This window comes from Leucopleurus acutus (genome assembly GCF_964270905.1).
Source record: "Leucopleurus acutus genome assembly, chromosome: 2".
NCBI classification, from domain to species: Eukaryota; Metazoa; Chordata; class Mammalia; order Artiodactyla; family Delphinidae; genus Leucopleurus; species Leucopleurus acutus.
In genome coordinates, this window is record NC_139143.1 from 146,505,267 (window position 1) to 146,577,355 (window position 72,089).

The following is a 72,089-nucleotide window of genomic DNA, read 5'->3' on the forward strand; positions in this document are numbered from 1 at the left end:
TTATAATTCTATTGATTTTAGTCTTCTCCCTTTTTTTCTTGATGAGTCTGGCTAGTGGTTTATCTATTTTGTTTATCTTCTCAAAGAACCAGCTTTTAGTTTTATTGATCTTTGCTATTGTTTCCTTCATTTCTTTTTCATTTATTTCTGATCTGATTTTTATGATTTCTTTCCTTCTGCTAGCTTTGGGGTTTTTTTGTTCTTCTTTCTCTAATTGCTTGAGGTGCAAGGTTAGGTTGTTTATTCGAGATGTTTCCTGCTTCTTAAGGTGGGCTTGTATTGCTATAAACTTCCCCCTTAGAACTGCTTTTGCTGCATCCCACAGGTTTTGGGTCGTTGTGTCTCCATTGTCATTTGTTTCTAGGTATTTTTTGATTTCCTCTTTGATTTCTTCAGTGATATCTTCATTATTAAGTAGTGTATTGTTTAGCCTCCATGTGTTTGTATTTTTTACAGATCTTTTCCTGTAATTGATATCTAGTCTCATGGCGTTGTGGTCAGAAAAGATACTTGATACAATTTCAATTTTCTTAAATTTACCAAGGCTTGATTTGTGACCTAAGATATGATCTATTCTGGAGAATGTTCCATGAGCACTTGAGAAAAATGTGTATTCTGTTGTTTTTGGATGGAGTGTCCTATAAATATCAATTAAGTCCATCTTGTTTAATGTATCATTTAAAGCTTGTGTTTCCTTATTTATTTTCATTTTGGATGATCTGTCCATGGGTGAAAGTGGGGTGTTTAAGTCCCCTACTATGAATGTGTTACTGTCGATTTCCCCTTTTATGGCTGTTAGTATTTGCCTTATGTATTGAGGTGCTCCTATGTTGGGTGCATAAATATTTACAATTGTTATATCTTCTTCTTGGATCGATCCCTTGATCATTATGTAGTGTCCTTCTTTGTCTCTTTTAATAGTCCTTATTTTAAAGTCTATTTTGTCTGATATGAGAATTGCTACTCCAGCTTTCTTTTGGCTTCCATTTGCATGGAATATCTTTTTCCATCCCCTTACTTTCAGTCTGTATGTGTCTCTAGGTCTGAAGTGGGTCTCTTGTAGACAGCATATATAAGGGTCTTGTTTTTGTATCCATTCAGCTAATCTGTGTCTTTTGGTGGGAGCATTTAGTCCATTTACATTTAAGGTAATTATCGATATGTATGTTCCTATTCCCATTTTCTAAATTGTTTTGGGTTCGTTATTATAGGTCTTTTCCTTCTCTTGTGTTTCTTGCCTAGAAAAGATCCTTTAGCATTTGTTGTAAAGCTGGTTTGGTGGTGCTGAACTCTCTCAGCTTTTGCTTGTCTGTAAAGGTTTTAATTTCTCCATCAAATCTGAATGAGATCCTTGCTGGGTAGAGTAGTCTTGGCTGCATGTTTTTCTCCTTCATCACTTTCAGTATGTCCTGCCACTCCCTTCTGGCTTGTAGGGTTTCTGCTGAGAGATCAGCTGTTAACCTTATGGGGATTCCCTTATGTGTTATTTGTTGTTTTTCCCTTGCTGCTTTTAATATGCTTTCTTTGTATTTAATTTTTGACAGTTTGATTAATATGTGTCTTGGCGTATTTCTCCTTGTATTTATCTTGTATGGGACTCTCTGTGCTTCCTGGACTTGATTAACTATTTCCTTTCCCATGTTAGGGAAGTTTTCAACTATAATCTCTTCAACTATTTTCTCAGTCCCTTTCTTTTTCTCTTCTTCTTCTGGAACCCCTATAATTCGAATGTTGGTGCATTTAATGTTGTCCCAGTGGTCTCTGAGACTGTCCTCAGTTCTTTTCATTCTTTTTTCTTTATTCTACTCTGCAGTAGTTATTTCCACTATTTTATCTTCCAGGTCACTTATCCGTTCTTCTGCCTCAGTTATTCTGCTATTGATCCCATCTAGAGTACTTTTAATTTCATTTATTGTGTTGTTCATCGTTGCTTGTTTCATCTTTAGTTCTTCTAGGTCCTTGTTAACTGATTCTTGCATTTTGTCCAATCTATTGTCCATTCTATCTCCAAGATTTCGGATCAACCTTACTATCATTATTCTGAATTCTCTTTCAGGTAGACTGCCTATTTCCTCTTCATTTGTTAGGTCTGGTGCATTTTTATCTTGCTCCTTTATCTGCTGTGTGTTTTTCTGTCTTCTCATTTTGCTTATCTTACTGTGTTTGGGGTCTCCTTTTTGCAGGCTGCAGGTTCGTAGTTCCTCCTGTTTGATGTCTGTCTCCAGTGGCTAAGGTTGGTTCAGGGGGTTGTGTAGGCTTCCTGGTGGAGGGGACTAGTGCCTGTGTTGTGGTGGATGAGGCTGGATCTTGTCTCTCTAGTGGGCAGGTTCACGTCTGGTGGTGTGTTTGGGGGTGTCTGTGGCCTTATTATGATTTTAGGCAGCCTCTCTGCTAATGGGTGGGGTTGTGTTCCTGTTTTGCTAGTTGTTTGGCATAGGTTTTCCAGCACTGTGGCTTGCTGGTCGTTGAGTGAAGCTGGGTGCTGATGTTAAGATGGAGGTCTCTGGGAGATTTTCGCCATTTGATATTATGTGGAGCTGGGAGGTCTCTTGTTGATCAGTGTCCTGAAGTTGGCTCTCCTACCTCAGAGGCAGAGCCCTGCCTCCTGGCTGGAGCACCAAAAGCTTTTCATCCACACGGCTCAGGATAAAAGGGAGAAAAAGTAGAGGGAATTAGTAGAAGTATGAGGAAAGAAAGAAGGAAAGGAGGGTAGGAAGGAAGGAAGAAAGAAAGAAAGAAGCAAAGAAGGAAAGAAGGCAAGAAGGAAAGAAAGGAGGGAGAGAGGAAGGAAGGAAGGAGGGAAAGAAGGAAAAAAGACAGAAAGAAAGAAGATACAGTAAAAATAAAATAAAGTATAATAAAGTTATTGAATTAAAAAATTCTTATTTAGAAAAAAAAAAAGGGACGGAAAGAACCTTAGGACAAATGTTGGAAGCAAAGCTGTACAGACAAAATCTTACACAGAAGCATACACATACACCCTCACTAAAAGAGGTAAATGGGGAAAAATCCTAAATCTTGCTGTCAGAGACCACCTCCTCAATTTGGGATGATTCGTTGTCTAAAGGAGGGAAGGAAGGACGGAAAGAAAGAAAGAAAGAACGAAGGTAAAGTATAATATTGTTATTAAAATTAATTATTAAGAAAAAAAATTAAAAAAAAAATGGACGGATAGATCCGTAGGACAGATGGTGGAAGCAAGACTATACAGACAAGATCTCACACAGAAGCATACACATACACACTCACAAAAAGAGGAAAGGGGAAAAAATCATAGATCTTGCTCCTAAAGTCCACTTCCTTAATTTGGGATGATTGGTTGTCTATTCAGGTATTCCATAGATGCAGGGTATATCAAGTTGATTGTGGAGCTTTAATCCGTTGCTTCTGAGGCTGCTGGGAGAGATTTCCCTTTCTCTTCTTTGTTCTCACAGCTCTCAGGGCTCAGCTTTGGATTTGGCCCTGCCACTGCGTGCAGATCGCTGGAGGGCGTCTGTTTTTTGCTCAGACAGGATGGGGTTAAAAGAGCCGCTGATTGGGGGCTCTGGCACACTCAGGCCAGCGGGGACGGAGGGGCACAGAGTGCGGGGCGGGCCTGCGGTGGCAAAGGCCGGCGTGACTTTGCACCAGCCTGAGGCGCGCTGTGCGCTGTCCCGGGGAAGTTGTCCCTGGATCCCGGGAACCTGGCAGTGGCGGGCTGCACAGGCTCCGCGGAAGAGGGGTGTGGAGAGTGACCTGTGCTCGCACACAGGCCCCTCGGTGGCGGCAGCAGCAGCCTTAACGTCTCCTGCCCGCCTCTGGGGTCCGCGCTTTCAGCCGCGGCTCGCGCCCGTCTCTGGGTTTCGCACTTTTAGCCGCGGCTCGCGCCCGTCTCTGGAGTTCCTTTAAGCAGCGTTCTTAAACCCCTCTCCTCACGCCCCAGGAAACAAAGAGGGAAGGAAAAGTCTCCTGCCTCTTCGGCAGGTGCAGGCTTTTCCCCGGACTCCCTCCCGGCTAGCTGTGGTGCACTAACCCCTTCAGGCTATGTTCAAGCCGCCAACCCCAGTCGTCTCCCTGCGCTCCGGCCTCAGCTCGCAGCCCCGCCCGCCCCGGCGGGTGAGCAGACAAGCCTCTCGGGCTGGTGAGTGCCGGTCGGCACCGATCCTCTGTGCGGGAATCTTTCCGCTTTGCCCTCCGCACCCGTTGCTGTGCAGTCCTCCGCAGCTTCGAAGCTCCTCCCTCCACCTCCCGCAGTCTCCGCCCGCGAAGGGGCTTCCTAGTGTGTGGAAACTTTTCCTCCTTCACAGCTCCCTCCCACTGGTGCAGGTGCCGTCCCTATTCTTTTGTCTCTGTTTTTTCTTTTGCCCTACCCATGTACGTGGGGAGTTTCTTGCCTTTTGGGAGGTCTGAGGTCTTCTGCCAGCATTCAGTAGGTGTTCTGTAGGAGTTGTTCCACGTGTAGATGTATTTCTGGTGTATCTGTGGGGAGAAAGGTGATCTCCGCGTCTTACTCTTCCGCCATCTTCCGCCTTCTCCTGTGGTTTGTGTTTGTAGATCCTTTTCTTCTCTTGTGTTTCCCACTTAGAGAAGTTCCTTTAGTGTTTGTTGTAGAGCTGGTTTGGTGGTGCTGAATTCTCTTAGCTTTTGCTTGTCTGTAAAGCTTTTGATTTCTCCATCGAATCTGAATGAGATCCTTGCCGGGTAGAGTAATCTTGGTTGTAGGTTCTTCCTTTCCATTACTTTAAATATATCATGTCACTCCCTTCTGTCTTGTAGAGTTTCTGCTGAGAAATCAGCTGTTAACCTTATGCGAGTTCCCTTGTATGTTATTTGTCATTTTTCCCTTGCTGCTTTCAGTAATTTTTCTTTGTCTTTATTTTTTGCCAATTTGATCACTGTGTGTCTCGGCACGTTTCTCCTTGGGTTTATCCTGTATGGGACTCTCTGCGCTTCTGGACTTGGGTGGCTATACTCTCTTCTCTGGACTTGGGTGGCTATTTCCTTTCCCATGTTAGGACGTTTTCGACTATAATCTCTTCAAATATTTTCTCAGGTCCTTTCTCTCTCTCTTCTTCTTCTGGGATCCCTATAATGTGAATGTTGTTGTGTTTAATGTTGTCCCAGAGGTCTCTTAGGCTGTCTTCATTTCTTTCCATTTTTTTTTCTTGATTCTGTTCTTCAGTAGTGAATTCCACCATTCTGTCTTTCAGGTCACTTATCCGTTCTTCTGTCTCAGTTATTCTGCTATTGATTCCTTCTGGTATATTTTTCATTTCAGTTATTGTATTGTTTATCTCTGTTTGTTTGTTCTTTAATTATTCTAGATCTTTGTTAAACATTTCTTGCATCTTCTCGATCTTTGCCTCCATTCTTTTTCCAAGGTCCTAGACCATCTTCGCTATCATTGTTCTGAATTCATTTTCTGGAAGGTTGCTTATCTACCCTTCATTTAGTTGTTTTTCTGGGGTTTTATCTTGTTCCTTCATCCTTCCCTCTGCCTCTTCATCTTGTCTATCTTTCTGTTAATGTGGTTTTCCTTCCACAGGCTGCAGGATTGTAGTTCTCACTTCTGCTTTCTGCCCTCTGGTGGATGAAGCTATCTAAGAGGCTTGTGCAAGCTTCCTGATTGGGGGGGTACTGGTGGTGGGTAGAGCTGGCTGTTGCTGTGGTGGGCAGAGCTCAGTAAAACCTTAATCTGCTTGTCTGCTGATGGGTGGGGCTGGGTTCCCTCCCTGTCCATTGTTTGGCCTGAGGCGACCCAACACTGGAGTCTACTTGGGCTCTTTGGTGGAGCTAATGGCAGACTCTGGGAGGGCTCACACCAAGGAGTACTTCCCAGAACTTCTGCTGCCAGTGTCCTTGTGCTCATGGTGAGACACAGCTCCCCCCACCCCACTGCCTCTGCAGGGGACCCTCCGACAGTAGCAGGTAGGTCTGGTTCAGTCTCCTATGGGGCCACTGCTCCTTCCCCTGCGTCCCGATGCACACACTACTTTGTGTCTGCCCTCCAAGCGTGGAGTCTCTTTTCCCCCCAGTCCTGTCAAAGTCCTGCAATCAAATCTCGCTACCCCTCAAAGTCTGATTCTCTAGGAATTCCTCCTCCCAGTGCTGGACCCCCAGGTTGGGAAGCCTGACATGGGGCTCAGAACCTTCACTCCATTGGGTGGACTTCTGTGGTATAAGTTCTTCAGTTTGTGAGTCACCCACCCAGCAGTTATGGGATTTGATTTTATTGTGATTGCGCCCTTCCTACCATCTCATTGTGGCTTCTCCTTTGTCTTTGGGTGTGGGGGTATCTTTTTTGGTGTGTTCCAGTGTCTTCCTGTCGATGATTGTTCAGCAGTTAATCTATATAACCTTTTATTAGCATCAGTTTCTTCACCTCAGTCCTTGGCTCGTCCCTCCACTTGGTTCCTCCCAGCCTCACCAAGGCTGCAGCTGCACTACCAGGTTCACGCAGCCCCAAATAAAACCATACCAGCCCAACGCGAGCACTCCTACTCATTTGTTATTTTATAATTCAGTTGACTTTTTTCCTCAAGCTTGTCTCTGCAGGGTTGCAAAATGGCTGCAGCAGCTCCAGAATCAACACTTACACAAAACTACCTTTGAATCTATTGACAGCTTTTACTCCCTATAGTAGCACTTGACTGACTTTGAGCATAGTCTTTCATTTTATTTCAACATGCTTTACAAAATGTTGTCTGCATGATTTAACTCCAGGAATCCATTTTTTGTCTCTCTAACTGTGTGTCTGTCTGGTGTACCCTTCCTTCTTGCCAATGATCTTGTTATTAAAAGATACTGATTTTGCAGAAAGGGATGCAAATGAAAATTGATTTCCCATTGGGCCATGTCATGATTTTCTCATGTAACACTGTTAAATATGGCCTGGGAGCAATGTTATTTTAAAGTATTTTGTACTATGATTCTGTGGGAAACAATAGCCCATCAAACTCCTTTACTGAACGTTAAAGTGCCAGGTTGGGTATTTCAATAGATTTGTATGGAGATCTCCTTTCCCCAGACTGGTATGCTATGTGGGTGACTTGGAGGCTGAAAAGCTGATGCCCATTCAAACTGATATAAAAATCTATTTTAAGAACATCTCTTAAAGGTGCAAGGGAGAAAGATGAGAAGGAGGATTACAGCTATTTATTCACATAACTCCCTTAGCAAAACAATAGCCCTGCTGCAAAATGGACCCACCATCCTTAGAAGGAAGTTTAGTAATCATGTTTTGTTACTTAAGAATGATCCAGGTGACTTATCAAACTATTCCTTTCAGGCACATCTAGTATTTTCTTTGAGATAAGCTCTTGTAGGTAACATTTTCTCAATCTCATTTTTTTTTAACTGATGCTTTAGTGTGCCTTATATATTGGTGAGCCAAATAACCTCAGTCTGGCATACCGTCAATCTGGTTCTGTCTATACCAATTATTACATCTATGGGATTTGCACTTTACTAAACAGTGTGGAGGCCACTGCCATGGGCTAAGGACATGGTGTTTCTTTCTTACTCAGACTAGTCATTGGATTTAACAATTAACTGAAAACAATTGCTAGCCAGTGATTCAGAAATACTGTTCTTTATCCCTTGCAAAATATTAGTGAGATAAACTTAGGTAAGGAATCAGGTATCTCTTTCACTTAAACTTTGATCATTGCTTCCTAACTTGTTTTCCATTCCCAAACACATTCTCAAACAATAGTGATTATCATGGGATGGGAGAGGATCCATACCAGTCGTAGAGTGTGTGATATCCCTGGTTAAAACCCCCATTTAAATTACTACATAAATAGCCATGAGCTAAGTAAGATCAGTTTCTTCTTACTACCAAACTGTTATTAAAATGGTCAAAGGAATTTAAAATGGGTAAAAAGATGCACAAAGCCAAAATAAAGAAGGATGCCTTTTATATTGCAGATGCCTCAAGGAATTTCTGGAGTTGGATTGAAATAAGAAATGGCTCAAATCTATTCTTTCTGATAAAGATGTCCAGCATTATAGCAATAAGTAAAAGAGTTTATGGCAAAATCCCATTAACAACCCTAATATAGGTGAGAGCTAATGATGAAGAAGAGACATATTAGAGATGGAATATGTTATTTATTATTCCTTTTGAAGGTATGAATCTAGAGCAAGGGCCAGCAAACTTCTTCTGTAAAGAGCCAAATAATAAGTATCTTAGGCTTTGCTGACTAAGTGGTGTCTGTAGCAGTTATTCACCTCTGCTATTGTAGCATGAAAGCAGCCATGGATGATAGAACAGAGTATATCTGTGTTCCAATAAAATTGTATTTATGGTTACTGAGATTTGAATTTCACATAATTTTCACGTCATGAAACATGATTCTTCTTTTCATTTTTCTCCACAACTGTTTAAAATGTTTTCTTAGCTTGAAAGTCATACAGAAATAGGTGACAGGCAAGACTTTGCCCCCCTTTTCAGTTTGTTAATCCCTGGCCTACAGCATGAGAAAGAAGTTCTGCCTAGTGGCCCCAGGGTATGTGGAAAAGTTCACCAAAAGGGTATGGCAGGCAACAGCATCAAAAACAAGACAAGTGGGCTTCCCTGGTGGCACAGTGGTTGAGAGTCCTCCTGCCGATGCAGGGGACACGGGTTCGTATCCCGGTCCAGGAAGATCCCACATGCCGCAGAGCAGCTAGGCCCATGAGCCATGGCCGCTGAGCCTGCGCGTCCGGAGCCTGTGCTCCACAACGGGAGAGGCCACAACAGTGAGAGGCCTGCGTACCACAAAAAAATAAAAAAAGGCAAGTGACAATTTCTTGGTTTACCTGGCATGGAGGCCTGGCCAAATCTGATGCTAGAAAACAATAGTCTATTACAAAATTGTTTCAGTAAATGCACATAAACATATACACATACACACATATGTTTCACATTGTTTTTGCAAAGCTGCCTATCCAGAAGAAAAATAGACAAGATAAATATGTATGTTAAATATACAAGTAGGCAAAATAAATGTGCAAGCTATTTATAAAAGAATAAAAAGACCCGTTTATATATGAAAAGTTTCAATCTCACTAGAGATCGAAAAGGAGAATAAGTTAAAACAGCTCAATGCCATTTTTCACCTATCAAATTGATAAAAATTAAATAAGCATTAGTATCTAGAAAAGCTATTAGGGATGTGATTACTTTCATATTGCTGGTGGCAGTGTATAGTGTAATAAGCATTCAACAAGCTATTCTACTGAGAGGACTTCGTCCTATTGAAATAAAAAATGACATAACATAAAAATTTATGTATAAGGATATGCATTATTTCAATGTTACTTATTATGGAAGAATGTTTGAATCAATTAAGTGTTGAATAGTAAAAGATTGGTTAAGTATGGTACATCCATATGCTACAATCCTATGTGGCCAATAAAATCATTTACAGATTTTTTTTGACATGAGAAACTGTTTATAATTTATTCTAAGTGAATCAAGAAGGTTATAAAAATATATATAGTATGGTCGCAAACTTTTAAACAATTGTGTGTGGATGTAATATGTGGTGTATAATGAGAGTGTGTGTGTGTGTGTGTGTGTGTGTGTGTGTTATTTATTTATTTATTTATTTATTTATTTATGGGACTATAGAACAAAGATTGGGTAAGCATGCAATAATACTTAACAATAGTGATCTTTGTGTGTGGGGCCATCTGATATATAGATTTCTATAAAGATTATTGTTTTGCATTTCATAAAATGAAATTGTATGGTATGTATTCTTTTGAGTTGCTTTCTAATGTTTTCAAGTTTAATCCTTGATAATGCATTTATTTTTGCTGTTGTGTGGTATTCCACTGTATGAATATACCTCACAAATTATTATGAACAGCAAGCACTCCTATGAAGAGTATTGGACATATCTTGTAATGTACATGTGTAAGAATTTGTCTAAGGTATAGATCATTGGAGTAAAATTAATGAGTTATAAGGAATAATCACATTTAACTCTATTAGATTATACCAAAATGTGTGCCAAAATTCATACTTCTATGAGCAGTATATTGTTTGTTCTTCCACATTCTGAAAAATGCTCAGCCATTATATAATTGAATATTATTTCCTTTCTTTTTCTTGTTTCTATTTGGAACTCTTATTATTCATATGTTAGACCTTTCCAATATATCTTCTATACACCTTAATCTCTCTTTCATATTTTTCCTTTTTATTTTATTTTAATTTCATATCTCTGGGCTCATTTTAGGTAACATTTTTGGCTTAATCATCTAGTCCACTAATTTTTTCTGCAGAAAAAACATTCATTAAAGTTTTAATTTTAATAATTATATTTTCCATTTTCATAAGTTATTTTTGGTACTTTTCCAAATATACTTAGTCATTTCCCCCCATTTCTTATTCCTTGCTTATATTTAAGCCTCTTTAAACTTTTTGGAAAATATTAAACATTCTTATTTTATATAAATATTGAATAGTTCTAATATGTGAAGTTATTATAGTTCTGATTCTTCTATCTACTTTTTATGTTGACTTTCATTCTCAGTACTCTGTTTCCTTTTTGTTTTTTTGTCTTTTACTTGGAGCATGCTTTTCTTGGAATTTTATGTGTGGTAGTATTTAGCAGCATGGACTGAGTCTTTATATTTTCTGAGAAGGTTTGCATATGGTTCTGCTAATTGTTTTAGTTCACTATAACTCAAGACCTCTTCAAACTAAATTATTTTCATTAGGTGTTTCGGCCTACAAAGTAGCAGAAATTTGGATTGAAAAATTCATCTGATAATTGACTTGTATTAACATTCTCTTTCTTTTTTCCTTTGGATTATGAATCAAATCACAGGCATGTCTCCTTGCTCTCCTCTACTAAGAAGTTTATTTATTCTTCATTTACCCTTCCACTGAGGGTGTAGTTCTCTGATGGTCTAGATTTATATGTGGGCCCAACCTCCTATTAAATTTCTAACTTTGCCTATACCCTGTATTAGTCTTCTCAAGCTGCCATAACAAGACACCACAGATAGGGTGGCTTAAACTACAGAAATTCATTTCCTCACATTTCTAGAGCTGGAGGTCAGTTCAGAGTGCCAGTATGGTTGGTTTCTGGTGAGAATTCTCTTCCTGGTTGGAGATGTCTGCCTTCTCATGGTGTCCTCACATGGTGACTAGAGAGATTAAACTCTCTCTTTTCTTATAAGCTGGCAATCCTATTGAATTAGGACCCTTATGGCCTCATTTAACCTTAATTTCCTCCTAAAAGCCCTGTCTCCAAATGAGGTCACATTGGGGGACACGGCTTCAACATAAGAATTTTAGGTGGGGTCACAATTCAGACCATACTACACCCTAAACTTCAATCTCTTGATTCCTATACATTGCACAATTGTCAAAACCAAACAAGTTTAAAGCCACCAAAATGTGCAGAAACATTTTATACATGATGAAAATGTATAGCGTGCATATTATATCCCACAATTTCAGCTTTACCTTCATGTTTGGCTTCTTCAAATTTCTTCATTTTTGGCAGCTCAGCAATCCATTTTTAGAGCTTGATTCTTGGTGAAATTCTCTATCACGTCATTTTTTTACCTATCTTTTTCTGTAATTTGGGGAGATGTTGATCACAGTTAATATCCTTGCCTGATTAACTCCAATATCTGGATCGCCTGTGCCATCTGATTTTGGTTTTGTTTTGTTTTCACTGTTGGTTTTCGACGTAGTATCCTATTTGAAAACATGTCTAGTAAGTTTTCACTGAATGTTAGACATTGTGTATAACAAACCATGCAAATGATGGTATTTTTCTCCAGAGATAGTTTACCCTTTTGTGTACTAGGCATAGAGAGTGGGGAGTGAGCATGTAAGTCCAACCAAATATTTATCTGAGTTAAAGGTGAGTTGCTATTTGGAAAGTACATATCTACCCTGCTTGGCCTTTGTTCCTAGGGCATAGCTCCTTAGGACTTTCAACTAAAATCCCAGTGTGTTCACCAATGTCCCTCCTTCTAATGGGTGCTAAATTCTGATACTGGTCTTTTCAACATGGAAAGACTGTAAAAAACTCCAGTCTCCTTTTCAGGGGCTTTCTGCGTAGTCTCAGAACTTGGCAAATGTCTAAAAAGGAAAACTGGCCATGTGTTTTCCCATGAAAGTTCTGCTGGTTTCTCTGACCACTGACAGTGATCTTTTATCCAGATTCTCATCCTCTTACTCTCAAACCAGAAGTGGAAATTGTCCCTAAAGAAAGATCAGATACAGTGTATCATCCCACCTCTCTGTGGTTCTCCTTTTTCATAATTTTGGCTGCCAAAGTCTTTGTTTCTTTAGTGGTTTTCTGATACCTTTTCATGAGCTATTTTAAAAATTTATTTAGCTTTTATAATTGTTCTTAGTAAAAGCATTTGTATGCTACAAGTAATATAATTCTACACATACATAGATATATGAAGAATGCATTTAAAATATATTTATTCATATTTACTTCAAGTTTGTACATTGTTTTTATCAGAAATATTGTTCCAGGTAACCTGACTTACATAATGTCAGAAACAAAAACTGATTAAGATAAGAATTTTTCTGAAGAGAATTATTTTTGTGGTTTATGATATGATCTACTGATAGAAGAACAGACACTGAAAGTAAAAAAAGCCAACTAGACATAAGAGATATTGATGATGATCTGCCATCCTTTAATCCCTAATTTTTAAATATGTGAGCATAAAATATGCATGAAGCAAGTACATGAACTTAAGTATAATGCTAAACTATTTATCATAGGCTGAACATATCCATGTAAGCACAACCCAGGTCAAGAAACAGAATATGATCTCTATCTCAGAAGTCCCCCTCTCCCAATTACTACTCCACCCTCCTTTAAAAGTAATCACTATCCTGGCTTCCTATACTATTACTGAATAAAATATTCTACTATGTGAATCAACTACAACTCATTTATCAATTAACACAGTTTATGGGCTTTTGGTTGTTTCCAATTTGACACAATTATGAATAATGGTTTTTAAACATTCTTATACAGATACTTTAATGCAGCCATGCACTTCAGATTTATATATGATTAGGTATGGAACTGATGCATCATAGGATATGTTTATATTCAATTTTTATAGGCAATTACAGGTTTTCTCAACAGTTACATTAATTTACAGACTCATAGGCAGTAATTGAGAATTCCACTTGCTTCACAAGTTTGGCAACACTTGGCATAATCAGTGTTTTTAATTTTAATCATATTGATAGGTGTATGATGGAATTGAGATACTAATTAGCATTTCCCTGATTATTTTTTATACATTTGGTGGCCATTTGGATGTCCTCTTTTGTGAAGTATCTCTTTGAGTGTCCTGGCTATTTTTCTATTGGTTGTCTGTCTTTATTTATTAAGACTATAAGCCCTTTGTCACTTATATGTAGGGTTATAATCTTGACAGTAAAGAGATACACTATTAATAATTACATTGGGTTTTCTTGAACAAACTTGGATACATGACAACATAATTTTATATTGTTTTAAATCAACTTTACTGAGGAATAATTTACATACAAAAAATGCACCCATTTAAAGTGTACAATTTGACAAGCTTTGACAAATCTGTATACTTATGTAACTACCACAACAATTGATCCATAAAATATTTCCATCACCTCTTGTATCTCTTCCTATTCAATTTCCCACCTTCACCTGACCCTGTGCAATCACTGATCTGTTTTCTGTCACTATAAAATATATGTTTTTTCTAGAGTTTTGTATAAATGAAATCATATAGCATATACTATTGTGTCTGGCTTCTTTTGTTCAGCATAATGTTTTTGAGATTTATCCATGTTGTTACCTATGTCATAGTTCATTGCTTTTTATTTCTAAGTAATATTTCATTTTATAGATATACCACAATTTGTTTATCTATTTGCCTTTTCATGAACTTATTTGTTGTTTCCAGATTTTGGTTTATTAAGAATAATGCTTCCAGAAATAATTTTGTACAAGTGTTTGTGGCAGATATATTCATTTTTCATGGATAAACACCCAAGGGTTGAATTGTTAGGTTGTACAGTAACTGCGTGTTTAGTTATTTAAGGAACCACCATAAGTTTCTCTAAAATGTTGTAGATTTTATATTAATAGCAGTGATTTATGAAGGTTCTAGTTACTGCACATACTCAACAATGCTTGGTATTGTTAATCTTTTTAATTTTAGCTTGTGTAGTGTTATCTCATGATGACTAATAATGTTGAGAATCAACAATGTTTTTCTTCCACTGAGGAAAAAGTTTAATTTTCTACTAAGCCCATCCAGTGAAAATTATAGTTCAGATATTATATTTTTTAATCTCTAGAAATTGCATTTTATTCTTTTAAAAATATGTTCCCTCATTGTATTCACATTTTTCTTTAAAGCTTTGTACATATTGAACATATTTGTAAGAGCTCTTTTAATATTCATGTTTGCTGGTTCCATCACCTACGTTATTTCTTGGTTTATTTCTATTGACAAATTTTTCTGTGGATTATAAGCCTTTTTAAAATTTTTTTTCTGCCTTATTGCCTACCTAGCTACTTAGAGTGGATGCTGGATATTCTGAATTTTACCTTGTCGAATGCTGGATTTTGCTATATTTCTTTAAAAAATATTGGACTTATTCTGGCAGAGAGTTGTGTTACTTGCTAAATAACTTGATAACTTTGAAGCTTATTTTTTAATTTTTTGCTGTTTTATTTTGTTTTATTTTAGGACAAACCTAAATTACCTTTCCTCTATGGCTAGTTTAGTCCCAATAAGATGACATAACTCTTTTGGGGTCTGTACTGAATAACCTGTGTATGTAGTGAATTATTAACTTATTATTTCAATAAATATCTCTTGAATTCTCTCCTTTGGCAAGACACCAGGGGAGGATGTGATGCTCCAATACAATTTAAACAATTCCCTGAGTGCTAAATTCCAAGCTTCAGTAAACTGCACAGACTAATAGCAGCAGGGCTTTCTCTGATGAATAAAAAGAGAGTATTGTCTTTTAAAAAAGAATAGGAAAATCACCTGAGTAATTTCCAGCTTCTCAGATGTAGTCTCAAGATTACACAGCAAAACATTACTAAACAGAATGAGAAAAATCCAGTGGTCTCATCCAACCTGCCCTGGTTGGTTTTAGAAGAGGACAATCAACAGTAACAATTACGAAACATGATGGAACAAAATAAATGAGGCTCCAAGAAACATTCTCAGTCTTCATTTATTGGTCTTGCAAAAGTTTTTGAGTCAGGGCCAGCTAATTTGTATCAAGCTGATGTGGACAAACTTTTCTTTTTTTCTTTTTAAGAAGATATTAGGGGTAGGAGTTTATTGATTAATTTATTTAGTTTTGCTGTGTTGGGTCTTTGTTTCTGTGCGAGGGTTTTCTCTAGTTGTGGCAAGCGGGGGCCACTCTTCATCGTGGTGTGTGGGCCTCTCTTGTTGCGGAGCACAGGCTCCAGACGTGCAGGCTCAGTAGTTGTGGCTCACGGGCCTAGTTGCTCCACGGCATGTGGGATCATCCCAGACCAGGGCCCAAAGCCATGTCCCCTGCATTAGCAGGCAGATTCTCAACCACTGCGCCACCAGGGAAGCCCAAACATTTTTTTTTAACAACCTTATTGAAGTATAATTGCTTCACAATGGTGTGCTAGCTTCAGCTGCATTACAAAGTGAATCAGCCATACGTGTACACATATCCCCATATCTCCTCCCTCTTGAGTCTCCCTCCCAACCTCCCTATCCCACCCACCCCTCTAGGTGGTCACAAAACACCAAGCTGATCTCCCTGTGCTATGCAGCTGCTTCCCACTAGCTATCTGTTTTACATTTTTACATTTGGTAGTGTGTATATGTCAATGCCACTCTCTCACTTAGTCCCAGCTTACACTTCCCCCTCCCCGTGTCCTCATGTCCATTCTCTACATCTGTGTCTTTATTCCTGTCCTGCCCCTAGGTTCTTCAGAACCATTTTTTTTTAAGATTCCATATATATGTGTTAGCATACTGTATTTGTTTTTCTCTTTCCGACTTACTTCACTCTGTATGACAGTCTCTAGGTCCATCCACCTCACTACAAATAACGCAATTTCATTTCTTTTTATGGCTGAGTAATATTCCATTGTATATATGTGCCACATCTTCTTTATCCATTTGTCTGTCGATGGACACTTAGGTTGCTTCCATGTCCTGGCTATTGTACACAGGGCTGCAATGAACATTGTGGTACATGACTCTTTTTGAATTATGGTTTTCTCAGGGTATATGCCCAATATTGGGATTGCTGGGTTGTATGGTAGTTCTATTTTTAGTTTTTTAAGGAACCTCCCTACTGTTCTCCATAGTGGCTGTATCAACTTACATTCCCACCAACAATGCAAGAGGGTTCCCTTTTCTCCACATCCTCTCCAGCATTTATTTTTTGTAGATTTTTTGATGATAGCCATTCTGACTGGTGTGAGGTAGTTTTTGTAGTAGTTGTAGTTTGGTAGTTTTGATTTTCATTTCTCTAATGATTAGTGATGTTGAGCTTTAACAGGTGTTTCATTTCTGCTTGAGCAGTTTTTCTGAAATCATCTCCCTACTTCCACTTTCACTCTAATCCTCCAGATATTTCTCCAAACACAGCGTTGATCATGCCAGCCCTTTATCCAACCCACCAACAGATGATCATTTTATATGGAGTATAACTTCTTAACCAACACTTCTGCCAACCTTTATCTCATAGCCCATTCAGTTACACATGCTGTACCCTGACCACACACTATCAGACATCATCTTTTTGCTGTATTTCCTCCACACACACACGTCCCTATTCCTCTGCCATGCTTTTGTTCATTGCCATAGCCTATATGGAATATCCTATCCCCCATCTCTTTATTTCAGATCCCTAAGTAATCATCAGGCCCACAATGAGGTTTGACCTCAGTTCAGGTCAACAGATATTAAGGAGTACTCAGGCTTGCATCAAATAGTATGAGAGGCCCTGAGGATATAAAATGAAGATGGAAGATCAGGTCCTTTTCTCAAGAAGCTCACAGTCTAAGAGGAGTGATAGATATAGGCAGAGCATGTCCACATGGCCATGAAGTGCCATCCTGACCACCCCCATCCCATGCATAGCACAGAGTAGTGCAATGTCAGAGTGCTGTGGTGGCTCCGGAGGGGTCGCCACTTGCTCAGCCTAGATGAAAGTGTTGCTGGAGGAAAGTATCTGGGTTTGTTTTTTTGTTTGTTTGCTTTTTAATTGAAGTATAGTTGATTTACAATATTATATTAGTTTCATAGTGATTCAGTATTTATACAGATTATAATTCATTAAAAGTTACTACAAGATAATGATTATAATTCCCTGTGCTATACAATATGTTTGTTGCTTATCTATTGTATATGTAGTAGTTTATATCTCTTAATCCTATAGCCCTAGCAGGTAGGTCTGGCCCAGTCTCTTATGAGGTCACCGCTTTCTTTCCCTGTTGTGCACAAGACCCTGTGTGTGCCCTCCAAGAGTGGAGTTTCTGTTTCCCCTAGTCCTACAGAATTCCTGCGATCAAACCCTGCTGGCTTTCAAAGCCAGATTCTCGAGGGGCTCCTCCTCCCATTGCCAGACCCTCAGGCTAGGGAGCCTGATGTGGGGCTCAGGACTTTCACTCCTCTGGGAAAACTTCAGTGGTATAATTGTTGTCTTCCAGTTTGTGGATCACCTACAAAGTGTGTACAGGATTTGATTTCATTGGGATTGCGCCCCTCCTACCATCTTGTTGTGGCTTCTTTGTCTTTGGATGTAGGTTATCTTTTTTGGTAGGTTCCAGCATTTTATTGTCAGTGGTTGTTCAACAGTTAGTTGTGATTTTGGTGTTTCTGTTAGAAGGGGTGAACTCACTTCATTCTACTCTTGCCATCTTGTCCTGCTGTCCCCTTAATCCTATAACCCTAATTCTCCCTCCCCGCTTCCCTCTCCCACCTGGTAACCACTAGTTTGTTTCCTGTATCTGTGATTGTTTTTCTGTTTTTCATATATATTCGTTTGTATTATATTTTATTTATTATTATTTTTGCGGTATGTGGGCCTCTCACTATTGTGGCCTCTCCCGTTGTGGAGCACAGGCTCCGGATGCGCAGGCTCAATGGCCATGGTTCATGGGCCCAGCCGCTCCGTGGCATGTGGGATCTTCCCGGACTGGGGCACGAACCCGTGTCCCCTGCATCGGCAGGCTGACTCTCAACCACTGTGCCACCAGGGAAGCCCTGTATTATATTTTAGGTTGTACATATAAGTGATATCATACAGTATCTGTTTTTGTCTGACTTTTTTCACTAAGCATAATGTTAACTAGGTCCATCCACATTGATACAAATGGCAGAATTTCATTCTTTTTTATGGCTGAGTAATATTCCATTATATATATATATATATATAGTGTTTTATAAATATATAAGTTGATGGGCACTTGGGTTGCTTCCTAATCTTGGCTATTGTAAATAGTGCTGCTATGAATATTGGGGTGCACAAATCTTTTTGAATTAGTATTTTTGTTTTTTTTCTGGATATATACCCAGGAGTAGAATTGCTAGATCATAGGATAGTTCTATTTTTAGTTTTTTGAGGACACTCCATACTGGTTTCCATTGTTGCTTGAACCAACTTACATTTTCACCAGTAGTGTACAAGGGTTCCCTTATATCTGCATCCTCTCCAACATTTGTTACTTGCAGACTTTTTGATGATAGCCATTTTAACAGGTATGAGGTGGTTTTGATTTCCATTTCTCTAATAATTAGCAATGTTAAACCTCTTTTCATGTGTCTGTTGTCTGTATGTCTTCTTTGGAAAAATGTCTATATATGCCTTCTGACCATTTTTTGTTTGGGTTGTTTTTTTGATATTGAGTTGTATGAGTTGTTTATATATTTTAGATATTAACCCCTTATTGGTCATATCATTTGCAAATATTTTTTCCCATTCCATAGATTGTCTTTTCATTTTGTTGATGGTTTCCTTTGCTGTGCAAAAGTTTTTAAGTTTAATTAGATCTCATTTGTTTATTTGTGCTTTTATTTCTTTTACCTTAGGAGATAGATCCAAGAAAATATTGCTAGGATTTATGTCAGAGTGTGTTCTGCCTCTGTTCTTTCCTAGGGGTCTTATGGTTTCAGGTCTTACATTTAGGTCTTTAATCCATTTTGAATTTATTTTTATATATGATGTGAGAAAATTTTCTAATCTCATTGTTTTACATGTAGCAGTTTAGTTTTCCCAACACCACTTGCTGAAGAGACTGTCTTTTCTCCAGTGTATATTCTTACCTACTTTGTCATAGATTAATTAACCATAGGGTCAATTGTGTGGGTTTATTTCAGTGCTCTCTATTCTGTTCCATTGATCTCTGTTTTTGTGCCAGTATCATGTTGTTTTGATTACTGTAGTGTTGTAGTATAGTCTGGGAGGGTGAAACCTCTTTTTAACTTTTGCCATTTTAATTATTCTATATCTTGGTGTGAGTCTGTTTGAGCTCATCTTATTTGGGACCTTCTGTGCTTCCTGTAGCTGGATATGTGTTTCCTTCTTCAGGTTTAGGAAGTTTTCAGCCATAATTTCTTCAAATACATTTTTGATCCCCTCTCTCTTCTGTTTCTGAAACCCCTATAATGTCAATATTGGAATGTTTAATGTTATCATACAGATCTATTAAATTGCTTTCATTAAATTTCTTTTTTCTTTCTGCCTGTTCTAATAGGGTGATTTCCATTATTCTATATTCCAGATCACTTATGTGTTTTTCTGTATCACTTAGTCTGTTATTCATTCTTTCTAGTATGTTTTTTATTTCACCTATTGAATTGTTCATTTCTGATTGGGTCTTTTTCTATATTTTCTGGTTCCCTTTTGATATAATCCATGTTTAGATTAATTCTTTTCCCTAATTAACATTTTTATTACTAATGTTTTGAATTTTTCATCTGATAAATTATTTCTGTCTTATTATTTTTTCAGCGATTTTCTCTTGCTCTTTCAGTTGAGAGTAGTTCCTCTGCCTTTTAATTTTCCTTAACGTTCTCTGATTCTATGAATTTAGGTGAAATACTTACCTACAGTGATCTTAAAGGAGTGTTCTCATGTGGGAGCATCCCTATGCAGACAGTGTGTACCCAATGCCTTTGGTGGGAGGCCTGGATTTGATGTGGACTCTATTCTTGTCTTTTCTCAGGGTTTGCTGGCAGCTATCACCTTGGTAAGGGTGGGAACTGGAGATGGAGGTGCTAGAGCTGGCACTGAGTGTGAGGCAGGACTTCCTCCCTGCTCAGTGGCTGTCACCACCCTGTCATGGGTAGCGTCTCTTCCCAAATTACTAGAGCAGAAGCCCTCAGGGTCTGGCTAAAGCTGGCTGTGTTTTCTTTAAGTGTTTTTTTTTTTCCCTCTCCCCACACTGGCACCTTTGCTGATGACTTTCCCCTGCCTCTACTGCCCCAGCCTTGTTGTGGGGCTGCTCTGCTGGGCTGGTGGTGGCCTGCATGGACTCTCAGCATGTGTTGGAAATTTAGTTGTGGTAGAGTGGCTGCTGTCAGAGATCTGGGTGGCTTCTAAGGCACTGCTTGAGTGAGTGCCAACATTGGCCACCACTGCCCCATCCAAGCTCCACCCCAGGACTGGGTCATTGCTGCATCCCAAGTTCAGTTCTTTTCCCAGATCCTGGCAGCCCCAGATCTAGTGCCTCACTATGCTGTGGAGTGAGTGAGGCCAGAGCTTTCACTCAGGTTCAACTAGGGTGCACAGTGAAGCAATCATGGGAGCAGACCTCTCTCCACCCTGCCTTGGGGACAAACAAGCATGCAATCATTCCTCCAGGCTTCTTACAGCCCTTCTATTTGTTGGAGCTGTTCTCCAACTAGTCAAGAGAGCTTGTCTCCTCTGCATAAGACCCCAGGAGTGGAACGCCCAGTCTGTGGCTCAACCTGCTCACTCCTCAAGGCAGATGTCTGCCTGTATAGTCTCCCTTTTCCTCTGAGTCTCCTCTCAGGGGCCCAAGTCCTGACCCAATTACTTTTCTTCCCTTCCTACCTGATCATGTATGTATCTTTCTTACCACCTTTGTTTTCTAGGAGTCCTTCTGCCAGATTCCAGTTGGTTTACAGTGAGAATTGTTCCATATGTGGATGTATTTTTCATGTGTTCATGGGAAGAGGTGAGCTCCACATCTTCTTATTTGGCCATATTGATCAGAATGGGTTTGGTGTCAGATTAGAAGTTATTCATCAGTACAGATAGTGAGGAAGGATGTTGCAGGCATAAGGAACATGAACCAAGATTGGAACCTTCTATGACACCTCTTCAAGCTCTCCTCATTTCCAAACTGAACTCTGTCTTATCAGTTCTATAATTATATTTTTTGTTGTTGCTGTTGCACCATTACAATACTAACAATATTTAACTTTGTATTTTAGTTACTTGATTATAGATTATTTATCAACTGCACAGTAGATTCTAGGAATTGTGCTAAATCTTGTAAAAAATTGTCTCATTTACTCCTCTCTACAACCTGTGAGATACACAGTAGTGTCATACTCATTAGGTGGATGAGGAAACTGAGGCCAGAGAAATAAACCACCTGAGGTTGCATAGCTATTCTACTGTGTATAACCATGAATGGAGTGTTGATAAATAATGTTTCTGGGGCTCTGCATGCAAAGATTCTGATTTAGTAAGTTTCAACTGGGACTCCTATGTGCATTTTATTCCAAATTGATTGGAAACCATACTTGGAGGAACACTGAACTCATAAGAAAATACTCTGGGACTTATGTCCAGACCTGTCAGTTTCCAGAACCTGTTTTTACATTTACATGCCTTTGGAGGGGAGGAACACATTACTGTTGTGTCTTACAAAGTCAACTTACAACAGAGCCTTTCATGTTATAAATGTCAAAAAATGGCTCACTGCTAGGATTAAAGTGGACATTTCCAGTTTTTTGAGAGAAGGCAGCTTTATATTTCAGGATGAAATAATTTTGCTCTTATTGCTAATTGATATGTATCTTAATGATGGGGTATTATAGTTAATGTTATGTATCAACCTTACTGGGCCACAGGGTGCCCACATATTTGGTCAAACATTATTTCTTAATGTGTCTATAAGTATGTTTCCAATGAGATTAGCATTTGAATAGGTAGACTAAGTAAAACAGATTGCCCTCTCCAATGTGGGTGGGCATCATCCAATCCTTTGAGGACCTGAATAGAACCAAAAGAGAAAGGGAGAGTTCTCTCTCTCTGCCTAATTGCAGAGCTGGGACATCAGTCTTCTTTGGCCTTCGGACTGGAACTTATATTATTGGTGATGATGGTTCTCAGGCCTTCAGACTTAGGCTACAAATTACGCCACCAATTCTCTGAATCTCTAGCTTGTAAATGATAGATCATGGGACTTCACAGCCTCATAATAGCATGAGCCACGTATAGATATGTATATGTGTATATATAATATCAAGATATATAAAAATATATCATCTATAAAGAGACATACAAAGAGATATGTATATGCATATATTACATATATACGTGTGTGTGTGTGTGTGTGTGTGTGGTGTGTGTGTGTGTAATAGAACCTATTGGTTCTATTACTCTAGAGAACTCTGACTAACACACAGTTAAAAAGGTTTATGATTCTGTATTTTTTCCAAACTTGTTCTCACAAAATTACTAAGCCCTTCTATGCTGTTAATAAATTCCTATAAACATTTCTATAAACATTTCCAATGCATTTGTCCTATTGAATTAGTGATTTTCCTAAAACACAAATCTGGCCATGCCACTCCACTACTTAAACCTCTACTATGACCTCTCGTCACCAAAAGGAAAGTGACCACCATGTTTAGCCTGATGTCTAAGTTCATCTGAAATTGGATACCATGTCTCTCTCCAGCCTTTTTTTCTACATCCTCACCTTTGTACCCTGTGTACCAGCCACTCCAAAGTACTTTTGGATTTTCAAATTTGTGAAACTGTCTCCTGCCTCTTTGTCTGTAGTTCCCTCTGCCTGGGATGCTTTCCCCAGCTTTAACCAGCTGACAAATACCCACTCCTCCTTTAAGACCTAACTCAAATGTCTCTTCCTTTGTGCCTAAATTCCTGATTTTTCTGAGCAGAACTGATCATTCTCTCTTTGGTTCCATATATCTATTATAGCACATTTTGTTTTTAAGCCTGTCTTCTCCATTAGACTGTGAACATCTTGAGAGCTGAGACAGTGCATTACCTCCATACTGTCAGTGCCTGCCACGAAAGGGTTCAGCTACTTCTTGCTGAGTAAATTAATAGATGAGTGAAGGAATGAGTCAAGGAATGAAAGAGTAGTTGGTTGAATGAAGGCATGTGTCTTTATTTCCCATCTCATATTCAATCCATCAGGAAATCTGTTGGCTCTACCTTTAAAATATTTCCAGAACTTGATTATTTCCCACCACCTTCAACACTACCATTCTGGTCTAAACCATCCTGGCCCCTAGCCAAGATTCCTCCAGTAGCTTCCTAATAGTTCTCTGTGCTTTGAGCCTTGATAGTCCCTAAGGTATTCTCCCAACATAGAAGCTAGACTTATCCTTGAAAAATACAAATCAGATCAAACTCTCCTCTGATTTGCATTTCACGAAGAATAAAAGCCCAAGTCCTTTCAATGGCTTACAAGGCTTTGTATGAATTACCACTTGTCCCTTCAGTTTCCTACCTGGCTCTACTTATTTTCTAATCTAATTTCCTACCACTTTCCACGTTGTTCACTCCACTCCACTCACCCTGGCCTCTTTTGCAGTTCCTCAAATGTACCAGGCTTGCCTCTGTCATAGAGCTTTTCCACTGGCAGTTCCCACTGCCTGGAATTCTCTTTGCTCCTTGTCAGCATGGCCCACTCCCCCAACTCCTTTCAGTCTTTGTTCAAATAGCACCTCCTCAGTAAGCCCAACCTTGAGCACCTTATTTAATATTGTTCTCCTGATTGCCATTTTTTCTTGATTCCATAGCACTTATCATCTTCCATCATACTATATTTAATTATTAATTATATTTATTACTTATTATCTGACCCTTCCTACTGGAATGCAGGCTTGTTCTAGTTTGTTCAGTGATATTTTCTAATGGGCTGAGCAGTGCCTAGAACATAGTAGATACTCAGCGAATGCATTTTCAATGACTAAGTGAATGCATGACTCATCTAGGATATAAGTTCCTTAAATGTCCTGACCTTGTCAGTCTTTATCATTGAATTGCTAGTCCCAGATAAAGTACCTGCCACTTAGTGGGTCTGCTCAGTAAATACTTGTTGAATGTATGGATGCATTTGACTTGGATTTCAATGGATCATTCTCAAGAGGGAAAAAAAAGCATGTCAGCTAATAATCAGTTTAGTTTATTTAAAAGTGCTTGATGTTTATTTTAACAAAAGCCTTCTTGGAATTCTAACACTAAAATAGGATGTCATTGAGGCCCCTGTGGCTTTAGTGGCTATGACCTTTACCATCATTCTCAGGATGGGAGGGGAAGCATGCAAGGAGGGCCTTAATTTAATCCAACCCTAAGGCTGGGGTGATGTGCTGACAAAAGAAATCAGGAAACCTTACAGACCAGCTTCCCTAAAATAACCTTGCAATTGTTCCTAAGTACACCAGAAGCTCTAATTTGGTCAGTTACAGCTCCTCTCAATTGACTCAGAGTGCTTTTAGTTAACATCAAATGCTTAACAAATCTGAAAGTTTCCCACGAGAACCTTCCATTAAATTTGCATTCTGCCAAGCTACAGAAAAGGAAGGTCTGTGTTTTGCAAATACAGAAAATAGCTTTAACTGTACTCCATTTTTGCAGACTCATGGGTAAATTTTCCAATCAAGCACCAGTGTACGTGATCTGATTTTTGATCAAAATATAATGTCTAACAGGTGGACTCTTTTGGACTCAGTCTTTGCCAGGTGATGCAAAATAATGACAAATGATCATGTTGCCTATATATAAATGATCACACGTCACTCTGCTTGACCTGCAGTTCAAACCAGCCTTTGTAGAAACCCATTTCCAAACTATGCCCACTGCTGTGATTGAAAGTGGGTATTTTCAAAATTGCTCAGCTTAGCAAACTTGCTACTCTGGAATTTCTTTGAATTGTGGCTTGTCTGACAAGCTTATAGAATAAGAGATTTGATATCTGAGTAAGTAAATATCTCCACCAGGTTCGTGCATGGACTCTTAAGCTTTTAGCACTAGTGGATACCTCATCATGAATGTCCTTATGGAAGAGATACTAACTTTAACCCCTAGAAAGTAGGGCTAAAAACTATTTACCTTTAAATACATTCTGCAAAGTTGTTGCTAACCCAAGTTCATAACTTATAAATACTTAGGAATGAAAAAGTAAATTGCATATTTCTTTTGGAATCATTAAAGGAAATTATCACTGTTTAAAATAGATATGATTCTTTTCAAGATCATATAATAATATTTTTTATTCTTACATTCATTTGCAGAAAGCTCAGTGATGTCCTTAATTGTGGTAATTATCTATTGGCATAAGTGGTTAATAGATTTGTTTCCCCTTTTGCCTTAATAGTTTTTGATACTCTATTTCTGTTTTAATATCTTATTAAATTTCCCAGAATCATATTGTCTTTTGGCTTCAAAACTATTTTTGGAAGTAAATTGGGTACACAATACAATAATAAAAACTAAAGCATTAAATGTACTATATTTCTTCAGTTCAATTTCCTCCTAGGAAAATACAGCAAAATCTTTACTTTCAGCACTAAAAATATATTTTGTGTATATTTTGGCATGATAAGTTAGAAAAGAAAAGAACACTCATTTCAGGAAACATTTATTCCATACCTTCTACATTCAAGGCATCATGCTACTTGATAGGTTATGAAATGGTAAAGGTAAATCTAGATTGGGAGATAGACACTCCCATTGGCATCTGCAAAACAATGTGGTGATGATCCCAATTATATGAACTATCCAGTGTCAGCAAATTCATAGAGACAGAAAGCAGATTAGTGGTTGCCATGGTCTGGGGATAGAGGGAATAGGGAGTGACTGCTTAATGGGTATGGGGTTTCATTTTGGGGTGATGAAAATATTCTGGAACTAGATAGTGGTGATGGTTGCACAACCGTGTAATATACTAAATGTTACTAATGGTAAATTTTATGTTATGTGCATTTTACTACAATAAATTTTTTTAAAAATATGAAAACAACAAAAAAATTCCAGTTTGGTGAGGTCAAGTAATTGATTCATTCATTCAACAAATATTTACTGATTACTTACTATGTGTCAGTCACTGTATTAGGTACTGAGGACCAAAGGCTGAGCAAAGCCAGGCATAATCATTCTCTCATGGACTATGTCTAGTAGCGAGAAAAGTAACAAAGAATTTTTTTAAGTTTAACCACAGATAAATGTTATGAAGGAAAGAAAATGTATAACCAAGAACCTTGGCCTAATTGAAGGTTTTGGACAAAGATCAGGAAAGATTATGCAGAGGAAGGAACCACTGATCTGATGAATAGTAGCTAAATGGGAACTAGGGCAGAGAGATGGGAAGGACATAGAGCTTGCCAAGAGGAAGCATAATGTGTATAAAGGATGGATGATAGTGCAATAGGGGAAGGTGGCTTGTGATAAGACTTGAGAAGGCAGGGAACATATCTTATATAACATTTGAAGGATTGGGAGAACCTAGAGGGGGAAAGGTAGAATGAGGTGGAGAGATTGGAATATGGTAGATCTTCTAGGAAGTTACTGCCATGGGCAAGACATAGATTAAGGAGAAAGTGGTGGATATAGAATCAGTGTGAAGAGTATTTAGAAGGTTAATTAGACAGAACTTGATGACGGAATATGCCTAGGATTGTAGAGGATGGAGGGAGGGAGAGCGGTAGAAACAGGTGGAGAGAGGGAGAGAGAGCTGGAGAGACAGAGAGAGAGAGAGGGAGAGAGAGAGAGAAAGAAGAGTGGGGAGCAACCCTGTCCCTCAGCTTTCTGGTTTGCAGATCTGGGTGAATGACTGTGCCACTCTGAGACAGGAAGTGCTCCAGAGGTACCTTTTGGATGTAAAGGGAGGTGTTGCAGAAGGAAGCACTTAACAGTGGAGATGGGTCACATGACTCAAATGGGAACCTTGACACTGCCTTTTCCTCAGCAACTCTTGCTTAAGATTTTTTCCTAAGCTTTTTGAGGTGTAATTAGCAGTCAACTGTAGGTCCATGTTGCAATGACAGCAACATATTTTTGTAACTCACTAAAATATATATTAACTGTCTAGGAAAGGGTACATAGTTCTATCATCCTTAGTCAATACTTTATTTTTTTCTTTAGTTACAAGTGTAAAGCAATAATAAAAGGGAAAATAAAGATACCAGTTATTGAGTTTCTACTCTGTATCAGGTACTAGGCTCATATATTATCAGATTTTATTTTTAAATAATCTTATAGAGTAGATCTTTCCCCCTGTTTTAAAGGTGAGGAAACACAGGCTCCGAGTAAATGAGTAAGTTATTTACAAATACTACAAATACCACCATATTATAACTATGGGTAACAAGCAGGAGAGGTAGGATTAAAATCAGGTCTCTGGTTGCGTGCCAATTCACATTCATTCAACCGTAATGACATTTTCCTAACTTCAGTCATTTGTGTGTCACTTTCAATATCTTTACTATATATGTGTACCACTTATACTAGTATTTTTTTATGTATTTTACTTTGAATTGGCTCATATTTTTTACTCACATAAATATGTTTTATAAGGACACTTTATATTACTATTATGAATAGAAAATAAGTGCAGCACAAAGGCAATCATAAAAGGTAAAAGGCAACCATGCAAACTACAATTAAACTAAGCAACATTACTAAATTCTAGCTATATGCTGTTGTTTCCTGTTGAGGTTCTGAGTTGGATGCCTTTTTTCTCTCTGAGTTAAAAAGAGGGATTAGGAAATTCCAGAAAGGTGTTCAAGACCAGTTACATACTGAGAGATGGTCCCTGATAATTATTACAGAGAACAGAAAATGAAATGATTTTCTCACTGTGTGCTTCAATGTTATTTACTGCTGTGAACCACCTTAAGCAATTTTTATGCTTCTGGCATCAAATGTGCCATGGTCTGGAGACCACTGAACTATACCACGCTACTTCTATTAACTGAGATATCCACACATTGGAATTTCTCTCAATATTGACCCAACCCATATTTGTATTCAAGATCACGGTGCCCAGAGAGCTTGTAGCAATTAAAGTTGCTTCCTTTAAAGGAATTATTCTGAACAGGTTCTAATATAGCCTCTCGTGCTTTGGGTAGATCACTGGTTATGTAGTATAAAAGAGAAAGATTAGGCAACTGAAATCTCAGTTCTTATGGCATTTTATGAAATTTACCTCAAGATGGAACATTTTCAAAGCTGATTTAAAAAATAAGTTTTCATCATTTGGGAAACCACCACATGACCATAAATGAAATTATAAAACTTCAGCGATCCCAAGAGAATCATGGCCTAGAGTCCAGGAAGATGAGTCCACAAGACAGGTCAAAGCCACATGCAGAGGAGGCATTTTGGCCCAACTGAAGAAGGAAAGAAATAACCTACCAAGCTTGGCATTCAGTGACGGGAGATGGAGAAGCAACAAGTGCCTTTTGGAGAATAAAACAGATGGAAGGAAAATTAAGCAAAGTTAAAAAACATCATTGTGGTCTGTTGCACAAAAACCAACAGAGCTGTGGTTTCTCTGGAGCCAGAGCTCTGAAAGGTAAGGAAAATAGAGATCATATTACATGGCACTCAAGGGTTCAATGTGCAAAGCAATGATTCTAATGAAGGTCTGGCTAATTCCCTCTCTGTCTCAGAGATGAGCAAGGGGACTGAGAGGTATCTAAACCTATAACAACATGTATTAACCCAATCTGAATGATTTACTGTTACCATATTTGGGCTGACTTCGAGTGTAGCAGAGGAAAAAAAGATGAAGGAAAACAAGCTTACCCATAAAAAAAAAATCATAGAACACCATGTCCCAACAAGTGGGTAAAAATGTTAACATTGTTTTTTATAGCCTAATAAATGTCTTTCATAAAAATTGCTGAAAACACACTCCTTAGATTTCTTTATTAGGTTGAAAAAGAGATATTGATCAGAAAGAGGAGTTGATCAGGAAAGACGGTTCCGTAAACATATACTGACTACTTTTAAAATTTCATAATCTAGTAAAACTAGTATTTTTATAACATGTGATAGAAATGAGACTAGAGAAATTAGGTACCTGTCTGAAGACACACAATTTAAGATTCTGAAATCAGGATTAAAACCTGCTTGAAACTAAGGTCTTTACTCTTTCAAACAAACCCCTAAGCCTTCTCTAACTACTTATGCCACGTCAATTGAAATGGCCCATGAGCTACCAATATTACATTTAAAATGTTAAGGATTCATAGGGCTTCCCTGGTGGCGCAGTGGTTGAGAATCAACCTGCCGATGCAGGGGACACGGGCTGGTGCCCCGGTCCGGGAAGATCCCACATGTCGCGGAGCGGCTGGGCCCGTGAGCCATGGCCACTGGGCCTGTGCTCCGCAATGGGAGAGGCCACAACAGTGAGAGGCCCACGTACCGCAAAAAAAAAAAAAAAAAAAAAAAAAATTTTAAGGAGTCACAAAACAACTGTGTGAGGAATGATGATGGTGATTTTGACCCCCATTTTTTAAGACATTGCAAAACTCTGTGAGCAGTAATGCAGTGGTCCCACCCACCCTACAGATGACAAAAATAAAGCTCAGGCAATTATATGTCTGGCCCCAGACATACAGTTCCTAGCAAGGGGCAATTCTGGTCATCCACTTCAAATCTCATGTAGTATCCTCCTACCACAATAACTTTTGGCTCTGGATGGCCAAACAATGGCTTGGATTATTATTATCAAATGTATTTTATTAGTGCTCATCTGTAATACTGGAATGATTACTTTTAAAGATCAAATTTACTATTGGGGGATGAATTCTTCAAAGTAGAAATTCAAAATTTGATTGTCTTTGCTATCTCGGATGCAAATGGATTTGTAGGTAGTCAAGGCACCTACTGAGCATGCCTTAGTTCATTAGCTCTTTCACCCACTGAGCACAAAAACATGGAGATGGCATAGTCTTGATCCTTACGGTGCTCAGTGCCATGGATATCTTCAGACAGGCAAGGTATTTATGTACCAGGCACTCCCTTTACGAAAAGGGTGCTGCACAGCTAATGGGCCCAACTGAAGTGGGTCCAGCCAGCAGCTGTAAGGTGGTAGGACAGGAGACTAGATAAGAAGTGAGGAGGAGAGAGTCAAGGCAGGTGTTAGAATGCCACTGAGATTCAAGAAATAGTTTGAGTCTGTGATCCAGGATCTACAGATTATGCACCCCTCCCACCCACAGGACTTCCATCAGTAGGATGTACCTTTTTTTTTTTTTAACATCTTTATTGGAGTATAATTGCTTTACAATGGTGTGTTAGTTTATGCTTTATAACAAAGTGAATCAGCTATACATATACATACATCCCCATATCTCCTCCCTCTTGCGTCTCCCTCCCACCCTCCCTATACCACCCCTCTAGGTGGTCACAAAGCACCGAGCTGATCTCCCTGTGCTATGCGGCTGCTTCCCACTAGCTATCTATTTTACATTTGGTAGTATATATAAGTCCATGCCACTCTCTCTCTTCGTCTCAGCTTACACTTACACTTCCCCTTGTCCTCAAGTCCATTCTCAACATCTGTGTCTTGATGCCTGTCCTGCCTCTAGGTTCTTCAGAAACTTTTTTTTTTTTTTTTAGATTTCATATATATGTGTTAGCATATGGTATTTTTTTTTCTCTTGCTGTCTTACTTCACTCTGTATGACAGATTCTAGGTCCATCCACCTCACTACAAATAATGCAATTTCGTTTCCTTTTATGGCTGACTAATATTCCGTTCTATATATGTGCCACATCTTCTTTATCCATTCATCTGTAGATGGACACTTAGGTTGCTTCCATGTCCTGGCTATTTTAAATAGAGGTGCACTGAACATTGTGGTACATGACTCTTTTTTTTTTTTTTAAAGATGTTGGGGGTAGGAGTTTATTAATTAATTAATTTATTTTTGCTGTGTTGTGTCTTCATTTCTGTGCAAGGACTTTCTCTAGTTGTGGTAAGCAGGGACCACACTTCATTGTGGTGTGCGGGCTTCTCACTATGGCAGCCTCTCTTGTTGCAGAGCACAGGCTCCAGACGCACAGACTCAGTTGTGGCTCACGGGCCTAGTTGCTCCGCGGCATGTGGGATCCTCCCAGACCAGGGCTTGAACCCGTGTCCCCTGCATTAGCAGGCAGATTCTCAACCACTGTGCCACCAGGGAAGCCCCAACATGACTCTTTTTGAATTATGGTTTTCTTAGGGTATATGCTCAGTAGTGGGATTGCTGGGTCATATGATAGTTCTATTTTTAGTTCTTTAAGGAACCTCCCTACTGTTCTCCACAGTGGCTGTATCAATTTACATTCCCAACAAGAGTGTAAGAGGGTTCCCTTTTCTCCACACCCTCTCCAGCATTTACTTTTTGTAGATATTTTGATGATGGCCACTCTGACTGGGGTGAGTTAGTTTTTGTAGTAGTTGTAGTTTTGTAGTTTTAATTTGCATTTCCTAATGATTAATGATGTTGAGAATTCTTTCATATGTTTGTTGGCAATCTGTATATACTCTTTGGAGAAATGTCTATTTAGGTCTTCTTCCCATTTTAGGATTGGGTTTTTTGTTTTTTGATATTGAGTTGCATGAGCTGCTTGTAAATTTTGGAGGTTAATCCTCTGTCAGTTTGTTCATTTGCAAATATTTTCTCCAATTCTGAGAGTTGTCTTATTGTCTTGTTTATGGTTTCCTTTGCTGTGCAAAACTTTGACGTTTCATTAGGTCCCATTTGTTTATCTTTGTTTTTATTTCCGTTTCTCTAGGAGCTGGGTCAAAAAGGATCTTGCTGTGATTTATGTCATAAAGTGTTCTGCCTATGTTTTCCTCTAAGAGTTTTATAGTGTCTGGCCTTAACTTTAGGTCTTTAATCCATTTTGAGTTTATTTTTGTGTATGGTGTTAGGGAGTGTTCTAATTTCATACTTTTACATGTAGCTGTCCAGTTTTCCCAGCACCACTTATTGAAGAGGCTGTCTTTTCTCCATTGTATATTCTTGCCTCCTTTATCAAAAATAAGGTGACCATACCTGTGTGCGTTCATCTCTGGGCTTTCTATCATGTTCCATTGATCTATATTTCTGTTTTTGTGCCAGTACCATACTGTCTCTATTACTGTAGCTTTGTAATATAGTCTGAAGTCCAGGAGCCTGATTCCCCCAGCTCCATTTTTCTTTATCAAGATTGCTTTAGCTATTTGGGGTCTTTTGTGTTTCCATACAAATTGTGAAATATTTTTTTCTAGTTCTGAGAAAAATCCCATTGGTAGTTTCACAGGAATTGCATTGAATCTGTAGATTGCTTTGGAGTATAGTCATTTTCACAGTGTTGATTCTTCCATTCCAAGAACATGGTATATCTCTCCATCTATTTGTATCATCTTTAATTTCTTTCATCAGTGTCTTATAATTTTCTGCATACAGGTCTTTTTTCTTCTTAGGTAGGTTTATTCCTAGGTATTTTTTTCTTTTTGTTGCAATGGTAAATAGGAGTGTTTCTTTGATTTCCCTTTCAGATTTTTCATCATTATTGTATAGGAATGCAAGAGATTTCTGTACCTTACTTTTGTATCCTACTACTCTACTAAATTCGTTGATTAGCTCTAGTAGTTTTCTGGTAGCATCTTTAGGATTCTCTATGTATAGTAGCATGTCATCTGCAAAGAGTGACAGCTTTACTTCTTCTTTTCCGATTTGGATTCCTTTTATTTCCTTTTCTTCTCTGATTGCTGTGTCTAAAACTTCCAGAACTCTGTTGAATAATACTGGTGAGATTGGACAACCTTGTCATGTTCCTGATCTTAATGGAAATGGTTTCAGTTTTTCACCATTGAGAATGATGTTGGCTGTGGATTTGTCATATATGGCCTTTATTATGTTGAGGTATGTTGCCTCTATGCCTACTTTCTGGTGAGATTTTATCATAATTGGGTGTTGAATTTTGTTGAAGCCTTTTTTGCATCTTTTGAGATGATCATATGGTTTTTCTCCTTCAAGTTGTTAATATGGTGTATCACTTTGATTGATTTGCATATATTGAATAATCCTTGCATTCCTGGGATAAATCCCACTTGATCATGATGTATGATCCTTTTAATGTGCTGTTGGATTCTATTTGTTAGTATTTTGTTAAGGAGTTTTGCATCTAGGTTCATCAGTGATATTATCCTGTAATTTTCTTTCTTTGTGACATGTTGGTCGGTTTTGGTGGCCTCGTAGAATGAGTTAGGGAGTGCTCCTGTCTCTGGTATATTTTGGAAGAGTTTAAGAAGGATAGGTGTTAGCTCTTCTCTAAATGTTTGATAGAATCGCCTGTGAAGCCATCTGGTCCTGGGCTTTAGTTCGTTAGAAAATTTTTAAGCACAGACTCAATTTCAGTGCTTGTGATTGGTCTGTTTATATTTTCTATATCTTCCTGGTTCAGTCTCAGAAAGTTGTGTTTTTCTAAGAATTTATCCGTTTCTACCAAGCTGTCCATTTTATTGGCATAGAGTTGCTTGTAGTAATCTCTCTTGGTCCTTTGTATTTCTGCAGTGTCAGGTGTTACTTCTCCGTTTTCATTTCTGATTCTATTGATTTGAGTCTTTTTCCTTTTTTTCCTGATGAGTCTGGCTAATGGTTTATCAATTTTGTTTACCTTCTCAAGGAATCAGCTTTTAGTTTTATTGATCTTTGCTATTGTTTCCTTCATTTCTTTTTCATGTATTTCTGATCTGATCCTTATGATTTCTTTCTTTCTGCTAACTTTGGGGGTTTTTTTTTGTTGTTCTTCTTTCTCTAATTGCTTTAGGTGTAAGGTTCGGTTGTTTATTTGAGATTGTTCTTGGTTCTTGAGGTTTCATTGTATTGCTATAAATTTCCCTCTTAGAACTACTTTCACTGCATCCCATAGGTTTTGGGTAGTTGTGTTTTCATTGTAATTTGTTTCTAGGTATTTTTTTATTTCCTCTTTTATTTCTTCAGTGATCTCTTTGTTATTCAGTAGCATATTGTTTAGCCTCCATATGTTTGTATTTTTTTACAGTTTTTATCATGTAATTAATCTCATAGTGTTATGGTCAGAAAAGATACTTGATACAATTTCAATTTTCTTAAATTTACCAGGACTTAATTTGTGACCCAAGATATGATCTATCCTGGAGAATGTTCCATGAGCACTTGAGAAGAAAGTGTATTCTGTTGTTTTTGGATGGAATGACCTATAACTATCAATTAAGTCCATCGTGTTTAATGTATCATTTAAAGCTTATGTTTCGTTATTTGTTTTCATTTTGCATGATCTGTCCATTGGTGAAAGTGGGGTTTTAAAGTCCCCACTATTATTGTGTCACTATCGATTTTGGCTTTTATGGCAGTTAGCATTTGCCTTAGGTATTGAGGTGCTCCTATACTGGGTGCATAAATATTTACCATTGTTATATCTTCTTCTTGGATTGATCCATTGATCATTATTTAGCCTCCATCCTTGCTCTCATAACAGTCTTTATTTTAAAATCTATTTTCTCTGTTATGATAACTGCTACTCCAGCTTTCTTTTTCTTTTTTTTTTAACATCTTTATTGGAGTATAATTGCTTTACAATGGTGTGTTAGTTTCTGCTTTATAACAAAGTGAATCAGTTATACCTATACATATGTTCCCATATCTCTTCCCTCTTGCATCTCCCTCCCTCCCATCCTCCCTATCCCAACCCTCTAGATGGTCACAGAGCACCGAGCTGATCTCCCTGTGCTATGCGGCTGCTTCCCACTAGCTATCTATTTACGTTTGGTAGTGTATATATGTCCATGCCACTTTCTCGCTTTGTCACAGCTTACCGTTCCCCCTCCCCATATCCTCAAGTCCATTCTCTAGTAGGTCTGGGTCTTTATTCCTGTCTTACCCCTAGGTTCTTCATGACATTTTTTTCCCTTAAATTCCATATATATGTGTTAGCATATGGTATTTGTCTTTCTCTTTCTGACTTACTTCACTCTGTATGACAGACTCTAGGTCTATCCACCTCATTACAAATAGCTCAATTTCGTTTCTTTTTATGGCTGAGTAATAGTCCATTGTATATATGTGCCACATCTTCTTTATCCATTCATCTGATGATGGACAGTTAGGTTGTTTCCATCTCTGGGCTATTGTAAATAGAGCTGCAACGAACATTTTGGTACATGACTCTTTTTGAATTATGGTTTTCTCAGGGTATGTGTCCAGTAGTGGGATTGCTGGGTCATATGGTAGTTCTATTTGTAGTTTTTTAAGGAACCTTCATACTGTTCTCCATAGTGGCTGAACCAATTCACATTCCCACCAGCAGTGCAAGAGGGTTCCCTTTTCTCCACACCCTCTCCAACATTTATTGTTTCTAGATTTTTTGATGATGGCCATTCTGACTGGTGTGAGATGATATCTCATTGTAGTTTTGATTTGCATTTCTCCAATGATTAATGATGGTGAGCATTCTTTCATGTGTTTGTTGGCAGTCTGTATATCTTCTTTGGAGAAATGTCTATTTAGGTCTTCTGCCCATTTTTGGATTGGGTTGTTTATTTTTTTGATATTGAGTTGCATGAGCTGCTTGTAAATTTTGGAGATTAAGCCTTTGTCAGTTGCTTCATTTGCAAATATTTTCTCCCATTCTGAGGGTTGTCTTTTGGTCTTGTTTATGGTTTCCTTTGCTGTGCAAAAGCTTTGAAGTTTCATTAGGCCCATTTGTTTATTTTTATTTCCATTTCTCTAGGAGGTGGGTGGAAAAGAATCTTGCTGTGATTTATGTCATAGAGTCTTCTGCCTATGTTTTCCTCTAAGAGTTTGATAGTTTCTGGCCTTACATTTAGGTCTTTAATCCATTTTGAGCTTTTTTTGTGTATGGTGTTAGGGAGTGATCTACTCTCATACTTTTACATGTACCTGTCCAGTTTTCCCAGCACCACTTATTGAAGAGGCTGTCCTTTATCCCCTGTACATTCCTGCCTCCTTTATCAAAGATAAGGTGACCATATGTGTGTGGATTTATCTCTGGGCTTCTATCCTGTTCCATTGATCTATCTTTCTGTTTGTGTGCCAGTACCATACTGTCTTGATTACTGTAGCTTTGTAGTATAGTCTGAAGTCTGGGAGCCTGATTCCTCCAGCTCCATTTTTCTTTCTCAAGATTGATTTGGCTATTCGGGGTCTTTTGTGTTTCCATACAAATTGTGAATTTTTTTTGCTCTAGTTCTGTGAAAAATGCCAGTGGTAGTTTCATAGGGATTGCATTGAATCTGTATATTGCTTTGGGTAGTAGAGTCATTTTCACAATGTTGATTCTTCCAATCCAAGAACATGGTATATCTCTCCATCTATTTGTATCATCTTTAATTTCTTTCATCAGTGTCTTATAATTTTCTGCATACAGGTCTTTTGTCTCCTTAGATAGGTTTATTCCTAGGTATTTTATTCTTTATGTTGCAGTGATAAATGGGAGAGTTTTCTTGATTTCACTTTAAGATTTTTCATCATTAGTGTATAGGAATGCCAGAGATTTCTGCACCTCAATTTTGTATCCTACTACTCTACCAAATTCGTTGATTAGCTCTAGTAGTTTTCTGGTAGCTTCTTTAGGATTCTCTATGTGTAGTATCATGTCATCTGCAAATAGTGACAGCTTTACTTCTTTTTTTCCGATTTGGATTCCTTTTATTTCCTTTTCTTCTCTGATTGCTGTGGCTCTAACTTCCAAAACTATGTTGAATAAGCATGGTGAGTGTGGGCAACCTTGTCTTGTTCCTGATCTTAGTGGAAATGGTTTCAGTTTTTCACCATTGAGGATGATGTTGGCTGTGGGTTTGTCATATATGCCCTTGATTATATTGAGGAAAGTTCTCTCTATGCCTACTTTCTGCAGTGTTTTTATCACAAATGGTGTTGAATTTTGTTGAAAGCTTTCTCTGCAGCTATTGAGATGATCATACAGTTTTTCTCCTTCAATTTGTTAATATGGTGTATCACATTGATTGATTTGGGTATATTGAAGAATCCTTGCATTGCTGGAATATACCCCAATTGATCGTGGTGTATGATCCTTTGAATGTGCTGTTGGATTCTGTTAGCTAGTATTTTGTTGAGGATTTTTGCATCTATGTTCATCAGTGATATTGGCCTGTAGTTTTCTTTCTTTGTGACATCCTTGTCTGGTTTTGGTATCAGGGTGATGGTGGCCTCATAGAATGATTTTGGGAGTGTTCCTCCCTCTGCTGTATTTTGGAAGAGTTTGAGAAGGATAGGTGTTATCTCTTCTCTAAAGGTTTGATAGACTTCGCCTGTGAAGCCATCTGGTCCTGGGCTTTTGTTTGTTGCAAGATTTTTTTTTTTTTTTTGCGGTACGCAGGCCTCTCACTGTCGTGGCCTCTCCCATTGCGGAGCACAGCCTCCGGACGTGCAGGCTCAGCAACCATGGTTGATGGGCCCAGCCGCTCCGCGGCATGTGGGATCTGCCCAGACCGGGGCATGAACCCGTGTCCCCTGCATTGGCAGGTGGACTCAACCACTGCACCACCAGGGAAGCCCTGTTGCAAGATTTTTAATAACAGTTTCAATTTCAGTGCTTATGATTGGTCTGTTCATATTTTCTATTTCTTCCTGATTCAGTGTTGGCAGGTTGTGCATTCCTAAGAATTTGTACATTTCTTCCAGGTTGTCCATTTTATTTGCATAGAGTTGCTTGTAGTAATCTCTTATGATCTTTTGTATTTCTGCAGTGTCGTTTTTTACTTCTCCTTTTTCATTTCTAATTTTATTGATTTGAGTCTTCTCCCTTTTTTTCTTGATGAGTCTGCCTAATGGTTTACCAATTTTGTTTATCTTTTCAAAGAACCAGCTTTTAGTTTTATTGATCTTTGCTATCGTTTCCTTTATTTCTTTTTATTTCTGATCTGATTTTTATGATTTCTTTCCTTCTGCTAACTTTGGGGTTTTTTTGTTCTTCTTTCTCTAATTGCTCTAGGTGCAAGTTTAGGTTGTTTATTCGAGATGTTTCCTGTTTCTCAAGGTAGGATTGTATTGCTATAAACTTCCCTCTTAGAATGGCTTTTGCTGCATCGCATAGGTTTTGGGTCGTCGTGTCTCCATTATCATTTGTTTCTAGGTATATTTTTATTTCCTCTTTGATTTCTTCAGTGATCACTTCGTTATTAAGTAGTGTATTGTTTAGCCTCCATGTGTTTTTATTTTTTACAGATCTTTTCATGTAATTGATATCTAGTCTCATAGCGTTGTGGTCGGAAAAGTTACTTGATACAATTTCAATTTTCTTAAATTTACCAAGGCTTGATTTGTGACCCAAGATATGATTTATCCTGGAGAATGTTCCATGAGCACTTGAGAAAAATGTGTATTCTGTTGTTTTTGGATGGAGTGTCCTATAAATATCAACTAAGTCCATCTTATTTAATGTATCATTTAAAGCTTGTGCTTCCTTATTTATTTTCATTTTGGATGATCTATCCATTGGTGAAAGTGGGGTGTTAAAGTCCCCTACTATGAATGTGTTACTGTCCATTTCCCCTTTTATGGCTGTTAGTATTTGCCTTATGTATTGAGGTGCTCCTATATTGGGTGCATAAATATTTACAATTATTGTATCTTCTTGGATCGATCCCTTGATCATTATGTAGTGTCCTTCTTTGTCTCTTGTAATAGTCTTTATTTTAAAGTCTATTTTGTCTGATATGAGAATTGCTACTCCAGCTTTCTTTTGGTTTCCATTTGCATGGAATACCTTTTTCCAACCCCTTACTTTCAGTCTGTATGTGTCTGTAGGTCTGAAGTGGGTCTCTGTAAACAGCATATATATGGGTCTTGTTTTTGTATCCATTCAGCTAATCTGTGTCTTTTGGTGGGAGCATTTAGTACATTTACATTTAAGGTAATTATCAATATGTATGTTCCTATTTCCATTTTCTTAATTGTTTTGGGTTCGTTATTGTAGGTCTTTTCCTTCTCTTGTGTTTCTTGCCTAGAGAAGTTCCTTTAGCATTTGTTGTAAAGCTGGTTTGGTGGTGCTGATCTCTCTCAGCTTTTGCTTGTCTGTAAAGGATTTAATTTCTCCATCAAATCTGAATGAGATCCTTGCTGGGTAGAGTAATCTTGTTTGCAGGTTTTTCTCCTTCATCACTTTAAATATTTCCTGCCAGTCCCTTCTGGCTTGCAGATTTTCTGCTGAAAGATCAGCTGTTAACCTTTTGGGGATTCCCTTGTGTGTTATTTGTTGTTTTTCCCTTGCTGCTTTTAATATGTTTCCTTTGATTTAATTTTTGACAGTTTGATTAATATGTGTCTTGGCGTATTTCTCCTTGGATTTATCCTGTATGGGACTCTCTGTGTTTCCTGGACTTGATTAACTATTTCCTTTCCCATATTAGGGAAGTTTTCAACTATAATCTCTTCAAATATTTTCTCAATTCCTTTCTTTTTGTCTTCTTCTGGAACCCCTATAATTCGAATGTTGGTGTGTTCAATGTTGTCCCAGAGGTCTCTGAGACTGTCCTCAATTATTTTCATTCTTTTTTCTTTATTCTGCTCTGCAGTAGTTATTTCCACTATTTTATCTTTCAGGTCACTTATCCGTTTTTCTGCCTCAGCTATTCTGATATTGATCCCATCTAGAGTATTTTTAATTTCATTTATTGTGTTGTTCATCATTGCTTGTTTCATCTTTAGTTCTTCTAGGTCCTTGTTAAATGTTTCTTGCATTTTGTCTATTCTATTTCCAAGATTTTGGATCATCTTTACTATCATTATTCTGAACTCTTTTTCAGGTAGACTACCTATTTCCTCTTCATTTGTTAGGTGTGGTGGGTTTTTATCTTGCTCCTTCATCTGCTGTGTGTTTTTCTGTCTTCTCATTTTGCTTATCTTACTGTGTTTGGGGTCTCCTTTTTGCAGGCTGAACGTTCATAGTTCCCGTTGTTTTTGGTGTCCATCCCCAGTGGCTAAAATTGGTTCAGTGGGTTGTGTAGGCTTCCTGGTGGAGGGGACTAGTGCCTGTGTTCTGGTGGATGAGGCTGGATCTTGTCTTTCTGGTGGGCAGGTCCAAGTCTGGTGGTGTGTTTTGGGGTGTCTGTGGACTTATTATGACTTTAGACAGCCTCTCTGCTAATGAGTGGGGTTGTGTTCCTGTCTTACTGGTTGTTTGGCATTGGGTGTCCAGCACTGTAGCTTGCTAGTTGTTGAGTGAAGCTGGTGCTGGTGTTGAGATAGAGATCATTGGGAGATTTTCGCCATTTGATATTATGTGTAGCTAGGAGGTCTCTTGTGGACCAGTATCCTGAAGTTGGCTCTCCCACCTCAGAGGCACAGCCCTGACTCCTGGCTGCAGCACCAAGATCCTTTCATCCACATAGCTCTGAATAAAAGGGAGAAAAAGTAGAAAGAAGGAAAGAAAGAAAGAAAGAAAGAAAGAAAGAAAGAAAGAAAGAAAGAAAGAAAGAAAGAAAGAAAGAAAGAAAGAAAGAAAGGAAGGAAGGAAGGAAGGAAGGAAGAAAGGATAAAGTAAAATAAAGATAAAATAAAGTTATTAAAATAAAAAATAATTATTAAGAAAAAAAACTTTGTTTTAAAGAAAAAAAAAACGGACGGATAGAACCCTAGGACAAATGGTGGAAGCAAAGCTATACAGACAATATCTCACACAGAAGCATACATATATACACTCACAAAAATAGGAAAGAGGAAAAAAATAATAAATCTTGCTCTCAAAGTCCACCTCCTCAATTTGGGATTATTCATTGTCTATTCATGTATTCCACAGATGCAGGGTACATCAAGTTGATTATGGAGCTTTAATCCGCTGCTTCTGAGGTTGCTGAGATTTCCCTTTCTCTTCTTTGTTCTCACAGCTCCCGGGGCTCAGCTTTGGATTTGGCCCCGCCTCTGTGTAGAGGTCTCCAGAGGGCTTCTGTTCTTCGCTCAGACATGACGGGGTTAAAGGAGCAGCTGCTTCGGGGACTGTGGTTCACTCAGACTGGGGTCAGGGAGAGGTACGGAGTGCAGGGCGAGTCTGTGGCAGCAGAGGCCGGTGTGACATTGTAGTAGCCTGAGGCGCGTCATGCTGCGTTCTCCCGGGGAAGTTGTCCCTGGATCCCGGGACCCTGGCAGTTGCGGGCTTCACAGGCTCCCTGGAAGGGGGGTGTGGATAGTGACCTGTGCTCACACACAGGCTTCTTGGTGGCAGCAGCAGCAGCCTTAGCGTCTTTTGCCCGGCTCTGGGGCCCACGCTTTCAGCCGCGGCTCACGCCTGTCTCTGGAGCTCCTTTAAGCAGTGCTCTTAATCCCCTCTCCTCACGCACCAGGAAACAAAGAGGGAAGAAAAAGTCCCTTGCCTCTTTGGCAGGTCCAGACTTTTCCCCGGACTCCTCCCGGGTAGCCACGGTGCACTAACCCCCTGCAGGCTGTGTTCACGCCGCCAACCCCAGTCCTCTCCCTGCACTCAGACTGAAGCCGGAGCCTCAGCCTCCAGCCCCGCCCACCCCGGCGGGTGAGCAGACAAGCCTCTTGGGCTGGTGAGTGCCGGTCAGCACCAATCCTCTGTGCGGGAATCTCTCCACTTTGCCCTCTGCACCCTTGTTGCTGTGCTCTGCTCTTCTCCACGGCTCCGAAGCTTCCCCCTCCGCCACCCGCTGTCTCCACCTGCGAAGGGGCTTCCTAGTGTGTGGAAACCATTCCTCCTTCACAGCTCCCTCCCATTGGTGCAGGTCCCGTCCCTATCCTTTTGTTTCTGTTTATTCTTTTCTCTTTTGCCCTACCCAGGTACGTGGGGACTTTCTTGCCTTTTGGGAGGTCTGAGGTCTTCTGCCAGCATTCAGTAGGTGCTCTGTAGGAATTGTTCCACGTATAGATGTATTTCTGGTTTATCTTTGGGGAGGAAGTTGATCTCCGTGTCTTACTCTTCCCCCATCTTCCCCTCGTCCCCAGCTTTCTTTTGATTTCCATTTTCATGGTATATCTTTTTCCATCCCCTCACTTTCAGTGTGTATGTGTCCCTAGGTCTGAAGTGGGTCTCTTCTATTCTTCTATACAGCATATATACGGTCTTTTTTTTTTTTTTTTTTTTTTTTGCAGTACGCGGGCCTGTCACTGTTGTGGCCTCTCCCTTTGCGGAACACAGGCGCCAGACGCACAGGCCCAGTGGCCATGGCTCACGGGCCCAGCCGCTCCACGACATGTGGGATCTTCCCAGACCGGGGCACCAACCCATGTCCCCTGCATCGGCAGGCGGACTCTCAACCACTGCGCCACCAGGGAAGCCCCGGTCTCATTTCTTTATCCATTTACCCAGTCTATGTCTTTTGATTGTATCATTTAATCCATTTACTTTTAAGTTAATTATTGATATGTTGTTCCTATTACCATTTCTTAATTGTTTGGTGTTTGTTATTGCAGGTCTTTTCCTTCTCTTGTGTTTTCTGCCTAGAGATGTTCCTTTAGTGTTTGTTGTAAAGCTGCTTTGGTCGTGCTGAATTCTCTTAGCTTTTGATTGTCTGTAACGGTTTTAATTTCTCCATCGAATCTGAATGAGGTCCTTGCTGGATAGAGTAATCTTGGTTGTAGGTTTTTCCCTTTCATCACTTTCATCACTTTTTTCATCACTTCTGCAAGCCAGAAGCCCTGCCACTCCCTTCTGGCTTGTAGAGTTTCTGCTGAAAGGTCAGCTGTTAACATTATGGGGATTCCCTTGTATGTTATTGTTGCTTTTCCCTTGCTTCTTTTAATATTTTTTCTTTGTATTTAATTTTTGATATTTTGATTAACATGTATCTTGCTGTGTTTGTCCTTGGATTTATCTTGTATGGGACTCTCTGTACTTCCTGGACTTGATTGACTATTTCCTTTCCCATATTAGGGAAGTTTTCATCTATAATCTCTTCAAATATTTTCTCAGTCCCTTTCTTTTACTCTTCTTCTTCTGGGACCCCTATAATTCGTATGTTGGTGCATTTATTGTTGTCCCAGAGGTCTGTAAGGATGTCCTCAATTCTTTTCATTCTTTTTTCTTTATTCTGCTCTGCAGCAGTTATTTCCACTATTTTATCTTCCAAGTCACTTATCCATTCTTCTGCCTTAGTTATTATGCTATTGATTCCTTTTAGAGAATTTTTAATTTCATTTATTGTATTGTTCATCATTGTTTGTTTGCTCTTTAGTTGGTCTAGGTCCTTGTTAGACATTTCTTGTATTTTCTCCATTCTATTTCCAAGATTTTGGATCCTATCATTACTCTGAATTCTTTTTCATGTAGACTGCCTATTTCCTCTTCATTTGTTTGGTCTGATGTGTTTGTACATTGCTCCTTCATCTGCTGTGTGTTTCTCTGCCTTTTCATTTTGCTTAACTTACTTTGTTTGTGGTCTCCTTTTCGCAGGCTGCAAGTTTGTGTTTCCCGTTTTTTTGGTGTCTGTACCCAGTGGCTAAGATTATTTCAGTGGGTTGTGTAGTCTTCCTCGTGGAGGGGACTGGTGCCTGTGTTCTGGTGGATGAGGCTGGATGTTGTCTTTCTGGTGGGCAGGACCATGTCCGGTGGTATATTTTGGGGAGTCTCTGACCTTATTATGATTTTAGGCAGCTCTCTGCTAATGGTTGGGGTGTGTTCCTGTCTTGCTAGTTGTTTGGCGTGGGATGTCCAGCACTGTAGCTTGCTGCTCATTGCGTGGAGCTGGGTCTTAGTGTTGAAATGGAGATCTCTGGGAGATATTTCACCATTTGACATTATGTGGAGCCAGTAGGTCTCTGGTGGCCCAATGTTCTGAACTTGGCTCTCTCACCTCAGAGGCACAGACCTGACACCCGGCTAGAGCACCAAGACCTTGTCAGCCACATGGCTCAGAAGAAAAGAGAGAAAAAAAGAAATAAAGAAAAAAAATAAATAAAATAAAGTTATTAAAAAAATAAAAAATAATTATTAAAAATTTAAAAAGTAATAAAAAAGGAGGAAAGAAAGAAGAGAGCAACCAAACCAAGAAACAAATCCACCAATTATAACAAGTGCTAAAAACTATACTGAAAAGAAAAAAAAAAAAGACAGAACCCAGGATAAATGGTAAAAGCAAAGCTTTACAGACAAAATCACAGAAAGAAGCATGCACAAACACACTCACAAAAAGAGAAAAAGAAAAAAATATATATATCTATATATTAAAAAAAATATAAAGGAAGGGAGCAACCAAATCAATAGACAAATCAACTCTAAATACTAAACTAAGATAAACATAAAACCAGAAACAATTTAGATGCAGAAAGCAAACCCCAAGTCTACAGTTGCTCCCCAAGTCCACTGCCTCAATTTTGGGGAGATTCGTTGCCCATTCAGGTATTTCACAGATGCAGGGTACATCGCATTGATTTTGGAGATATAATCTGCTGCTCCTGAAGCTGCTGAGAGAGACTTCCCTTTCTCTTTGTTCACACAGCTCCTGGGGTTCAGCTTTGGATTTGGCCCCGCCTTTGCATGTAGGTTGCCTGAGGGCATATATTCTTCACTCAGACAGGACAGGGTTAAAGTAGCAGCTGATTAGGGGGCTCTGGCTCACTCAGGCCGGGGGTAGGGTGGGCTACAGAATGTGGGGTGAGCCTGTGGCGGCAGGGGCTGGCGTGACGTTGCAATAGCCTGAGGCACGCTGTGTTTTCTCCCGGGGAAGTTGTCCCTGGATCACAGGACCCTGGCAGTGGTGGGCTGCACAGGCTCCTGGGAGGGGAGGTGTGGATAGTCACCTGTGCTTGTGCACAGGATTCTTGGTGGCTGTAGCAGCAGCCTTAGCATCTCATGCCCGTCTCGTGTCCACACTGAGAGCTTCAGCTTGCGCCCATCTCTGGAGCTCATTTAGGTGGTGCTCTAAATCCCCTCACCTCACACACCCTGAAACAATGGTCTCTTGCCTCTTTGGCAGGCCCAGACATTTTCCCAGACTCCCTCCTGGCTAGCTGTGGTGCACTAGCCCCCTTCAGGCTGTGTTCACACAGCCAGCCCCAGTCCTCTCCCTGGGATCTGATCTCCAAAGCCAGAGCCTCATCTCCCAGCCCCCACCCATCCCAGCGGGTGAGCAGACAAGCCTCTCAGGCTGGTGAGTTCTGGTCGGCACTGATCCTCTGTGCGGGAATCTCTGCTTTGCCCTCCGCACTCCTGTTGCTGTGCTCTCCTCCATGGCTCCCCAAAGCTTCCCCCCCACCACCCCCATCTCTGCCTGTGAAGGGGGCTTCCTAGTGTGTGGAATCTTTTCCTCTTCACAGCTCCCTCCCAGAGGTGCAGGCCCTGTCCCTATTCTTTTGTCTCTGTTTTTTCTTTTGCCCTACACAGGTACGTGGGGAGTTTCTTGCCTTTTGAGAAGTCTGAGGTCTTCTACCAGCGTTCAGTCAGTGTTCTGTAGGATTTGTTCCACGTGTAGTTGTATTTCTGATGTATTTTTGAAGAGGAAGGTGATCTCCAGGTGTTACTCCTCTGTCATCTTGAAGATGTCTCCAGATGTACCTTTTTCATTATCCTTTGAATTCTTATATCTCAGGAACTAACAAATGTTTTCAAATTGAAAACCTTCTAATTTAATTCTCTCAATTTTTCACTGCCAGTGGTCCCTAGTTTATTTTTCATCATTTCTTTCTCTGCAGCAACCTTCAATGTTTTCCTCTACTTACCCATCTTCCATACACACTGAGGTTGATAATTTAAAAAAAAACGAAACCTGTCAATGACACTTTCCTTCATAAAATCCTTTCATGATTCCTCATTGCCTAAAAGACAAAGTTCAAACTTCGTCATATGCTTCAAAACTTCCTCCATGATTTGATGCCATTCTACCTTTCTTCTCCCATTTTCCCCATTGCAGCCTACATTCCAGCACAGTGAACCAGATAGCTTCCTGAAGAAGCCCTTTGTGCTTTCTTGCATTTGGGTTTTTCTGGAATCATCCTATACCCCTCGTCTTTTTGGAAAGCTCCTATCCATGTTTCCAGGCCTCTCCTGTGAAGACATTCATGATGGCCCCAAGCTGAGTTGTCACAATGGTAACAAATACATATTCCCTGACTTCTGTGTTAGAGTTACCTATGTTCTCAGTGTCCTTAGCACCTTCTGTATATCTTGATCACAACATTTAACATGTTATACTCTAATCATTGATTTATCATTTTTTCCCAAAAGTGGATAGTGAGCTTCTTATATACAAGGATCCTATCTTATATGCTCGTTTCCATTGGCTAACATAGTTTCTGGAACTAAGGAGATCCTCAAAAATATTTGTCAGAATGAACAAATCAATGAATTGCAAATCCATCTAGATCTAGGAAGAATGGATTTCATTAAAAAGTTATGTATTCTATAGAAAACAAACTTATGGTTACCAAAGGGGAAAAGTGGGGGAATAAATTAGGAGCATGGGATTAGCAGATACACATTCTTATATGTAAAATAAGGATGTACTGTGTAGCACAGGGAATAATACTCAATATCTTATAATAACCTATAATGAAAAGAATCTGATAAGCAAATATATATAACTGAACCACTTTGCTGTACATCTGAAACTAACATAATATTGTAAATTAACTATACTTCAAAAATAAAAGTTATGTTTCCTGAAAAACTAAACTCTTGCCTCCTTTATCCCTAACATTTGTTCCTCCTCTGGTCTTCCTCCATTACAGTAAATGACAACTCAGAAGCTGCTTAGGCCAGAAACAGGATTCATCTTTTATTTCTCATTTACTCTTTGCCAATTCATTATCAAACCCCATACAAATTACATTGCAAATAGCCCTTTAATTCATCAGCTTTTCTGTGTCTCCACTGTCACTGTAATTACATCTGCCATTATCTCTTTACTGAATTGCTGCACTTGTCTCATAAGTTTTCTCCTTCCACTCACTGCTTACACCCTACCCTAATCCACTGTCCACAGTGTAGCAAGATGGAACTTTTCAAAATATAAATCAAATCTTGTCGCTCCCCTGCATAAAATTCTGCTTCCATTGGTCTTAAAATAAGCATCGAATTTTCAATATCCAGTGACACCCTACATGCCTATTTCTCTAACCTCTTCTTGTCCAACTCTCCCATTTGATCACTGGCCTCCATCACTTTGGCCTTCCTGAATTTCCTTCACCATGTCAAACTCTTTAACACCTTAGATCTTCCTACTTGCTGGCCTAACTCTCTAGGTCAGTCTTTGACTAATTCTTCCTGTGTCTTCCATGTTATATTTAAATGTAATTTCAGAAAGGCGTTTCCCTGAACACTCAGTTTTCAACCATTGCTCCCAAACCCTGGAAGTTCTCTTAGGGCACCTTGCTCTTTTTTCTTTTTTCTTTTTTTTTTTTTTTTTTTTGCCTAGCACTTGTCTGTGTATGTAGACATATTTCTTTTGGGTTTTGACTAGATTGCAGTCTTAACAGATAAGAGACCATGTTTGTTCCATACAACATTCTACACCCTCTTATCACCATGCCTTCACATTAAACACATGTTAATAGGATAACTATATCTCAATTTGTTTGCTCACCTGTAAAATGGAAACAGTCATATTTACCTTACAAACCTTTGAGAATTAGATGAGTTAATATATATTATGACTCTATATAAGTATAAGGTACTCTAATGAGATAAATAAAATCAGTATCTCACACCTTTGAGAAAAACTACTATGGTTTGATTAAGTAGATTTCTTTGATATTGCCTCAAGGTCAGAAATAGGATCCAGGAATGGAAGTTCTACAAAAGCGGTCTTCTTATCACTATATACTAAGAACTATCAAAATGTTAAGTACCATCCAACAATAGAATATATTGACACCAAAGTATTGATAGTAAGTTCTCCAGTACTAGAGGATATTGCTAATGTATAAAGACTAGCCTAGACAACGCATATGCCATTTGCAAACTCAGGGATTCTCTAATTATATACAGCAACAACAAGGACAAAGCAAGCAAAAAAAACCCACAAGTTTGCTCATGAAACCGAGAAGGGAGGTTTGCTCCCTGAGTGTTGCTCCATAGGACGGCAGTGATGGAAATATTCTGCTTTAACATTTTCCAAGGCAAATCTGCGTGAGACATTGTTTTCAGTTAGCAGGTCTTCAAAGCATAGCTCTAAGGAAACAGCATGAAGATGATTATCTTTCTTCCTTAGAGTCACAAAGATAAATAAAAGAATGAAAGGTCTCTAAGTCTTAGACTAGAAGCCTATGATGAAGGAAACTTGTTCAGGGAACTTTCCATACAGCCCTTAAAATTGTTCCCATGGAGACTATGTGAAAACACCAAGAAAAAGCGCCAACTTTTCCAAAGTGATCTAGAATAAAACTTAAATAAAACTATGAGAAAAAAAAAACATTTCATCCTTCCAGAAAGACATTCAAACATAGATAACAAGAGCTGGAGAAGAAAGCAGTCCCTGAATCCCTAGCTCGTGTCTGAGAAATCAGATCTCAGCCACCATGTTGCAATGCCCCGGTGTAATTCAGTCAATTCAGAGGCGTACCACAAGAGGTTGGCTACTGATACCTAAGTACAAAAGAGTGTGAGTAATTTATTTTTAAAAGTGATGCTACTGGAAGAACAACCTCTAATCTTCTACCCCGGGGTGTTAGTTCAGCCTGAGGATTTTAGATGCTCATCATACCTTCCTTGCAGTCCTGTCTGGGACTTAGAATTAGACCTAAGAGTAAAGAAGTTTCTGCCAGTAAGCAGGACTCACTAAAGGAGAGATGGACTGTAGAAATGTCTCATTTGTTAGAGATCTATCAGGCATATTCTGATAGTCGTGTTGGGACATGGTGGTGTTTGTTATTGTTGTCCTTTGCCCATCCTCCCTGCTTCATGCTGCCATATTCTGAGTTTCATTCAGAGAACTGCTCAACCTTTAGTGAGGGCTTTAAGGTGGTGTAATGGAGAACAGAGGTAAGGGGCTGCACTGGGGAGCCTACCTGCATCCACTGCTGCTAATGTAGGGGGGACAGCACTGTCTCAATGGGAAGTGTGGTCCAGGAGTTTCAGGTGGAGACAACTTCAAAACAAGCAGGGACTTCCAGTGGTGGGAGACCACCCTGAGTGGTAAACTAAGTGGTACTCTGAAGAAGGTGACCCTTGAAGTGGGAAAAGTCTGGGAGGCTATCGCATACATAACAATGGTGGAGTCAGGTTAAGCCTGTAAAAATACCACTCTACTTACCTTAACAGAATGCTTTTTTGAGTGGGAGGAAAAGGGATGGCATTACAGCTATGGTGTGTGAAGGGGAGGGAGGGAGGGAGAGAGGGATGTTGAATTGGTCATAACCCACAGACAACATTCTTTCTGTGGCTGCTCAGCACAAGGGAGAATGCCAGGCTGTGACCTTCATCTTCTATGCATGTCTCAGCAGAAAATAATAATAATAATTGAAAATAATTAGATGAGAAATAGTCATGGTATTGTAGATATGATAGAAACAATATGAGTTTGGACTCAGACTGATCTAGGTCTTAGTCTTGGCTTCAAAAACATACTATTTATTTTATTTTTTGAGGTATAGTTAATTTATTACAATGTTGTATCAGTTTCAAGTATACAGCAAAGTGATTTAGTTATATATATATATATATATATATATATATACACACACATATATAGAGAGATATATATTCTTTTTTAGATTCTTTTCCATTGTAGGTTATATGTTATAGCTCCCTGTACTATACAGTAGGTCCTTGTTGTTTACCTATTTTATATACAGTAGTGTGTATATGTTAATCCCAAACTCCTAATTTATCTCTCCCCACCACTATCCCCTTTGGTAACCATAAGTTTGTTTTCTATGTCCGCAAGTCTATTTCAAAAACATATTATTAATTCTCATATTTGAACAAGGTACTGAAATACTCTCAGCCCCAGTTTTATCATCTGTAAAATGAGATGCATTGCTGTTAAGAATTGGGAATCATCATAAAAAGAATGAAAGCATCTAGCAAGTACTCAATAATTAGTATCTATTATGATTTTTATTATAATTATTATCTAGTGCTTCTAGCATAATTCTTGGAATGGAATAAATTCTTAATAAAAAGTAATAGTAAATACCTCAATAACACTTAACTATGTTCTGGACACTATTTTAAGCACTTGTATTAACTAACTTAATCCTCATAATAACCTATTAAGTAGAACTGAGACCAGAGAGATTAAGTAACTTGCCCAAGGTCACACGGCCAGTAAATGGCAAAGTTAGGATTTAAATTGAACCTAAGCTGACAGGCTGCAGAGTTAATTCTCTTAACTGTGATGCTGTAAATCTTACTTCCCATTTGTCTTCCCCTACATCTATGATAGATGCTGTGAGTAGATATAGAAAAAGTATAAGGCATATCACTAACCTTGAAGGACATAGGGACACACAACTCAGCTACATGAGGTCACTGGAACAAATATAAAACCATATGGACCCCAATGGTGTATCACACTTTTCAATCCAATGCAGTCAGAGCCTGAGACTTCAGAGAGAATGGTGAACATCTGAGAAAGTTTGGAAAAGGAGATGTGCCAGGAGCCGGCTAAGTAGTGAACAGGGGAAACATCTGACTCACTGTTCCCCTCTCTCATTTCAGGAGCACACAGAGCCCTATAAGGTAGAGAAGGAGAAAACCCTTTCAGCAATTTTAACCCACAGGGCTTAATAAACATTAGATATTATAGAATCTCTTCATTATACAATTGAGGAAACAGAGTCCTGAGTTGTAACAGTGATTTGCGGCAGGTCACGAGTAGACTATGTAAGGTACCCCAAGGAACTGAAGTCAGTTCATGGTTAGCTATGGTGATGGGCACACTGCAGAAGTGGGGAAAAAGAGGAGAGAAGAAACCATGTGTGTAAAATGTTCACATGAATCACATTGACAGCAGCCCCTCAAGCAATGGGAGCCATGATCTTCATGATGGTGATCTTTTTGATAAACATTACTAGAATGAAGAGAATTGTCTTTGAGGGGGAGAAATAGGGGATTATTTCATAATCTAGGGCAGTAATAGAGGAAGATGGGATGAGGCCATGGTGGTATAGAGATAGGAGCATATTAAACAAACACCTCAGAGATAAAATAGATGGGTCTTGTGGGCCACTAAGACCTGGAGATTTGAGAAAACATGGTTCTCTTTCTAGGTGGAAGGCTGAAAAGCCAATTTGGGAATAGGAAGGAGGCAGAGGTCAGGGAGCGGGCAGAAAAGACAAACCCTGGCCTACTTGTCAATTCGGCCCTCTTCACTATGAAGAGTTTGAATTCTGTTGCGCTCTTTCCTCTCTCCAGCTGAGCACATCTGGTTTTCAGGATGAAAGGATCTGAGGTGTCAAGTTTAAATGTCTTAAATGACCAGCTAAAGAGCGGAAAGGATAGGAAACATGTCAGGTCAACACTGTGACCTCCCTGGGGCTGAAAGTGATCTTCCCAATAATACACACAAAGCCTTGGCCAACAGAGGCCCGTGAGGGTTGTTTCCATGAGCAGAATTTTATAGGCACACAGGCTAGAAAGCTTGGTCAGAAATTTTAGCCATGTGTTTTGTAAGGTCCTAAAAGTCTTCAGACTCTTTTTTGATATTATGCCAGTAAGAAATATATTAGAAAATTTATAAGAGCCAGACAGCTGTCCTGATATTTTGTAGAGAATACCACTGATATTTGGGCAACTGTGGTAAAAAACCCTTTACACAGCCAAGCAGGTATTGACTTGGCAATTATCAAAATGGGCACAAACTTGAGACTCAGCTTCACTGCTTTCACACTGCCTGTTTGGTAGTGTTTGTGTTTTGATGACCTCTTGGATCTTGGAATGCTTTCCATTTCCAACTTGCTGTCATCAAAGTACTAAAAATTAATTCACAGTAAGGTGTGAAGTGTTGATAGAAACTTAGAATGTTGACCCTCCCTGGGCATTTGCAGAGATAAAGCAGAAGGGCTGTAAGATGCTGTGTTTCAGAAGCTGGCCTTAGTGGTATGGAAGTCACCTCAATCGTTTCATGGGAAGTGCACTTGAATCTCCTTCCAGGGCCTAACCTGTTCTTCAGAGAAGCCTAAATCAGCCACATCCACTTTGCAAAGCCGTTATTGTCAACCCTGGCCCACAGTAGTCTTCCCAACATTGAACTTCTCTTGGATTTACTACATGTTCATGACTTTGCACTTGAATAGAATTACAAAAAGCAAACAAATTAGCTATCCCTCTTTGAATAGCATGGTCTAAAACTGAGTCCTCGGAAACCTGGGACTTTAAGTTCAAATCTCAAGTTCACCATTTATTAGCTGGATGCCCTTAGGTTGCATATCCATGCAGGACCTCCATTTCCAAATTTGCAAACTGGGTGTATTAATACCAATCTCACAGAACAACTGTGAGAATTAAGTGGGATCACACAGAGAAACTACCGAGACACAATAAGAGTTTAATAAAAGTTAACTGTGTCCTATTTCAAATTCCTAAAATGGTGAGAAGAGGCAGCATGTAATAGTTCAGATATTTTCCAAGCTCCAACCATTTGCATTTAACCTTTGAAATTTTTAAAATAGTTGGGGGGCTTCCCTGGTGGGCCAGTGGATGAGAGTCCGCCTTCCAATGCAGAGGAAATGGGTTCGATCCCTGGTCGAACTAAGATCCCACATGCTGCAGGGCAACTAAGCCTGCATGCCACAACTACTGAGTTCATGCACTGCAACTAGAGAGCCCACGCACCACAACGATAGATCCCGCGTGCTGCAACTAAGACCCAACACACCCAAAAATAAATAAATAAATAAATAAGTAAATTTTAAAAATAAAATAGTTGGTGTGCTTACTTGTACTCTTAATGCTAGAATATTTTCTTTAAATCTGTTTATGAAAAATTTAAATTTATTTAAAGACAAAATTTGTATTACAACTATACATGGAAAAAAATATCTCTTGCTCTAAATAGAAGATAAAACTGAATACAGTGAGACCAAGCAACATTATTAAATTCTAAATAGGCTCTGAACATTAGATCTGCTCATTTATTATTAAAAAAGGAGAATCAGCAAATATTGAAAAGATTTTATAGATAGACTCTTACAAAACTGAGACATTTCCCTCCATGTAGTCAGGTTTGAAATATAATTGAAAAGAGACAAACTGTTTCACACTAAGATTTATTGCCATTTATTTGATGTCCCTCTATCATTTAAATCATATTTTCCCACTCTTTAGGGAAAAACTGTAGAAGAAAAAGCAAAGTTTTGGAGATATAAAGACAAGCTTTTGAAATCTAGCTCTACTTCTTACTTGTCAATTACACTGAGCAAGTTACTCAGTGTCTTTGTGCCTCAGTTTCCTCATTGGTCAAACGAAATATTAACACTCAAGGATATTTGCATGGATGTCATAAAGTATGCTAAGTACATAGTAAAGTGATTTGAATTCTTAACAGAAAAGCAAAATGATGATGGCAGGGAAAATAACATTGTCAGAGTGCAGATAAATAAAATAAAGGGTGGGTTGTTTGTGTGCCCAGCCATCCAATTCACTGGGACAAAGATGTTCTGTAACTCTCATCCCAGACATTGCACAAGCTGTCAGCACACAGCTGAGTGGTTTTGAAGCACTCCAGGATTATATAATACTGGATGGCAACCAGGACTGTTGGATCTTCTTTTGCTCCTTATTATTTTGATTTCTTCTTTCAACCACACAAAATTAGAAAAATGCTCTTTTTTTGTAAAAGACTGAGAAAATATAATTAAGCAGAAAAGGAAAAATAAAATCGCTTGTGATTCCACTACCCAGACAAAACCAAGTTTGATATTTGTTCTTTCAGATTTTTCTATGCAGATTATAGGGTTATAATTATTTTAAGATGGAAAGCTATGCTACCCTTGGTTTTGTTATCAATTTTGTTTATTTTACAAGTAAAACATGCACCCACAAATATTTTTATAATTATCACTCTACAATATGATTTTCATACTTATGTTGGCATACCACATGGATGTAGCAAAATTCATTTAGTCAGTTCTGTAATATTAGTTATTTAAGCTTCTCTCCCTTGAGTTAATGTCTCCTATTCTACTATTTTAAAATATTGTAATTCTCTTCCTTTTGAATGAATCATAAACCATAAACAAAAGCATTTCTTTCAGATAACTTATAAGAGGTGGTCTTTCTAGTCAAAGAATATGGGCCATGTAAGGCTCTGTTAGACTTTGCCACTCAGGAACTTTAATATAATCTTACCATGAAAGTATAATTTCTTAGCACCCCTGACCAAACTAGGTGGTATCACATAAAGATAAATTTTTTCAACTTAGGCGAAAATGTTATTATTTTAGTTTGTACATTTCCTGTATATTTAATGATAGTTTCTATTTTTTCTTTTATAAATTTTGAGTTCAGATCTTTACTTACTTTTTTTCTGAAATATTACTGATTTGCAAAAAATGTTTGCATATTAAGGTTAGTTGTTTTTATATCATACACATTGGCATTAATTTTGCATAATTTACTGGTTGATTTTTATATATGCCATATGTGATTCACAGGACATAAAACATTATTATGTAATCATGTCTGTTAGTGACTTCTTTTATAATTCTATCTTTGGTATCAAGCCTAGACTGTTTTACTCTATAGATGATTATATAAATTTTTCATATATTTTCTTCTAGTTCTTTACTAGTCTTTAAAATTGTACAAATAGTACACAAATATAATTTTATTTTAAAAATTTTAATATTTATGACAAGAATCACTGAAATGTTCCCTCATTCCCTTGGTTATCTCATTCACTCTCATGGATTTAAATGTGATCAGATGACTCTCAAATGTACATGTCCATTCCTGGCGTGTCACCTGAATTCCGGTAATATATCTACCTGGCTATTTGATATCTCCACCTGGACATTTAATAAACATCTCAAATTTAACAGACCCAAAACTAAGCCCTGATATCTCCTTCACAACTTACCCTTGCCATCATCTTTCCCATCTCAGCTAACAGAAAATCCACCTTCCTGATTGCTCATAATAAAGTCTTGCTGACTCTTTCTTTTACAGCCTTCATCCAGCTAGTCAACAAATCCTGCCAGCTCTACATTCAGAATATATCCCAACTACCATACCGCACCTGCCATGCCACTACCCTGATCCCAACCACTGTCATCTCTCTCCTCTAGGTTTGCAGTGGCATCTTATCTGGTTTCCCTTCACCCTCTTCTCCCCATAGCACCCACATAGTAATCCTGTTAAGGAAAACTAAGTTAGATCATACCGGTCCTTGGCTTAAAACCTTCCAACTTTCTCTCTCATTCAGAGGAAACACCAACTCCTCAAATACCTCTAAGACCCTGCAAGCTATGCCTTATCTTCCTGATCTCATTTCTTACTAGTCTCTCTCCAGACAATGTCAAGGAGCAGCGCCCCTGCCAGGGTAATGAACGTGCCAGGCCTTTGTGCTCAGGCCTTCGTGCTCACTGTTCCCTCTGCCTCAGGCCTTTGTGCTCACTGTTCCCTCTGCCTGGGCATATAGCCCCTATCCACCTGGCTCTCTCCCTCACCTCTCTCATGTCTTTACTCACATGTCTCTTTCTCAGTGAAGCCTGGCCTTCTTATGCTTTTTTCTGCTTTATTTTTCTCTGAAGCATTTTTCACCACTTAGCACATGGTATATTTTACCTGTTTATTTTGTTAATGGTCTCTCTCCTCCCCACCAGAATGCAAGCATCATGAGGGCAGAGTTACTGTTGTTTTTCACAGCTGTATCCCCAGCACTAAGAATAGTGTCCAGCACGTATCAGGCACTCAGTAATTGCTTGTTGAATGAACTAATTAATTTATGATAAACTCCCTTTTATTATCACTCTCAAACTCAGTTTCGTTCTACTCCCCAGAGGTAACTATCAATAAATGAAGAAAGCAAGTCAGAGAACATTATATCCAAGCAATCCTTAATGTTAAAAAAAAAAGCAAATGCCAAAATAAAGTTATGGAAGAACACACAACAAACTAAGATGCTGTTACTACATCTGGAACTTGTTTCTCCGTGAAGGGTGATAGGAAATGCATTTTTTCCCAAGTGACTAGACAATTGTGCTATTATTATTAAAAACTATCCACTAGTTCCCCTCTGATATGGTATGCCACTTTTAACATATATTACATCTGTCTCTACTTGGTCTGGATTCCTGGACTGTCTACAGCTGTAATGTACAATTTTTAAACTATAGCTTTATATCAAACTTGTCTATCTGTTAGGGTTAATCATCTCTTATTACTCTTTCTAAAAATATCCCTGGCTATTTTCATGAGTTTATTCTCTCAAATATCTTTTGGAATTAAGTCGTTAGGCTAAAGAATTAGAATTTTAATTAGGATTTTATTAAATTTATAGATTAATTTGTGGAGAACTTACATATTTATAACATTAAGCTTTCCATATTGGAAAATGGTATGTCTTTCCAATAATTCATGTCTTTTATGGCCCAGAATATAGTCATTTCATCCTCCTTAGGTTGAGTACCTTTTCTATTAACTCAATTTTTATTAAGTTATTACTGGCATATAGAACACCTATTAATTTTTGTATATTTTTATCATGAGTCAATGTACTGAGTCCTAGTCCTAGAGCTTCATTGTTGCTGTTGCTTTGTCTCTTTGGCTTTCTGGACAATCATCATCTTGAAATAATGATAATTTTTTCACCCTCCTTGCTTAATCTGAATTCCCCAGAATTCAGAGCTTGAGATTTGGTTTATATATGAGTGACTTGGTAGGAAATGCAAGCAATAGAATCCTTCTATGGGATTGTATTCTATCCCATACAATAGCATGTAACAGCTCTTTCACACTGGGAAGCAAAGCAGAGAAAGACAACAAAAGGATGTGTTATCGAGTGGGTTAGAGCTAGAGGTTACTAGCTGTCTGATCCCGCAGGACTGATTGAGTATCGTATGTGATACGTTTCCAGATTATCCATGATCAGGGAGACAAGAAGAAGAAATTATCCATTTTCTCTATCCATCATTTGTTAAAGTTTCACCTCCAAGGGGCCTTAACTTTGCGTCACTTCTGGACTTTGCTTGTGTGGGCACTGAGTGTGGTGCCAGCACATCCCATGCCTCAGATCAGAGGGAAGCTTCAGGAGAGGACAGGCACATGGTGCAGAGCTGAGGTGAGACTCTGCCAGATTACACTGGCATTAAGTCAGAACACAGAACACAGAACAGTGCTTGCTGGAATAAGAGGTAGATGACGCCAAGGGGATCTAAAGTATTGTATAAGAGGGAGTTAATACAGTCCATCCCTTGTACCTGAGATCCTCTAGTGTCTTCTATCATATCTGGTTCCCATACTGCAATGTGGAGCCAAATGTTGCCCTCATCTCATCCCTGAGAGAGGGGAAATGCGAGTCCAACTTTTCACAGAGTCACCTTCAAAGAAGTCGCCAGCCATAATCTATGCAAGACTTCATAAGAGGGTTAAGAAACAAGGTCTGTCCCTGTTGCTACAGCGGCACTGAGTGTCTCATTTTCTGCCCCTGGGATTCTCTGACCTGCCTTTTGGGATACTTGCAGAAACACTGTCACGTCATTCTGATGCAAAGAACAAAAAAGGAAGTGTGAAGAGACTAACATCATTTAGGTAACCCTTGGCAAATGGGGGAGGAGAACTGGTAGGTAAATATTCCTATCTTTTATTCCTTGGTAGACAATTTGGAGATGCATTCTAAATTATTCTTCAGAGGGTCCCTAATGGGATCAAGCCACGGTTGCCCACACTCAGGACCAGCTTGATAATACAACTTTACATTGGTTTTCCCTTCTTCTTTGCTTCACCATTCCCATTGCCCCCACTCTGATGCTTTGGCATTTTTTCCTCTAAATAAACTACCTACAAGAAATCTCTTGTCTCAGGCTCTGCTTTGGGGGAAAAACCTAAGCTGCCTTGTATGTGTGTCAGCTTTGACCTATTATTCAATATGCCTTGTAAATTCTAGGTATTCTCTTTTTCCCAATACCCCATTGCCAGGCAAATGGCACATGTTTATGGACAAATCAGCAGAGTATTTGCCATATACTCTTGCTGTGATATGGTTAAGGACCTTTATCAAGGGGACCCGGCGTCTTCTGTCAATGGAGCCTAGTTCTGTGAACAGCCTTAGGTCTGAAAACTAGGTGAAGGACCATAGTTTTACATGGCAGAAGATGAAATCAGATTTTTGCTCTCAAATGTTTTTTATCTTGTACAAGTTGAACATCATCCTAGTATGTTGTCCACCTATTTCACCCCTAGGAATTCCATGATGTATTAGCTATTGCCACAGATCCCTGCAAGCCAAAGCCTCCTTAATGCCACTCCAAGATTGCTGCCCATTTTGATAATTATGTCCACCTTATCTGCGATGTTTGGATATTGTTTTCTGGCCTCTGCAATTCCAGCAGCATCTCCCCTGTGTACCCTGGCCTATAAAAGATAGACACCACTGAATTTCTCAAAGATGCCAATAGCATTTTTGCTAGTGTATGCTGCCTTAATAAAATAAATATCCTCTCGAACTTCCTTGGGAACATAGTCAGATGGTAGAATTTCTGTTCTCACCTAATAAATCCATTTTAATATTCTCACTTCCCTTGCTTTCTTATCATTTTCTTGCATCTCCATCTCACTATTGTCCTTTGCAGACCCGAGATTTTGAATTAGAACTAGCTACAGATATACTTGCAAGAATGTTGAATCTTGAGTCAATAAATGTTCACCTATGCAGTCTTGTATTCTACCTCCTTAGATCCCACACTTCAAGACCCAGTCTTACATATGCCCCCATGATTCTGTGAATGTTAGGAAAAAGAAGCTATTTCCTCTTGGAGCAGGAATGAAGTAATCTATAATGACTAAGAACAGATCAGTTGTCACCCTCAGCTTGTATTAGTGACAGTGGTGGTAGTGATAGTCTGGCTTCAAAGGATGCTTTCGGGGGTGATTATGGTGATATATACATAGATTGTGTACATTTATCATAACTTACTAAGCTGTGCATTTAAAATGAATGTATTTAATTGTATGTAAGTTTGTTTTTCCCCTAGTTTTTTAAATAGAATCTTAGATCATTTCAAGAGCCTTATAATGTGAGCATTTAGTGCTGTAAATTTCCCACTAAGAACTGCTTTATCCATATTCCATAAGTGTTGATGTGTTGTGTTTTCATTTTCATTCAGTTGAGAATAGTTTCTAATTTCTCTTCTTACTTCTACTTTCAGTCATGGGCTATTTAGAAGTGTATTATTTAATTTCTAAAGATTTGAAGATTTTTCAGATATCTTCTTGACATCCATTTCCAGTTTAAATTCCTTGTGGTTAGATAAATTCTGTATGATTAAATTTATTGAGACTTGATATGTAGCCCAGACTATGATCTATCTCACTGCAAAATTTGTGTTCTGCTGTTGGAGTGGAGTGTCCAAGAAATTTCATTTAGGTCAAGTGGGTTGAGAGTATCGTTAAAGATTTGTAGATCCTGGTGAATTTCTTCTATCGGTTGCTGAGAACAAAGTTTTGAAACTCCCAACTGCAATTGTGGATGTTTATGTTTCTACCTTCAATTCTGTTTGGTTTTGCTTCATATTTTTTTGAAACTCTGTTCTTACCTGCATACATTTTTTTTAAGATTGATATACCTTCTTGATGAAGTAATCTTTTTTATCACTTGATAAAATACTCCTCTCTAACTCTAGTAATATTCCTTCTTCTGATATCTACTTGGCCTGATATTAATATAATCATTTCAGTATTCCTTTGTTTGGTGTAAACATGCCATGTCTTTTACATCCTTCTACTTTTAGAGTATCTATGTAGTTATATTAAAAGTGGATTTCTTGCATTCAGTCTGAAAATCAGCCTCTTTTAGTTGGAGCATTTTGACCATCTAAATTTAATGTAACTATCAACTTGGTGAGCTTAAATGGCCATCTTGCAATTTGTTTTCTATTCTTCCTTTCTATCCTCTTTTCTGCCTTCTTTTCTTTTTTTTTTTTTTTTTTTTGTGGTACACGGGCCTCCCACTGCCGTGGCCTCTCCCGTTGTGGAGCACAGCCTCCGAACGTGCAGGCTCAGGGGCCATGGCTCACGGGCCCAGCTGCCACGTGGCATGTGGGATCTTCTCAGACTGGGGCACGAACCCGTGTCCCCTGCATCGGCAGGCGGACTCTCAACCACTGCCCCACCAGGGAAGCCCTTCTGCCTTCTTTGGGAATGAAGTTTTTAGTATTTTATTCTTCTCCACTATTGGCTTAATCTCTTTGCTTCACATTTTTTAGTGGTTGTTTTAGGGTTTACAATATACTTCTCTAACTTGTTACAGTCCACCTTCAAATTATATTATGCCACTTTATGTATTGTTTAAGAACTGTACAACAGCATACTTCAATTTCCCTCTCTTATACTTTGTTCTAGTATTGTCATTAATTTTACCTCTATCTATGCTTTAAACTCTGCAATTTAATGTTATTATTATTGTTTTTTAAGTTAATTGTTTTAAAGATATTAACAATGAGAAAACATATATTGACCATTCTGGGGGTTAAATCCTTTGTTTAGATCTGAATCTCCAATTGGTAACATTTTCTTCTGCTTAATTTCCTTTTACAAATCTTACAGTGCAGATCTGCTGGATGTGAATTTCATACTGCTTTGCTGGTCTGAATTTTTTTAGACAATGTCTTTCATTTTGAAGAATGTTTTGTTTTTTCTGTCCTGATGCTCTGTTTCTTTTTCTCTATGCGCTTCAGTTTGGGCAGTTTCAACTGTTAGATCTTCAAGTTAATTTTTCTTCTTCAGGATATGATCCATATATTTTTTATTTCGGATATTGTTTTTCTTATTTCTATACGTTTCAGTTGAGTCTTATTTTTATCTCTTGCATTTTCCTTCTTATCCTCTTTATGTTTTCTGCCATCTTCTTGAATATATAGAACATGTGTTTTAACAGACTTGTCTGCTAGTTTCATCATGTCTGTCTTTTAAGTGTCTGTTTCTATTGATTAATTTCCCCCCTGATTATTTTCTATATTATTCTGCTCCTCTGAATATCTGTTAATTTTATATTAGATGCCAGACGTTGTCATTTTACATTGTTCAGTGCTGAGTTTTGTTATATTCCTTTAGATAATGTAGGATTTTGTTCTGGCATGCAGTTGAGTTACTTGGAATCAATTGTTTGCTTTTAAGATTTCCTAAGGCATGTCCAGAGTACCTTTATGTCTAGAGCTAGCTTAGCCCCACCATTATGATGATACTCTCCCGAGAACTTGACCTGATGCCCTAACTGTTACAATATATTTCTATTCTGCTTGGTTGGCACACACACTCTTTCAGTCCTCTGTATGACTCTTTCCTGGCTTTGAGTAATTTCCTTTCATGCAAGCATAGAATGGTATTCAGCCAAGAATTTGAAGGACCCCTCTGCAGATCTCTGGAGTTCCCCACACTCTGGTGCTGTGTCTCTCAAATTCGAACCACCTTTGCCTGCCAAGCTCTGACCTATCTAAGTGTTCCCTACCTGTTCTGCCACTCTAGGCTGGACAATCACAAAACTCACCTTGTTTGTTTCTCTTATCTCAGTCTTGTGCTACCTATTGTCCAATGTCTGAAAAGGTTTTTCATATTTATTTTTTCATGGATTTCAAGTTGTTTAAGGGAGTAACGCAAATATGTCCCTTGTTATTCTGCTATGTTCTGGAAAAGGAGGCCACTTGAACATCAGTTATACTTCAAAAAGTTTATTAAAAAAGAAGAAAAACATGTCGCTGTAAATTAATCAGATTCTGGGTGTTTGCTAGTTGCAGATACTTTTGGGGAATTCTTACTCCCTTTAATTATGGTTTAGATTTCTGCTTTGACTCCAGAACTTAGGTATGTTAAAAAAAAAACTAAGTAAAAACATTAGAGGTTTATTATTATTATTATTATTATTATTATTTTTTATGGTACACGGGCCTCTCACTGTTGTGGCCTCTCCCGTTGCGGAGCACAGGCTCTGGATGTGCAGAGTCAGCGGCCGTGGTTCATGGGCCCAGCCGCTCCGCGGCATGTGGGATCTTCCCGGACCAGGGCACGAACCCATGTCCCCTGCATCGGCAGGCGGACTCCCAACCACTGCACCACCAGGGAAGCCCATGAGGTTTATTATACTTTTATTTGACTAATATTCAAGAGGAGAAAGAGGTTTGGAGGTAAATCTGATGAGTTCAATTTGGACTGATTATTGAAGTTTTCTGTTTAATGACAGGTGAAGATATTCAGAAATCAATAGAATCTATGACTTCTGGTGCTTGAGAGAGTTCTGAACTTCAGACAGAGATTTAAGAATTACCAGCAAAAAGTTAAAGGCTAAATTAATAAATACGAATACGTTGTAAAGAAGCATCAGAGAAGAAGAGAGTGTAGGGTGGCAACCTATTCAAGGACACTGACTAGCAGAGAGGCAGAGGAAAAATAACTTACGAAGAAGTGTAGCCTGGCAAAGTATTATTAGAACTAAATTCAATGCCAGTTTTCTCAAAGAAACTAATATTTAGATGAATAAAGAGTGCTGTAAACTCATATAATATTACTAATACCCTGTGAGGTACACTGTTTCATAACCATCTATTGCCATTCTTGTCTTTCTTCCCACTATTTCTCTTCCCTCATGCAGGGGGCAAATATTCAGCCCTTGGAGACTGAGGATGAGAGGCCTGCCCTGAGTGGGATATTGCTTGAGATCATGTGTCAGAGACCTTCTGAATCTAATTGACTTTGAGAAATTTATACAACACAGATTGTATAATAAAATAGCAGTAAAAACGAATCAGAAAACTTTGTGAGGTGCTCTGCCACACACACTGTTGAGCCCAAAATAACTGTTCAGTGTTTTTTCCATGGCTTATATAAAGAAATTCTTGGAAAATATTGCAAACTGGCTCTGGGCTCCTCACTTATATAACTCGTATTTCTATTTCATTTCTCTCCATCTGAGGTTGGATAACTCTGAGGTTGGAATTGTATTGCTCCTTAAGTGGGAAGACGGTTTAGCTTTTGAAATGTTGCTTTACTCATGGCTTTGGCAGCTAGTGGGTTCTAGCCTTCCTTGAATAACAAATCCACAAAAAGGAATCAAGGTCCCTGATTTGATCACGGTTCTTCTCAATAAATGCCATTTTATATGAAGGTGTTAACCCTCAAAACAAAGCTGAATTCAGTCTTCTTTGGAAGACTATAATGGAAAGATTTAGAATTTTATGGGAAGAATAAGTTCTTTCTTTAAAAATATTCTTTATTGGGCTTCCCTGGTGGCGCAGTGGTTGAGAGTCCACCTGCCAATGCAGGGGACACAGGTTCGTGCCCCGGTCCGGGAGGATCCCACATGCCGCGGAGCGGCTGGGCCCGTGAGCCATGGCCGCTGAGCCTGCGCGTCCAGAGCCTGTGCTCCGCAACGGGAGAGGCCACGGCAGTGGGAGGCCCGCGTACCACAAAAAAAAAAAAAAAATTCTTTATTGGCAGCAGTAGGAGATAGTCATTTAGGAAATAGAAGACATGGTGAGTTAACATTTGATGATTTGTCTAGGTGTTTAAAAATATAGTTTTCACTCCCTACCACCCAGTGAAGTAAGAAATATTATTCTCACTTTCTACATAAGAAAATGCCTCCGGGGAATTAATAACTTGCTCAGGGTCATCAAGCTAGTACACTGATTTGTCTGGTCTGGTTCTTAAGCCTTTTCTCTTTCTATATGTCACGCTGCCTCTATAGTGTAAGGGAATGATTTCTGCTCTTTTCTTCTGAGAAGTCAGAGTTCACTTTATTCTGGAGGGATTAGGAATGGGGAGAGTAGTACAGAAAAGAATTTTCACCACCACACCTCTTATGATATATTGTGTTTACTACCGAAGTATGTAAGTATGTAGAACAAAGTGACTTAGTTCACTAACTGAGCAAGAAGCACGTACTTGGAAAATAACATAGGATTTCACCTCAAACCACTTGGACTCCAATTCTGGATGTGCTACTTACTAGCTGTGCGTCTTCGAACAAGGTCCTTTACTGTCCCAAGCCCGAGTTTCCATTAAGAACAGGGTGATGACACCCACCTTTCAGTGCTTCTGTAGAAATCTCAACATGCATCTAGCTCTAGTGATGTCCCAGAAGTTCGAAGAGGCACGTTTTGCCAATAATTTCTATGTTGAGAGTCCATAAGCAGTTCATGAGTGGTACCTTAAAGGAATGTTAGATCATGGCCCATCTGAGTAGTCTGAAATTCCGTTACTGATCCAGTGGGTCATGGCAAGGAAACGGAGGCAGACCGTGAAGGCAGATATGACAGGTAAAAATGACAGCCAGTGAAAGAGGAGATCTACAAAGGGCAGTGGGGATTAAGTCTGGCATCACGTCTGTTCTGAAAGGAGAAGTGACCTGCTGCAGTTCTTACGTCTGTTGGAAGAGACATGCTGGTGAATATATGGGAATCAAAATGGGGCAGAAAGGATTAGCATCATCCTAGCTTTGATAGGCTCTAAAATAAATATTAGTATTTTCCCCTCCCATCTTTTATTGGAAGTTAAAACCTAGAGAGACAAAGGGGTCCAGGTTAAGGGGACTATGGATGTTAACCTGAGGAGTTTCACCTTTACATGGCCAGCAATCTGGAGCCTTACTGAATGGTGTTGAGGAGGGGTTCATGATATTTAAGGAGTACTTTGGAAAGATTTGTCTGGCTGTGGAATAGAGGATGAAATTGGGGGGCAACAAGCTGAAGGATCAGTTAGGAGGCTGATGCAATTGCCCAGGTGAAAGATGATGTGATCTAAACTAGGCTTCCAGTAGTGGGACAAAGTAAGGATGGATTTGGGAGACACTGTGGAGAAAGGCGAAGAAGCTGAGATAAACATTATTTAGGGAGAGGAAAGAGGTGAAGACAATTTTGAAATATTTAATCAGAGTGACTGGAAAGATAGAGGAGAAATTAATTGAGATGGGTCTCACTGTAGAGAGGTTAGATTTCAGGGCTAATATTGGACCTAAGTGATCTTGCAAAGTGGTCTAGTACTAGAGGAGTTGGAAATTTAGCTGTGGAGCTCATCAAATTAATAAAAAGATAATATGAGCCAATATCACTTTATCAAGAAAATGTCATTAGAATAGAAGAGGAAGATGATGATTTCCGGTTTGAGCAGCTAGATGTTGGGTTAAATGATATATAAAACATTTCAGGTTCAATTTAAAGGAAGGGAGAGATGTAGAAATAACAATAATAGTAATATTAATAGCTAAATTTTCTGTATACATGCACCAGATACCATTCTACATGCTCTACATGTGACAATCTGTGAATTAGGTACTATTACTATCCCTATTTTATAGAAGAAGAACTTGAGGCACGGAAATAGGAGTAAGTTTCCCAATATCTCATGAATCAAATCTAATGAATCAAATATCTAATGAATCAAATCTGTGTTTCAAACCACAAAACCCAACTCTAAAGTCTTTACTCTTACTTGTCACGTGACTGTCTTTCCTAGAGTACCTCCGCTGTAACTGGGAAGATGAAAACTGAATGGAATGAATATATGTATGAAAGTGCTGTGTAAATTATAGGCATCATATATTTAAATTACTATTCTTCCATTTTACGAATGAGGATGTTGAAATCATGAGGGATAAATATATTTCCATAGGTTATATGGTTAATAAATGGTTGATTGAGGACTCCAGCCACTCTGAAAGCCATTGTTCTTTACGACCCAGGCTTCCGTAAAGCCTGTTTGAGTGTTGTGAGTGTGATCTCACTGCAGAAAGCATTCCTTCAACAAACATTAAACGAGTGCCCACCAGGCACTGCATTAGACGCTGGAATCAGTGACATACGGTGTCGTCCTTTGGGCTGTCAAGGAGCTTACAGGCTAGTGTGGGAGACACACATATAAGAAAGAAGGGAAAAACAAAACAAACGAGAGAATTGCACGTGTGGAACACTCTGAGGAGGACAGGGAAGGGAGAACTTGGTAGTTTGTGTTTTATTCAAGTCGCTACATGACTATTGATTCCCGCTGTGTTCCAAGCATTGCACTGAGAGTTAAGGAAACAGAAATAAGACAGAATGGATGTGTCTCCCTCCCACCCTCCGGAGATATAGGGATATATGTTTATGTATAGCTGATTCATTTTGTTATACAGCAGAAACTAACACACCATTGTAAAGCAATTATACTCCAATAAAGATGTTAGAAAAAAAAAAGACAGAATGGATGTCCTCAAGGTTGTCCGCAAATGAGTCAGCATTGTAGAAATTTGTTTGCTCGCATTTAGAGAGATACCCAGGCATTACAGATGGAGATATCTAAATCCTCTTTTCCTGCTGGGTCATTTTATACAGAAATTGGGAACTAGAATCTTTGTTCTTCATGTGTATGTTATACTATGTCCCCTTTTGTCCCTACATGCACCTAGAGACCCAAGTATCAGGTGAAGTTTTTAATTTAAATAAGTAGTGATGGATAAAGTGATATATTGAAGAAATGGCTAAACTGAATAGGGAGAAGAAAATGATACTTCAAAGTGGTTTCATCTAATATGAGAACTGACCTTGGGCCAGTTTTCACACCTCAGCCCCTTGACAGTATTATATTTCTAGAAGTTAGAGAATATTAAACACTGTTAATGATTTATTTCATCTCAACTTTCAAGTGTTATATCAGACAGACCTTTAAAGGGGGGAATTTGATTCTTAGCACATCAACAGGTCTTTTAGATTAGTAAAAACTAATGCCCTGGGGGCTTCCCTGGTGGTGCAGCGGTTGAGAATCTGCCTGTTAATGCAGGGGACACGGGTTCGAGCCCTGGTCTGGGAAGATCCCACATGCTGCAGAGCAACTAGGCCTGTGAACCACAACTACTGAGCCTGCATGTCTGGAGACTGTGCTCCACAACAAGAAAGACGGCGATAGTGAGAGACCCCCGCACCACGATGAAGAGTGGCCCCCGCTTGCTACAACTAGAGAAAGCCCTCACACAGAAACGAAGACGCAACACAGCAAAAATAAATAAATTAATTAATAAACTCCTAGCCCAACATCTTTAAAAAAAAAAAAAAAACCCAAAAAACCAACTAATGCCCTGGATTTACTACGTTTAATCCAAATTTGATCTGAGAGTGAAATTCCTTTTTGGCAGCATCATTGATAATTTACTGCATTGTGGGTTTTCCTTTCTGGGGCACAAAATATTGGCTACAGGCATTCTGGCTGACACATTATAAAATAAAGCTGGCAAATGGATTGAATGGGACTTTGCCAATTCTATACCCATCTGAAGATTTCCAAGTGAACCGGTATGGCTTTTCTTTACAGCTGCTCTCTGAGAACTGGTGTGCACCACTGAACACCTAGAATGACCTAGAACTGTGAACATTTATAGCTGGAATGGATACTACTAGTCATCTAGCTTCCCCACTCTCCTAAATCAAGAATTATTTTATTTCAAAACACCCCTGGTAGATGTTCAGCCAGGCTCAACTGAACTTAGTATTTTTAAAAGTTACACCATGATGGTTAGCTCTGGATGCTAAAGAGCTGATAGATGGCACTCAGACAGTTCTGCCTATGGCTTTAGTCCTTTTCTTTGGGGTCACAGTGAATCTGGCTGTCCCCTCTTTAGCACACAGCCTTGCAGATACTTGAAGAGTTTACGCTTATCTTTCCTAAGGCTTCCATTTTCAAGAAAAGCTTCAACTAAATCGATTGCTCTTTTCTGGACTTTCTCTAATTTATTGGAATCCTTTATCAACTATGAAGCTCAAACCAATACCCTAGGGTTCAATCAGTTTCAACACACTGCCTATCAGTTGAATGTCCAGTGATAGTGGGTATGATTCATCTCATGTGCCACCTCCAATCAATAACTCACTAATGGCTTCCTGGAATGCTGTATTAAGGAAGATCCTAATGTTATCTCTAATCTAATGTTATCTAATCTAATTATCTGTAATTATCTAATGTTATCTGGGTTCTAATGTTATCTCTGGGCTCTGCAATGTCTACCATGGGTGCATGAGGTGGGAGTGGCAATGGTTGTGCCATATTTGCTACCTTAGATTTAGGGACCCACTGAATGAACATCTCTCCAAGTTTTCACATAGACAAAGGTTTAAGGGACTTTTCACTTGTGTTTCTGTAAGTTCTTTTAAGACTAGAGTATTCTATTAATCTCTGAAAACTTTACTGTACTTAGTTCGTGGATCCCTGATATCTAAATATTGGTAGCCAGCAGGGACTAAGCTATGAAATATTCTGGCATGTAAAAAAAATATCATATTTGGTCATAAGATGCCTTATTCAAGTATTCTTTTGAAGTTAATGAGTGTCTCTGAAGATAATAATAACTATGATGATAATGAAGATAACACAATAGAAATAATGATTAAAATAAATGTCATTCCCTTGAGTTTCATAGTTTTCAGATCACTCTTAGATATAGTTTTCCCGTTGATCCCTCTGACATCCTTGGCACTATTATTCCTATTTTAAAGTCGAGAGGACAATTTCAGAACACATAAGTAACAAGCCCAAGAAAATTTGATCAGTATGTCGTATTGAATTAAGTTTTGTTTGTTTGTTTTACTGCAAAATCTGGAACTTTCCCCATGTAAAATGGGCTTTGGGACTTTTATTTTTGTATGTCTTTGCCAGCTCCACTGCTCTGCTGGATTATCAGTAGCTGCCTTTCTCCACCTATGGCTACAGCTCCTGCCAGGCTTACTCTCTCCCATGGCTAAAGATCTCACCATGTTCCAGTAACATCACTCTTGTCTGCCCATTAAGAACTTATAGGCAACAATGGCCTCTAGTTCTGAATAGACAGGGAAAAGAGGGTATGCCTGGCAGAAGCTGCAGCAAATCACTATTGCTAGTCCCTGAGTCTTTCACCACCACATGTTGGTTCCCTTATCCCTGACCTTAAGTGTAAATAGACATTTCATTAAACCCTCTTCAATTATCTTTTTGAGTGTGCCTTTCATTTTCTTGCCAGGGCTCTAACTAATACTGCTGACCTCAGGACAGAAACATCTCTGCTGCCTTTTCTGATTTATAAGGCAAACTTGTGTCTGAATGACATTAAGACTGGATATTAAACAGAGTCTTCCCCATTCCTTGATGGAAGCAGTTACGAAGGCACGACCCAGTTATTTTTGTTGGGATTAGTCCTTTGGGAAAGATAATTTCCCAAATTCAGGACACTATACAAGCTTCGGGAGTTCTTTAAATTTAGGTTTATCAAGAGGAATTTGCTCTTTTGATACTCAGCCAAGTTTGATTTATTAATCTATTTTGTGTTAAATAGACTCTCTTTCCTTCCTCATGTTTTTAGTAAAATAAGGTAATTATTTTATTATAATAATAATTATTATTTTCAATTTAAAAGTTCACCATCTAGGTGTATATATGTATATGTGTGTGTGTGTGTGTGTGTGTGTGTTTACCAACAAATAAAGCTAGTGATGTAAACATGGAAAAGTTTTTATTTTTTTGAAATCATCCATCTAAACTGTTCAATGAATCCTAAAATCATAAACGGGAAGTAGCCCAATACTTTCCTAGCAATGTCCTTTTTTTTTTTTAACATCTTTATTGGAGTATAATTGCTTTACAATGTTGTGTTAGTTTCTGCTGTATAACAAAGTGAATCAGCTATATGTATACATATATCCCCATATCTCCTCCCTTTTGCTTCTCCCTCCCACACTCCCTATCCCACCCCTGTAAGTGGTCACAAAGCACTGAGGTGATCTCCCTGTGCTATGCGGCTGCTTCCCACTAGCCATCTATTTTACATTTGGTAGTGTATATATGTCAATGCTGCTCTCTCACTTCGTCCCAGCTTACCCTTCCCCCTCCCTGTGTCCTCAAGTCCATTCTCTACGTCTGCATCTTTATTCCTGCCCTGGCCCTAGGTTCAACAGAACCATTTATTTTTTTTAGATTCCATATATATGTGTTAGCACACGGTATTTGTTTTTCTCTTTCTGACTTACTTCACTCTGTATGACAGGCTCTAAGTCCATCCACCTCACTACAAATAACTCAATTTTGTCTATTTTTTAATATATTAGAAAATAGTTTATATAATATTTATGAAAAGAAAACTTATATTTTAACATAGAAAAACGAAGAGCAGAAAGTTTGGAACAAAAAGTAAGGTCAGGGCTTCCCTGGTGGCGCAGTGGTTGAGAGTCCGCCTGCCGATGCAGGGGATACTGGTTTGTGCCCCGGTCCGGGAAGATCCCACATGCCTCGGAGCAGCTAGGCCCGTGAGCCATGGCTGCTGAGCCTGCGTGTCCGGAGCCTGTGCTCCGAAACGGGAGAGGTCACAACAGTGAAAGGCCCACGTACCGCAAAAAAAAAAAAAAAAAGTAAGGTCTATAGCATATGCACACTCTCCCTAAGAATGTAGGTAAAAGTGGAATTATCTATGAATTGGTATATAGAACTGAATATATGAGTATAATAATTGTGAATGTTCTCAGGAAAGGTTAAATGAAATGAGGGCAATGAGCTCAAAAATGCCGCTAAGCTATGACCAATGACTTTGAACAAATGCAGGAATCCATATTAAAAATTGGGCCACCTTGAGCAACAGATGTCCCTTCAATCAGGTCTTATTTATATACTGTGCCCTAATTAGGTTCCTTTGATCAATATATAGGATATAGATTCTGAGGTCACTGGCTCATTCTTTTTTTTCACCAAATTATATGAGCTTGCATTTATTCAAGACCCTTAACTATGGCTTTCACACAGCAAATTTTTTATTCTAAGTGATTTTTCCAGCTTCTCATATACATGTTGCAGAATTCCTGCATTTTAACCTTTGTAATTGCTATCTATCCCATGATTGCAGTACCTGTTCTATTTTATTTTATTTGTTTTTTTTTACATTTACTTTTAACATCTTTATTGGAGTATACTTGCTTTACATTGTTGTGTTAGTTTCTACTGTATAACAAAGTGAATCAGCTATACATATACGTATATCCCGTATCCCCTCCCTCTTGTGTCTCCCTCCCACCCTCCCTATCCCACCCCTCTAGGTGGTCACAAAGCACCGAGCTAATCTCCATGTGCTATGTGGCTGCTTCCCACTAGCTATCTGTTTTACATTTGGTAGTGTATATATGTCAATACCACTCTCTCACTTCACCCCAGCTAAACCTTCCCCCTTCCCATGTCCTTAAGTCCATTCTCTACATCTGCATCTTTATTCCTGTCCTGCCCTTAGGTTCATCAGAACCATTTTTGTTTTTTTTAGATTCCATATATATGTGTTAGCATACGGTATTTGTTTTTCTCTTTCTGACTTACCTCACTCTGTATGACAGATTCTATGTCCATCCACCTCACTACAAATAACTCAATTTCATTTCTTTTTATGGCTGAATAATATTCCTTTGCATATATATATGCCACATCTTCTTTATCCATTCATCTGTCAATGGACTCTTAGGTTGCTTCCACGTCCTGGCTATTGTAAACAGAGCTGCAATGAACACTGTGGTACATGACACTTTTTGAATTATGGTTTTCTCAGGGTATATGCCCAGTAGTGGGAGTGCTGGGTCATATGGTAGTTCTATTTGTAGTTTTTTAAGGAACCTCCATACTGTTCTCCATAGTGGCTGTACCAATTCACATTCCCACCAACAGTGCAAGAGGGTTCCCTTTTCTCCACGCCTTCTCCAGCATTTATGGCTTAAAGGTTTTTTGATGATGGCCATTCTGACTGGTGTGAAGTAATACCTCACTGTAGTTTTGATTTACATTTCTCTAATGATTAGTGATGTTGAGCATCCTTTCATGT